Source organism: Camarhynchus parvulus, chromosome 1 (assembly GCF_901933205.1).
Source record: "Camarhynchus parvulus chromosome 1, STF_HiC, whole genome shotgun sequence".
Taxonomy (NCBI): Eukaryota; Metazoa; Chordata; class Aves; order Passeriformes; family Thraupidae; genus Camarhynchus; species Camarhynchus parvulus.
In genome coordinates this window covers 115,062,551-115,118,940 of record NC_044571.1, presented here as the reverse complement: position 1 = coordinate 115,118,940, position 56,390 = coordinate 115,062,551, and the positions used below count along the sequence as shown (strand labels likewise).

Here is a 56,390-nt window from a genome sequence, read left to right as displayed (position 1 = left end):
TGCATTGGAGGGGTTTTAAACACTGTCAGGGAAATGATTATGAATGAAACAAAATCCAGTGCTGCAGTTAAGGATCACGAATTCCCCTGGAATCTTCCCTTGGAAGCAGTGGGGAGTAGTTCATAATCATGCTGTGGTTTGATTTACCCCTCTGCCACCCAGTAAATCCCTTCACCGGTGATGCTCCTGCTGTGGGAGGTGCTGCACATCCAGCATGGAATGGCCTCATCCGGAGGGGCTTCTGTGAAAAGGAGACAAGAGGGAGTGGGATAAAAGTTTAGCTTGAGCTGAGCTTATCCTTACCAAAGTTCAGTTCTGCCCAAACAAGTGCAAGATTCCCCCTGAAGAGAATTCCACCAAAAGAGAAAGGGATTAGTTGTACAGGGAAAACACTGTGATTTACAGTGCTGGCGGATGTGCAGGGCTGCCCTGAAATAGTCCTTCAAAATTCAAACTTTTTACAGGGAACAAAAATAACTAAACTTAGGAAAATATTTGTTTGCTGCATTAAGCATCTCGCATTTATAAACGTGATTTATTTCTGCGCTTTCAGTTTCTTGAGTTGCAAGCCAGGCTTTTAAACAAATGGGTTTAACCTTAATATCCAAGAATGCCAGCAACTTGAGTTTGCCATGGCTAAATCCTCTGACTGGTGTGTGGGATACTTTCTTTTTATTCCCTTTTTTCCACCATGCAGGTCACCTTAATGTGACTGTGGTGTAGCTGAAAGCAGATCTTGAGAAGCAGAGGGTCAAGCATTTGAGATTGCTACAGAATTTACTGACAACTTCCTAACTTAAATAAAGCCTTACATTTTTTGGCAATATGCTCTTAAAAGGTTAATGTGTGTTTCAGTAGTTTGTAAAAACATGGCACCTGTTGCTGCATTTAAATCTGTGAAAATAAACTTGCTTTAGCTTTTTCTTTAAAATTTATTCTTTTCTTGCTATTTTTTCAGTACAATCACTTCCTTATGTCTCTCTGTGGGGAGTCTCATTTGAGAAGTCAAAGTGGCCGAAGCAAATTGAATCATGGAGTGGTTCTTCAGGTTGGAATTGGAAAAGCCCTCCAAGATCTTGGAGTCCAACCTTCCCCCCAGCCCTGCCAAGGCCACCACCACTGCCCCACGTCCCCAGGGGCCACATGCACACAGCTTTCAGTCCCTGCAGGGGTGGGGACTCACCGCTGCCCTGGGCAGCCCTTCTGGGGAGGCAGCTCTCCCTGATACCCAGCGTGGCTCCTGTGGCATGGTTTGGAGTGGGTTTTGTGGGAGCATGGGATGTGTGCTGGAATTTCAGTGCATTTCCTGGCACGTGGCATCAATTCCTGCTTTGCCAGCACAGTCCTCCGCTCCCTGGATTTAAGTGCTCTCCAGCAGAAACGATGGTTCCAAAAGGCCCTTTCCAAAGGAGGCTGGAGCTCCAGCAATATGTGAAACTCAGCCTCTGGGAGGAATTCTGTGCCCATTTCTTTAAGGAGCGCTCATGGCCAAGGCTGTGTTGGGAATTGCAAGTGATTCCTTCAAATTGCTCCACAGATGAAAAGCAAAAACAAAATCAAAGTCACAAAACAAAACAAAATCAGGCTTATGGCCTGACTCTGTGTTCTGTGGGGAAATAAAATAATAGAATTTGTGAAGCCACCCCCCACGGCAGCAGATCCCAACAGCTGTAGCAGCTGCTGCATTCCCTGTCTTGTTTTTTGGCCTTTGTTTTTTGCTCGTGGCTCATTCAGAGTTAAGCACCTGGATGGGATTTAAAAGTGAAAGTCAGTTTGCTGTTCCTTTCCAATGTGTGAGTAAAAATCACGTACAATCTCTGAAGATCTTTTAATTATCCAGAAGGACATGATTGGATCAGATCTGTGTAATTCAATCATGGCAATTCCTACTCATTTTTTCCCTTTTAATCCACTTTTTCCCCTTGGAATCCTTTTAATAAAAAAAGCATTTTATGTATTCAGCATCTCTAAGGCAGAACTTAAGATACTGTCCTTGTCAATTTTTAGAATTTCTAAATACAACTTGTCAGCCGTGGCAGTTCTTACTTGTAGATGATGTTTGATTTGCTTGGGTTCAAATATGATGTGAGAATGAAACCTCCTGATTCATGCACTCGTTCTATATTTGCTTTAGTAGTTTTAAATAGGGGCTCTCAGCAGAAAAAAGACTTTCTGAAAATGGTTCCTTCTGCTTGGTGCAGCCTTTTTTTTTTTCCCCATTTTAGGAAAATACCTGAAAGAAAACCCCTTCAAAGATTAGGGAGAGATTGCTGAGCCATGTGGGCATCCTAAGGATCGAGGACATGATAAAGAGGACAAACTGCACAATAGGATAAAACAGAGGGTGCCCAGAATTTGTTTTGTAATTCCAGCTTAATATGCTGGCTTGGAGTTTAAGGATCAGTCTAGAAAAGTTATTATGTCAGATCCATTTTTGTTTTGGTTTGCTGGATACCTTAAAAAGCTATTAGTTAGTTCTGTCAGCTTAAATATTGGTCAGCAAAATATGGTTTCGACATAGGAAGGTGCAAAACCACAGCTGCTGTTTATTGAGCACACTTCTAATTCTGAATGTGTGTTGATGCTTCACTAAAAAAAGCAACTCAAAATCAAGGATTCTTTCCTTTGGAGAAACGTTTTTGCTCAGCCCTCTGTGGTCACCTGGGATTTTGTGGAAAGCAGCACATTTATTCTGCCCTTCTGGGGGTTCAGTGTTAAACCTGAGGTCACTCACGTTTCCTCAGCATTGCTTGGATGCAAGTACTTTGTTTTAAATCATGATCAACAGGTATTTGCATCAGAGGTGATGATAGTTTTTAACTCCCAGCTCCTTTTGACTTTCTGCTCCAGCTCCCTTGGCAGCACAGCAGTTCTGCTGTATGTTTTTCCCAGACGCTTCACGTGTGACACAACCACTGACATTTTCTCTGGAGGTGTTCACTCCTGTCAAGCTGAGTTTGAGGCCTTGCTAAATGCATCACTGTGGCAAGCTCCTAGGGAAGGAAGGGCTCTGCCTTGCTTCCATGGGTTCCTCTTGCAGGTTGTGAGATTCTCCCCATGGATCTGCACCTGCATGCCTCTTGCATGAAAATTCTGCTGTCAGAATTGGCACTGAGGGAGACACAAAAGTGCTCATCCCTGGGAGTGTCCAGGGCCAGGCTGGATGGGGCTGGCAGGGGGCTGGTCAGGTGAAAGGTGATTTTGGGCACCAGCCAAGACGCTGCTGTGCTCCGTGGTGTAACTGTGCCTGTCCATCCTGCAGCCCTGCTGCCCCAGAGGGGGCTCATGCGGCACATCCAGCGCGCCACCATCAGTCAGCCACGTTCCCTCCAGATTCCTGGTGCCACAGCAGTGCCAGGGCTGGGCCACCAGGGCGTTCCTGCTGTCCAGCAGATTATGGATCAGGTGGGAAGGGTGTACCAGGCAGATGACAGCATGTACTGATCTCCTGGAGCTGCTCAGGGCAGTGGAAGCCCACAGCAGCTGCAACACGCTGTGCAAAAGCCTGGCTGCAGCTGAAATGCTGCATTTTGAAAGGGTGAAGGAATTTATTTTCACTAGCTGCACATCCTACCTATTCAAAACCCAGAGAGGGGAAATCATCCAAGCTGTGGGCAGTTCTCTCCATCTCCAGAAAGAACCAGAACTATGGTATGGAGAGAGCACGTGATCAGGCTGGGATGGCTCCCAGGGAAAAATTAAGCTCTGACTGTGATACTTTTTTCCTTGATCAGAGGATGAGATTAGGCTGAGGTGGTAAAAGAGATTAATATTTTCTGGATTTATGTAGGTGTGCGACTTCTCATTTTATTTAATTGAGATTTGACAAGAAGTCTGGAAACCCACAGGAGGGAATTTGGTCCATTCAGGGGGTGGCTGGTTTATGTTTCATATCCTAGAAACACCAGGGGAAACAGAAATTTTGTTTCTGCAAAATTGAAAAGCTGCTTTGTCCGTTATTTTCTATTTCTTTAGGAACCAAGAATTCAGGAGAAACTTCTTCAGCAGGGATTTTTCTGCTCTGAAGGTCTTTCACCCCTCACGCCCATGCTTGATTTTAATATTCTGTGCTGCCTGCCTGCCTCCCCCAGAAGAGCCGAAGTGCAAAAACATGGTTAAAATGGTGCACTGTTACTCATCCTGTATCCTGGGCTCCAATTGAGCCTAATTATGCCACTTCCAAAATTAAGCACTACTCTTTTAGCCTTACTGAGTAAATACCAGCCCGAGAAGCAGATTCTGCATCAACTGAGTCATCAGGAAAATTCTGATTGCACAGAGCCTTTTGTCAGTAATGGTGGTACAAGGAGAGGGCACAGCTGCACCTTTTGAAGGAAGCAAAAAATAAATTGGTTTGTCAGCTGGGCACCTTTTGCCTGTGGGTCACTGCAGACCAGAGGTGGTACTGAACAGTATCACTGTTCTGTTTATTTTCCCTTGGCTTGGGTGTGAGTAGTCTAAATCACCATTGTTCAGTCTTCCTTGGAATTACTCGATGAGGAAAATACTCTTTTCTCTGTTTCCACTGCATTTCCTCCATAGGAGCAACAATGAGGGGAGGATTCCTTCACTGACAGTAAAACTCTGGATATTGTGGTTGTATGGGCGTTTCACTGATGCGCCGCTTGCTTCCAGCCTGAGCTGTTGTGTAACACCAGTGTGTTCTCTTCAGTGAGAGGAGGCCTGGGTGCCAATTTCAGTGGAAGACTTTAAAAATAACTCTTTCTTATGGAATTTTTTCTGTCTTGCAGCCCTGGAAGAAAGCGTGACTTTTCACCAGTGCTTTGGAGCCAGTACTTTGAGTCCATGGAGGATGTTGTGGTAGAAAATGAAACTGGCAAGGATATATCCTTTTTTCTTCCCCCATATTGAATTTGTCACAATCTCAGAGATTATGGGGGAGGAATCACGTTTTGATTTGTTTATTTGGGTTCCTCAGCTTTTCCAAGTGTTCCTTCTCATCTTCCATTATGTCTCCTGCAGGGTTCAGTGTCAGTAACCAGCACTATCCCTTCCAGGCTGACAGTTAAACTGTACCTAGCAAGGCTAATTCCTGACATTGCTTCTTTAGTAATAATTTTTAATTTAACTTAATTTAATTTTTTATAATTTTTAAAAAGTGTTTCCAACAGCCATGGGCAGGGACACCTTCCACTCTTCCAGGCTGCTCCAAGCCCCAAAGTCCAGCCTGGCCTTGGACACTTCCAGGGATCCAGGGGAAGCCACAGATTATCTGAGCACCCTGTGCCAGGGCCTGCCCACCCTCACAGGGAAGAATTTCTTATGAACATTTAATTTAAATCTCCCTTCTTCTAGTTTAAAACCATGCCCTTGCCCTCTCATTATTTTGCCTGTGTAAAAAATAACTCTCCATCTTTTTTTCCTAATGGATTTCTAGTTTTCTCTTCGTTCACTTCCTTGTTGTGCCCAGGGAGAAAAGGACAGGGGATGAGTGAATCATAATGGGGGGAGAAAACCTGGGCAGCAGGAATAGAACTCTTGAAGCTTAAACTGAGTTACATTTTTGCCCAGGTAATGCTTGAACATTCCTGTTGGTCACATAAATGAAGGATAGAAGTAAAATACTGTTTGGTATTGCAAGCTCCAAAATTCATTCTGCTGCCTTGAAGTAGCTCTGAGGAGTGTCCTTAACTGTTCATACACTTTTCGAATTTACAAGAGTGGCTTGGAGGGGCCTGTCTTGCTGCTGCTGCACGGTGGAGGCCACTCTGCCCTGTCCTGGGCTGTGTTTACAGTAAGTAAAGCTGCTGCTCCGTTTGTTGCTGCAACTGCTTGTTGCTGCTAATCCCACTTTGCAAACAACATTGTCTCTGTCTCTCCTTGCAGTCTGCAATCATCAGCAGAATCCAGTGTAGGATTGTGGCCTTAGACCTCCGAGGCCATGGTAAGTCAAGGAAATAAATCTGGAGTCAAATCAGTGTGTTACATGCTCCCATTTTTTAAAGGAGATGCAATGAATTCCTCTCAGGATGACTAGGAAAACATCCTTAGGGCATCCCAATTGGATTCAAAAGCAGGGATGGAAGACTGGCTTCTCTCAGAAGCTGAGACCCCCTGAACTTTTGCTTGAGACAGTGGTGGACTGCTTCCTTCCACCAAGCCATCTTTCATATTTCTATAACCTCTAAGTGGTCTTTGCCATGAGAAATGAGGACTGTTCTTTCATTTTAAGATGCATAAAGAACAGTTACGGGCAGTGTTTCCTACCCATAGTACCAAGTGTTCCCGTTAATTCTGTGTTTCTTAATTATTCATGTTCATTGCAGTAGGCTTGCTCTTCATATATGTGCGTAAAAGCTTTGTACCATCACTGCTCTAAGTCCTGAGGGGGCCTGAAGTTTTTCAGCTTAAGTGAACTTAACTTGAGTTGGGTTTTTTTCAGGAGAAACAAAAGTAAGGAATCCTGAAGACCTGTCTGCAGAGACTATGGCAAAGTAAGGAAAATTATGCTTGTTTCCCTTTTCACAAACCTCCCTTTTTCTCCTTGGCTGAGCAATAAACTACTTGAGGGCACACAGCCTTCACTCAGAGGAGCTGGAAGATTAATTTCACGTGATTCTGGTTATCCCTCCTTTCCTTCCATTCTGGGACAGTCTGAAATGATGTCCCTCCCAGCTGAGCCAGATTCCAAGAGCTGGAGTTGTTCTCCCAGTACCCCCAGTTTTTAAGCACTGAGCACTTTAAACCTGCCACATGCTGAAGAGTTCCTCAGGGAGGTGGAATGCTTCCCTTAGACATCCATGGGGTATTTTAGTCTGAATCACCAGTTTGACTCTTCCTCGGCCCTTGGGGTGAGTGGTCAGGGCGGGCCCACGTTGGCCTGGTAACACCCCTGAAGTCTGGGTCACAAACACAGGATTTTCAAGCATAGAATTACTTTTTCAAACTGTCATGACCCGCTTTGGCATGCAAATCCATCCCCCTCTTGACAAAACTGTAAGAAAAGCAAATACCCACTGCTAAGCACATTATGTTCTGCCCATATTTAGTACAAAGAGACTCTTTGCTGTGACTACAACTAAATGATGAAGGATTTTGTAACCTTCCCATGGACAAATCCACTTGGTTTGTTGAGGGGAGGCCATGTGTGAAATGTATTCTGACTTCCATTGTATACCTTATTCCTGCTGCTTATGCCTTGTCAGATCCTGATGTGTAACTGTCCTGAGGAGATGCTGGATTAAATAATTAGAATATTTTAGATCTGGACCAGCACTACTGTGGGGGGAAAGCAAGTTCCTTTTGTTTTGAAACCTCCCCCTATTCTTGGCAATGAGCTTGAAACTTAGTCCTGAGTATCTTTTAAATAGGAGCCTTAAATTACAGCTGGTGTTCCTGTTTGTTCTTTTAAATCAAGTCCTCAAACAATTTTCTCTAGCAGAGCAGACAAGCTGGTCAACCTGTTCATTTTTTCACTTGTTTTCCATTTTCAATAGAAATGGAATCATTTTTTTCAATAAAAATTGCTCAGTTCTCAGGTTCCTCTGAATGGTTGTAGTCAGGAAAGCCAGCTGGGGGGGTGTCTTTACACTGCTCTTCAGGAGATTTCAGCTGTTAGCTCTGCTGCTGTTCTGGGGTTTGGGAATCATACCAGCCAGCTTTGCCATCCTGGGAAAAGTGTCAGGAAGTGACAGCTTCAGTTTAACAGGAGGTACCTTTTGGGAAGAGTGGGGAAACTGCCCCTTGCCCGTATCTGTGCTCACAGACAGTCTCAATCTTTTTGCCCGTGCTCAGTGTTGTTCATCTTTGCCGTGGTCAGCAGGGCCCAGTTATTTTTCTCTCTCTAATTCCAGTTTCTTCTTTTAAGAACAATGCATTTCTTGGTTTGTGCTTCCATGCAAGATGATTTGACAGCTTTTTCTCACCTTTTATTTAACGTCCTCACTAGCAAGTGTCAGCCTAAAATATTTTCTACAAGGAATCACAGAATTTGGGCTGGAAGGGACAGTAAATTTCATCCCCATGGACAGGGAGACCTTCCACTAGACCAGACTGCTTGAACATCTTTTAAATTAGCATCTTTTAAGTGAGGATTCTATTGATAGAAGGAGAAATGACACGGATGTGCAGGGTTTCCTGCTCGGCAGCAGTGACAGGAGAACAAGGCAGCGTGCAGCCTGTGGGTCAGAAGGGGTGTGAGGGCTGTGTCCGTGCTGGCTGTGTCCGTGCTGGCGGTGCCAGGCGGGTTTGCTGTGCCGCAGGGACGTGGGCAGCGTGGTGGAGGCGCTCTACGGGGACCTGCCGCCGCCCATCATGCTCATCGGGCACAGCATGGGCGGCGCCATCGCCGTGCACACCGCCGTGGCCAACCTGCTGCCCAGCCTGCTGGGGCTCTGCATGATCGACGTCGTGGAGGGTGAGTGTGCCCGCCCCTGCCGGCTCTCCTGCCTGCCCCACATCCCCCCATACACAAGGGTTTGCCCGCCCTGTTTTTAAACCCACTCCATCCTCCTTGCACATCCTGCGCGCACAAAAATCTTTCCAGTGTGACCCCCCCCCTTCTCTTCTCCTTCTCCTTCTCCTTCTCCTTCTCCTTCTCCTTCTCCTTCTCCTTCTCCTTCTCCTTCTCCTTCTCCTTCTCCTTCTCCTTCTCCTTCTCCTTCCTTCTCCTTCTCCTTCCTTTTCCTCTTCCCTTTCCTTTTCCCAGGTGTTCTCCCTCTGTTTGCCTTTTTCCTACTAATGTCACAGGATCAGAGAATCAGCTAGGTTGGAAAAGGCCTTGGAGATCACTGAGCCAAACCTATGACCTAACACCACTGTGTCAACTAGACCTTGGCACTAATTTCTTTGAAATGCTTTCTTGGTGGGGAGGAGGGTGGCTTTTGCTGTAATGCTTGGTGCTGATAAATGACTGCTGCTTTCTCTCTCTGAACATCCTACCTGTTCAAAAAGCAATTTTCCAATATGACTCTTGGCTTAGAAATACTAATCTGCACTTTCCCCAGCAGCATTAGATCACTGGGGAGCTCCAGCTCTCTGTGAGGGTATTGCAGCCAGTTTTGTGTAGAGGGATGTGGCAATAATATCATCAGATGCCATGGAGATGATGAAGATGATGCCATTTGCTTTTAGGTACTGCCATGGATGCCTTGAACAGCATGCAGAACTTCCTAAGGAGTCGTCCCAAAACATTCAAGTCGCTCGAGAATGCCATTGAGTGGAGGTAAAGCTTGGGCTCAGCCTCTGGAATCGCTTGTCTGTGTAGCCTGACTCCCGAAGGAAACAAAGTTTATACAATCTGGCTGTTTACAGGCCCTGTCCCAGCCCCCTGCCGTGGGTTTAACCCTGTTTCACCGTTCCCCACCAGCATTTCTCCCTCTTTCTCTTCTCAGTTACAGTGACAGGGGGAGGTTCACGTAAGTTTAGCGTGAGCCACTCTGTTCAGTCTGAGAGCAGGAGCTTTGGGGATGGTTGGGGGAAGTCCTGAGATGTAGAGGAGTTTAACTCCTGTTTCTGGGCCTGCTGATTCTTGAAACTCTTCAGTAAATATTTCTGTCTTCTGATTATTTTTTTTCCCTAGTGTAAAAAGTGGACAGATAAGAAATCTCGAATCTGCCAGAGTTTCTATGGTCGGTCAAGTCAAACAGTAGGTGGCCTTTGGTTTATTTCATTTATTATTTAAATTTTTTTTTTCTGTTTTAGAATGCCATTGCTACATAAGTGCACTTGAAAACTTCTTAAAGCAAAATTGCTGAACGCCTATGGTGTAATCCTGGGTGGTGTTTTGGTTTGGATTTTTTTCTGTTGTCAGGGAATCAATTTCTGATTTTATTTTCACAGATGTGAAGAGGCTGCCAGTCCTGAATGCCCTAAAGCCATAGTAGAGGGAATTATTGAGGAAGAGGAGGAGGAGGACGAGGATGAGGAAGGAGGAGGCTCTGTCAACAAAAGGAAGAAAGAGGATGACACAGAGGTTGGGAACTTGTTGCTGTGTTTTCAGCTTCCCCTGCAAGAGCTGTCACCTGTGGTTATCCAAATCATTCTGATATGAAAGGGAGCCACTCCAGGGAGAGAAAAGTGGATGGGAGCCAAGCCCAAATGTTCAGGCAATTTGTGAGCTATTTGTGTCAGTAAAAAATAGCAAATTGATTGCCCTGAATCCTGCAGGCTCTTCTCCTCTTGCTGTAGCTCTTGCTGACTTTCTTGTTCCCTGCTCATGTACTTTGATTTGGAGAGAGATGTAGAAGCAAGGAGGGTCATCCCTGGAAGTGTGTAATCCACCAGAGGGAGCCAGAAATGTTTTATTTTTTATATCTGTGTATTTATGCATTTCCAGGTGGCTCCCTGAGTTGGTTTTCTTTCTGCTGTTTTACTGATCAGTAACACAGAGCTCTCTCTCCTCCCTGCAGACAAAGAAGGAGCATTTATACACGTGGCGAATCGAGCTGGCCAAAACAGAGAAGTACTGGGATGGCTGGTTCAGGGGTTTATCCAACCTCTTCCTCAGCTGTCCCACTCCAAAGCTTTTGCTTCTAGCTGGTAGGTGTCCCTCCCAGTCCTGCTGTGCACTTCAGTGAGGTCACAGTTGCATTTTAGAGCAAAGGGTCAGCACTGGGCTGCGGTGGTTCCTGGGAATACCTGGGCTTCTCTGTGTCTCCTAAAATAGCCTGGTGGGATCTGAACTTCTCCAGTGAAAGTCAAATACAGCTTTAAGCCCTTTTTGTACCTTAGTAGCAAATACCTTTTGTAAATATCCTTTTAAGTTGTAGGGAGGGCTGTGCTCTTGCATTTTTTGGCTGTGTTTCTTTCCTGTAACTTTACTCTCTCAAGGTGCAGCAGTGAAATGTCCTTGTCATGGGTGTCAGAGGTGTTTATCTTCTGTTTTTCAATGTAATGTCTCTTTTAAAATACAGAGTAAAGCTTGGCTCAGAGAATGGTGTTTTCTCTGGCTGTTCTCCAAAACATTTGTTTATTGTTATTATTTGTTTATCTGCTTGTAGGTGTTGACAGGCTGGATAAAGATCTGACCATTGGACAGATGCAAGGTAAGTATTTATTACTGTTACTTCAGCCTTACCATAATGCTCTTTTTGCATGACAGCTTGTTGCTATGAGCACAGTCAATATCCAAACAAATGGGCATTAAAGAGTTTGTCCATCCCAAAGTGTTCTCCTGCTCTGGTCAAGGAAGGGTGGGGAAGGTGAGGAGGGAAAGGTTCAATTCAAAGGGCTGTTGCTGTGGGTTTTGTTCAATCCAGTGTTCCGTGCTCCCAGCAGTGGAGCTGCTGCACTTCTCTTGGATCAGAATGATTGCCTGTGAGGGCTTCTGTCTAATCCATTTTTTCCCTTTCTAGCTACATCCCCGATGTTCCTAGCTAGAACACTTGGGACCATTCCAAATTGTCCCCTGTCCCAGTGTTTCTGACAGACAGCAGACCAAGATTAAACACCTTCATTCATGTTTTGGGGTTTGGGTTGGGGTTTTTCCCCCCATCCCTGCTTTCCAGAGCAACCAGTACTGCAAAGTGGTACTGAATAGCAGGATAAACGTTACCTTAATGTAAATCTGGTGAGAGTTCCAATTCTGACACTTGCCTGCATTGAGAAGCTCTGAGAAGTTCAGCTCCATTTTAGCTCCTGGGAACCTGTTCTAGTTACACTTGGAGAAGGTGAATTAAGGAGCTGGTCCATGTTTCCTTTGGAGACCATGGGCTGTGCATGGTGTGGAGGCTGCTGAGACATCCTGCCGTCCCTAGGACATCCTTTCCAGCTACATTTAGTGAGGTCAATTGGTGCAGAGTGTGAGGTCTGTGTGCTGACTCTCTCAATCCACAGGGAAGTTCCAGATGCAGGTCCTCCCACAGTGTGGCCACGCAGTCCATGAGGATGCTCCGGACAAGGTGAGCCCCACCGTGGGGGTGAAGCTACATAAGCCACAATCTGAAATGCAGAAAAGGATCTGTTCCTTACCATGCACCAGAGAGCATACTTCAGGGGCATCTTTTGGCACAACAACTGGATTTCACAAGCAGCTTGGATGTTTCAGCTGTCTGGAAAGCCCTGGCTAAGATGTTACATGCCACAGGGCTGGGATATGGACTTAACTCTCAGGCTCGTGGCGATGTACCTAATTCCACCCATGTGGAGTGCGGATTTCTCCTGCCTTCCTTTCCTCATGCAGTTCCCTTGCACTAAGCTGCAGCTTTAGGGGTTGGTCTGTGTTTTGTTGAGTTGGGTGGCTCACATTTTCCAAATAGAAACCAAATGTTCCTGCAGCAGCTCTGACAGAGCAGTGCTGCTTCTGGGCACTGCTGGAGTTGGTGTCCAGATGGAAGCAGGAATGTGGTGCAGCCCGTGGAGCCTGTGGTTGGGAGCACATCTGGTTTTAAAGCTCATTCTGCACTGACAGCTGTGTTAAAACTCAGCCTTTCTGTGCTTCACTTTACCAGTCTGAAATAGGCATTTCTGTCTAAACATACTCAGTTCTTAAGCTGTTACTCTTTTTTCATACATTCTGAGCAATACTGACCAGGCTGGACAGGGCTTGGAGCAGCCTGGTCTAGTGTAAGGTGTCCCTGCCCATGCCAGGTGTTGGAACTGGATGAGCTTTAATGTTCCCCCCAACCCAAACCATTCCAGGTTACTGTCTTGCAGCCTGAATTTACCTTTTCTCCCTGCTAATTGTTTCAAGAATTACTGACATGGGTGGAGAAAAGGTTTGGTCACTTCTTGATGGCAGGCTCAGTGTCAGAGTAAAGCTGAAGGTGTGTTACACAGAGCTCTTGTTTTAAAGGAGCAAATGGTTCAGCAACAGACTGCTGAGGACCTGAACTGTTGTTGGAAATACTGCAGGCTTTGAAAACTGACTGGGTTTCATCTTCTCTTTGTGTCCCTTTAAATCCTGAGCCATTCTTCCCCTTCTCCCAGGTTGCTGAAGCTGTTGCAACGTTCCTGATCCGTCACAGGTTTACAGAGCCCATTGGTGGATTCCAGTGGTAAGGCTCCATGGAGTTGTGTCCCTGAGCAGGGCTCCTGCTCTCACTGCCTGTCTGGCTCTCGAGGTGGGAGGCTGGAATTTTAGCATGGTGCTAAAAACCACAGATAAACAAACAGCTCTGAATCACAGCCAGTAATACACTCAGTGTTTGTGTTCCTTCTACATTTCTCACATATTTACGTGTGCTGATGAAACCTCCTTCCTTGGAAGGGAGGAGCAAAGCAGATTTCTTTCCTTATAGCCTGCCAGAAAGCAAAATGACAAATTTTATGGCAGTTAGCTTAAATAATATTTCATTAAGTAACCAAGGCCCTGTGTTGTGGAAACAACTTGCATCACACTCCCTTGACCAAGAAATACTGGTGAGATGAGGCAGGTAAAGCTATGTGCTTCACTTTGCAGACTTTCCATACTTATCTCACGTGTTTTCTGATCAAAATGGCCTGTGGAAGCCAGGCCCCTGTGATCAGCCAGGCAGTGAGAGAAGGGTGTGATTGATAAGCTTGATAGTGTAGGTTGATGTGTTAATAGGGAGAGAGGGAGAAGACCTAAGGACTTTACAGCTAAATTTAGGTTGTCACAGAGTTTGCAGAGAATACCTTGATGCTAACATGGAGTCTTTCTTCCGTTCTCTTTTGTGCCTCCTAGTGTGTTTCCTGCTTGTTAATATCCTGGTGTTCTCCAGCACTGATTCCCATTGTAAATAAACTGCACCAGAGGCCACTGTGATGTATCCATATCCTCTCATCTCCCAGCCCAGCAGCAGTGAGAAGTTGGTGTGAGATTCATCCCCTAGAACTAGCTCTCCAGAATATCCAAATTCTTAGGGACTTCCATGCTGGGAAGCAGCTTCTACTGAAGACCATGAAAAGCTCTTCAGGCCCTTGGAACTGGGATCCTCTTCTCTGCTGCCACAAGGAAAGACCTCCTGGAATCCCATGTAGTCAGTCATACCAACCTCCACCGATTCTCAGGCTTCCTTGGACCCAGCTGCAGAAGGGCTGTTGGCAGTCCAGATCCACCCAGGGCATTGCAGCACAGCCAAAGGCTTCGGGATTTCTCCCTGGAATCACTGAATCATCTTGGAAGTGCCCCTTAGATTTGGGTTTTATACATACACTTTTTTTCCCCCTAAAGCAGATGAGGAATCGGCTTCATTGGGAGCTCGGGTTTCATCTCACCAGCGCCAGCCTTAGGGGTTAAGCTGTGGGAAAAGCCTGGAGGCCACTGTCCTGGGCAAAGCTGGATGGGACTGTGAACCAAAAAGGCAAGAGGGGGACTGTGAGCTCCATTTCAGAGTCTTGCAGTTTGTCAGGTGCTCGTTGCAAGTCCTCTCTGGGAAGAAGAGCCTGAATAACTCCATCGACTACAGACACATCCCAGGCCAGGGGACTCTGAACCTGCACTTGTGGGGAAGACCCAGGAGCAGCAGGGACAATGTGATCAGCAGGCAGTTTGTCTGTTTTCTGCCCCTGGAATGTGTTTGTTCTTCCCTTCTTGTAGCTGCCACACACAGCTGGGCAGAGATCAGCGCCTTTGGGATGGAAAAACATGGAATGGGCTGTAGGAAGAACCCTGGGAGAGCTTGGAGTCAGTCCTGCTGATGTTGATGCAGAGGTGTAGGCAGCTGTTCTCCCCAGTATTAGAGGAAGGACCCTGTTTCCACTGTTGCTTCCTAGATCATTTCTCTGCCTGCCTTCCAGAATTCCATGTGCACAGAGAGCTTTTCTTCAGGGTTCAGTTATCCACAGACAGCTCCTGGGCTTGCTTTCACCTAAGAGTCACTTTTGAGTGTAAGAGCAGACATGTTTTGGAGCAGTTTTCCTGAGTATTTTGCTGGTGGATGTGTGAAACCCCCTTTTTTTTGCCTGGTGTCCATAACCCCTTGCTGCTGTCCAATGATTTTAACCCTGCTCTGCTGAGGCAAAGTTCTGTGGTGATTTGGGAGCTGCCCTGTGCATCCCATGACAAGAGCCATCAGGAATCCTTGGCACTTGAGCGGTGCAGGTGGGACAGTGTTTGACCATGGAGCTCCACTTAGCTGTGACTCACCGGGCACAGCAGCCGTGGTGGCCTTGCTCCCTGTCCCTTCCCTGACACATCAGGTTGGGAAGCGCCTGCAGTAGAGACAGGACAGCCTCATTCCAGGGAGGAATGCCCTCCTGGCACTTTGGCCGTGGCACTCAGGTGTGACAGGAGCAACTGGTGGCTCTCTGCACTCCCCTCTGTGAGTCACCGTGTTGATGCATTGATTTGATGTAATTCCACCCCGGTCTAGTTCCTGATGAATTCAATGGATCTTCAGTAGTCAAGATGCAAAACAGTTCTTTCCCCAGCCGTGTCCCCAGAATGGCCAAAATCCCCTTTTGCAGGAGACTCCTTGGTTCAGATGGTTAGGGATGAACTAATGCAGCGTGTCTGTCCAGTCTCACTGCCCAGAATCGTGCTCGTGAATGATCTGGTGAAGTCACATTCCTCCCTGGTGAAGTAACGTGGAGAGCCTGACTTGGAGTGAGTGATTCCTCGGTTATCCCTCTGATTTGTGAGCTCGTCACAAAGCCCGACCAAACAGAGCCCTCGTGGAAAGCCAACCAGTTCTGTATTCTGCAGAAGCACCGGGAAAAGGAATGATTCCTGCAATCCTGTGGGCTGCCTGGGAGTCTGTTTTGCTGTTAGCATTGAGTGAGTGAAAAGAAAATAAATATTTCAAGAGCCTGTTGAAGTGACTGGTGCGTCGCTCCGTGCCAGCTCCCAGCCCTGCCCAGGTGCTGTTCTGGGACTCCTGTGGGGCTGGATTAAAAAGATGGATTCCAGGGACAGCAGCAGCACTGTGGGGGTGGGTGGAAGGGAAATTCCTTTCGGCTCTGTCAAGCCATGCACATTTTTGAGACTGTGCTTTTGTCTGAGGAGTATTAATGCTCCTGCTGCAGTTTCCAGGGGGCTGGAGGCTGGGATAAACGGCATTTGGTGAAGGATACACGGGCTGTAGTAAAAGTGACTGCAGAGAGAAGGAGTCTTCTCTCTGGCTCACGAGAAACAAGGACACAGAGAAATTCCTCCCCAAAACTCCCAGCTTTGCATTTTTCCTGCAGCCTTTTGATTACTTAGAAACCTCTCTTGGTCTTGTTTCACTTGTTGGATTGAGGATCCTTCCAAATGGAGGATCCCAAGGTTGGGCAGGAGCAGGAGATGGACTTTGCGATGCTGGTCTGTTGCAGGCTTCATTTCAATTGAATAAATTACATAAATAAATGTCTGAGACCTAGGATGGGTTTTGCCAGATTATGTGTACTGGACAAAGCCATCAGAGATTTACAGATGACTGGAGCATTGGGATTGTTGGGAAAAGATTATTTCCTGTATTGCCAAAGCAGGTACTCTTCAACCCTTAAGTCAGGAATTAAACTCAGGCCTGGGGCTGTCCAGCCAGAATTTTCCCCTCAGATTGTGACAGGGGTGATGCAGCAGTAGGTAAAATTATCATTTTTTCCCCTTTTGGCCAGGAAAAGGCTTGGACAACCTGAGGAAGCCCATTCCAGCCCTGCTTTCCGTGTGCTTGTGATTTGCAAGCAGCGTTGGGATGATTTGCAAAAGGCAGAGCTGGGCAACACAGACCTTGCAGAATCGCCCCAGGAGGGTCTACTGGGTATTAGGAATAAGTTTTTTTACAATTTAGGCCCTGGCACAGGGTGCCCAGAGCAGCTGTGGCTGCCCCTGGATCCCTGGCAGTGCCCAAAGCCAGGCTGGATGGGGCTTGGAGCAGCCTGGGACAGTGGGAGGTGTCCCTGCCATGGCAGGGGTGGCACTGGGTGGGCTTTAAGGCTGGTCCCTACCCACATTATTCTGATTCTGTGACTTTAGCACTGACATTTTTCCTCTTCTCCACTACTGCCTTTTCTTTTGGGAGCAGGAAGGCCTGGGGAAAGGGCTGTGTGGAGAGCCTGGCAACCAGCCATCCGCTGCTTTCAACTGGTAATCCACACTCTTGGAAATCCAGACCTGCATCTTTAGGCAAGGGCAAAAACTCGAGTTGATGGCTTTTCACTTCCAAGAGCCCCTGTCCCTGGTGCATTGTCCCCAAGGCTGGTGCTCTGCTCACAGGCTGGAAGTGCCCTTTGTGTTGCCCAAAGCTGCATCCCTCAGTTGTGCCGTCTGTCTGTCTGTCCGTCTGTCAGTGCTGCCCCCTCAGCACTGTGTCCGTGTGGCATCCGACACAGCGGGAATGGGACTGGCTGTTTGCTCCGAGTTTTGCTGTTTCCAGAAGGAAAATGTGTGTGTGTGAGTGTGTTGGTGTGTGTGGGTGTCAGTGTCAGTTCTCTGGAGACCACACACCATGTCCCATGTCAGCCTCTTCCTGCTCTTGTCCTGTTCTGTGTCCATCTCCCTCGCCTACAAATAAAGCATTTGTGAAAAGCCTGGAGTAGGAATTCCTGCTTTCCCTTTAGCTGTGATGCTTGGGCTCCTTGGAGCAGCCTGTGGAGGAAGGGGGTTGATCCAGCTGTTCCTGCACCAGACCCAACCACTGGGTTTTTCTGGTGACTCATGGAAGCCTCTTGTCATCCAAAATGCTCCGCCATCCCTTCCCTGCACCCCAGTGTGGGGAGGAGGGGGGAATTGAGCCACAGCTTTCACTTTTCCCCCTCCTTCCTGTGACCAATGACTCCCATATGTGCAGAAACATCTGGAAGTAATAAATGGGCTGGCGAGTAACCTGTGCTCTGTTCAGCCTTCTCTGCATCCTGCGGTGTTTGTTCCTGACTGGGATTGGGAGAAATGGGAAGTCTTGCAGGCTGTTTTACATTCTGGCAAGTTTAACAGCCCCAAAGGGCTGCTGGAGCCTCTGGCCTTGCCCAGATGCTCCCTGCAGCTCAGCCCTATCCCTGTGTGCCCATGGAAGGGTTAATCCAGGCTGGACGAACACAGCCAAGGAGTGACAATGGCGCATTTCTGACCCCAGAGCAAGGAGAGCCTCGGGAGAGCTCTGCCTTCTGCTTCTATCCCCTCCCCGATTTCTGTCCCTTCCCTTCCCAGGCCAGGAGGTGATGTGGTGATCTCCCTTGAAAGCTGGGTTTCCATCCCGGAGGGTTTGAATCTCATCCAAATGCCACCTAGATGAGTGTCCCGGTTTAGAGACAAGTTTAGGAGAAAAACGCTCTGGAAGGAGTGTTTCCTCTAAAGAAAGGGCTCAAACAATCCCTTTCTGCCAGTAGGAAGTTAACAGCAGTAGGTGAAAGTGAAAAAAAAAACCCAAATGGTTTATTCCCAGAGTGCCCACACGGCACAGGAAAAACAAACTGAATAAATGCTTAATATTGAATTGTCCGCCCTTAACACCACTGCCCCCCCACCCCCGCTGGATAGAAACAAAACCAAATGAAATGAAACGGAACGAAACGAAACAAACAAAACTAAACAGACCAAAACATACCAAACCAAAACAAATTTAAAAAACCCCAACAAAACAGAACAAAATCCCAGGAAAGGGGGAAAAGCCCACAAGGGCCGCGGTGTGGTGGGGAGGGAAGAAAATGGCGGCGGCTCCCGTCCCGGGGAAGGGGAACACAAAGGGGGCCCGCAGCACCTCGGGCTAAACACAGGGAACCTGGTGGATTTATGGCGGTGTCCCCTCGTCACTGCACATGATGCCGCTGCATTCGGTGTCCTTTCTCCGGCTGGCTCGGCTGTGCCGAGTTTGGGGCCGGGCCGGGCCGGGGCGGCCCCTCCTGTCCCCGGCCGATGCTCCTCCCGCCGGCTCTGTGATCTTGGGCCAAAACCGAACCGAACAGCTCGGGGAAAAAATTAAAAAAAAAAAAAACGGCCAAAGGATTGCTGGATTGCTCCTACAGTCTCCTAGGCCAGGGAAAGGGAAAAAAACCTGAACCCAACCCTGTTGTCTAGGCTAACAAAGCCCAGGCTCGCTCAGCGGGCTGAGGGAGGGAGCCCGGTCCGCTCGGCCCCGCGGAGCAGCGCGCAGGGAGGCACCGGGAAAGGCCGCGGAGAGCCCCGGCGCTCCCTGGGGCTGCAGCGGGCATCGCTGGGCACGGAGCGAGGGAATGGGGAATGGGGAACTGCAGCGGGCATCGCTGGGCACGGAGCGAGGGAATGGGGAACTGCAGCGGGCATCGCTGGGCACGGAGCGAGGGAATGGGGAATGGGGAATGGGGAACTGCAGCGGGCATCGCTGGGCACGGAGCGAGAATGAAACCGCGGGCATCGCTGCGCGCGGAGCGAGGGAATGGGGAACTGCAGCGGCATCGCCGGGCACGGAGCGAGGGAATGGGGAACTGCAGCGGGCATCGCTGGGCACGGAGCGAGGGAATGGGGAACTGCAGCGGCATCGCCGGGCACGGAGCGAGGGAATGGGGAATGGGGAACTGCAGCGGGCATCGCTGCGCACGGAGCGAGGGAATGGGGAACTGCAGCGGGCATCGCTGCGCACGGAGCGAGGGAATGGGGAATGGGGAACTGCAGCGGGCATCGCTGGGCACGGAGCGAGGGAATGGGGAATGGGGAACTGCAGCGGGCATCGCTGGGCACGGAGCGAGGGAATGGGGAACTGCAGCGGGCATCGCTGGGCACGGAGCGAGGGAATGGGGAATGGGGAACTGCAGCGGGCATTGCTGGGCATGGAGCGAGGGAATGGGGAATGGGGAACTGCAGCGGGCATCGCTGCGCACGGAGCGAGGGAATGGGGAATGGGGAACTGCAGCGGGCATCGCTGGGCACGGAGCGAGGGAATGGGGGAATGGGGAACTGCAGCGGGCATCGCTGGGCACGGAGCGAGGGAATGGGGAACTGCAGCGGGCATCGCTGGGCACGGAGCGAGGGAATGGGGAATGGGGAACTGCAGCGGGCATCGCTGCGCACGGAGCGAGGGAATGGGGAATGGGGAACTGCAGCGGGCATCGCTGCGCACGGAGCGAGGGAATGGGGAACTGCAGCGGGCATCGCTGCGCACGGAGCGAGGGAATGGGGAATGGGGAACTGCAGCGGGCATCGCTGCGCCGGCCGCGCACGGAGCGGGAATGGGGAATGGGGAACTGCAGCGGGCATCGCTGCGCACGGAGCGAGGGAATGGGGAATGGGGAACTGCAGCGGGCACGCTGCGCGCGGACGGGAATGGGGAACTGCAGCGGGCATCGCTGCGCACGGAGCGAGGGAATGGGGAATGGGGAACTGCAGCGGGCATCGCTGCGCACGGAGTGAGGGAATGGGGAACCCACCGGGACGATGGGGCTGGCCTGAAGGAGCTGCCTTCTCCCCGAGACTGGATTTTGGCATTCCAAAATGGATGGGAGCCGCAGGGGATAGGGTTTGGCACCCCAGAACAGACTCCGGTTTATAAAAGACTTTATTTCCACCCAGTTTGGCCGTGGTTGAGCAAGCTTCCCTCCTGCTCAGCCCCTGCTCCACTGCTGCCCCCTTCCCTCCCTCCCTCCCTCGCTCTGCCCTTGGGGAGATACTGAGATGCTGTGCCGGGGTGGCTTTGCCACCTGCAGATGTCACATCAGATGTCACACCTGTGGTGCCAGGGCGGCTCAGTCCTGAGGGTCAGCGCTGCACGGCCGCCGGAACTCCTGCCCGTGCTCATGGACCCACTTATTGGCCACTGGAAGGGACAAGAACACGGACCCCAGTCTGTTCCCTTCCCTCGGCACCTTTCTGTAATCCTGTGCTGCTGTCGGGGAACTTTTCCCCTGTTATCCAGGGTATTTGTGCATTCCCAGCCCCTCTTGCCTCCCTGTCGGTGGAGCTGTCCCTCCAGCCCCGTGTCACCCCGGGGTGAGCCCTGGTAGCATCTCTCACCCCACTTGTCCCCGGCCAGGACGGGGCAGCCGGCGTGGAGAGTGTCCCCATCACCATTCCCGTTCCTCCGCAGGTTCCACCAGAAAAGAGCTGCATTCTGCGGAGCAGAGGCGAGTTTGGTACCCCAAAACGGAGCTGGGATCCCCAAGAGTGAATTCTGGCACCCCAAAACAGATTAGGGAGCCCGGGGCTGGGGTTTGGCATCAGGAGAGGCTTGATCACAACTCCCTGCAGGAGCTGAGATCGGAGAGCAGCACTCTCCCTTCCCTGCTCCCTGCAGTTCCACACAACCTCTCACCTTGACCACGGGCACGCTGAAGTTGGCATAGATGAAAGCAGTGGAGCCTCCAGCCTCCACTGCACTCAGCTGGAAAAGGAGCAAAAATAGGAGCCATGGATCCCCCCTTCCCTGTGATGCTCCTTTGCACAGGGAAACTGAGGCACAAAACCTCCCTTGGGCCCCATCTCTGTGCCCTCTCTTTGGCACAGCACAAGCTCCTGAATACTCCACGGATGTTGGCACTTCCCTCACACTCCAGTGATTTAGGGCTGCCCTCACCCATCCCATCCCCTGAGGGCCAAGCCAGGCTCATCCCTCCAGGCCTGGAAACGAGGGAGGACTCACGTAGATCATGATTGTGGCGATCCTGTTGCCCGACTTCATTCTGTACAGGGGGCTCTTCGTGGACTGCTCCAGGAGGGGAGGCGGGCACGGTCAGTGCTGCCCTGACACAGCTCAGCCCAGAGCTCAGCCCCTCACACCCCAGCAGCTCCAAGCTGTTCCCCCCAGAAAATCCCTCCCTCTCCCTCCTTTCTCTCCCTCCTTCCCTCCCTCCCCAGGAGTACCCCAGGCACCCACCCAAGGATCAGCATCTTGGGACCATCCATCCCACCCCTGCCAGGGGCCATGCTGGGGTGCATCACTAGGAACATCTCAGGGAACAACCTCGGGATCACCCCGGGGACATTCGGGGTCTTCCCTTGGGCACCATCCCAGCAGCCCCATCCCAGGGCCCATCTCCAGGAATATCTGGGGGACTAGCCAAGGGTTCTCCTTCAGGAACATCTGAGGGATCACCCCAAAGGCCAAACCCGGGCCCACCCCCGGGAATATCCCAGGAGCCCCCCAGGAGCCACCCTGGGTGTCCCCACACTGTCCCCAGCCGGGCAGCTCCCTGACCGTGGCGTGGTCGAAGTGTGGCTCGTAGTGGCCTCCCAGGCCGTAGTTGACCACCTGCAGGTGCTCGGCGTAGGGCGGCCGCAGGTCCAGGCCGGTGAGGGCGGCCATGCGCCGCTCCAGCGCCCGCACCACGGGGTCGGCCGTGTCCTTGAGCCACGCGCTGCGGGACACCCCACAGCTCGTCTGGGGCTGGGCCTCACCCTCAGGGCACTGCTGGAGGAGCCAGGCCTCCCGGCAGGGCCCTGCTGCCACCCCAGAGGCGGCCACGGAGGACGAGGGAGGGTGGCTGCTACCTCTTGCTTATCCGGTATTCAGCTTTCTGCTGCTTCTCCCCAGAGGCCACCACGGATCTCTGCAGCTGAGGGACACACGGGGGATGCCTGTTGCCACGCATGGGGACCCTCACACCAAGCAGGGGCTGTGGTGGGTTTGTGCTAGCTGGCTGTCCCACCCCAAGGTGTCTCACTGGGGTGAGGGAAGCAGTGACAGTGGTGGAGTCACCAAGTCAGGCATGGTTGGGAAGTGGTTTAGGTGCATTTGGACCTGGTTTCTTCCAAAAAGTCTTTTGAGGGGCTCAAATGGAACTGGTGTCATCATCCCCAGGGTCTCATCTAATCCTAGAGTGGTTTGGGTTGGAAGGGGCCTTCCAAGATCATCCAGTTCCATGCTCTGCCATAGGCAGGGACACCTTCCACTAGACAAGGTTGCTCCAAGCCCTGTCCCATCTGAACTCCCTGGAGGAGGGTTTGGCCTTAAAACCTCTCCTATCTCTGCATTCACCCTGGATCATGACCTCCCTTGCAGGAAAGGGACATCCCTGGGGACAGGGAGGGCTCACCCAGGGCCCTGCCAACCCCTTGATAGTCTCAGCCTCAGCATCGGTGATGAAATCGTGGTACAGAGCCACGTGGGGCTGGGTCCGGACCATCTCCTTCTTGGCGGGCTGCAGGAGCAGGAGGGGGCTGCCGTTGGTCTCGTAGGAGCAGCCGAGGTGCAGGAGCTGCTCTGGGGCTGCCTGGGGGGGAAGAGGACCAAGGCGGGCGTGAGGGGGGACCCCAGAGGTGCTGGGGGACCAGGGCAGCCCTGCCAGTCGCACCTGTGCCCTGGGGCGCTGGCACAGCTCCTCGTAGGCGTCACGGCTCTGCAGCCGGGTGCTGTTGGGGCGCTGCAGGGGCCTGGCGCTTGCCCCTGTCCCCGTCTCCAGCAGCTTCTTGTACTTGGCCACGTTCCTGGACACCCTTTGGTTTCTGGGATCTGCTGGGGAGGTGGTGTCACCCAGAGTGCTGCACCCCCATCAACCCCCTTCCCTGGCACCGGTCCCTGGAGAATCACCCCAGATGGGGGCAAGAAGTGGGGTGAGGGAGGCTGTTGCCATGCAGAGGTGATGGGGACATCCCAAAATCTTTTCCCTCTTCCTGCTGCACCCAGGGTTGTCCCACATACCGTAGCGGAGAAACTCCCTGGAGAGGCTCAAGGCGTGAGAGATGTTTCCAGCCTGGGTGGGGGAGTGGAGACCCCATCAGCATCCATCCTCCCACCATGGCTTGGCTCTGCTGGACACTGGGCATGGGGAGGGGACTCGTGGCTATACCATGAAGTAGGAGAAGGCCAGATGGTCCAGAGCATCCTCCAGGCTGCTCCGGTCCTCCAGGTTCCAGCTGCCGTAGGAGAGGCGGAAGAGGCTGACAGCCTCCTCCAGCCACGCAATGGAATGGTAATAGTCACCTGTGTCATAGGCCACCTGCAGGGCAACACATCACCTGCACCTGCCAGCTGGGCCATCCCGTCCCATCCCATCCCATCCCATCCCATCCCATCCTGTCCCATCCCATCCCCTGTGCAGAAACCCCCGTGCCCATCCCTGTGGAAGCAGCACCCCAGCAGGCTGGGGAGGGTTTGTGGAGGCCGTGGGGCTCTCCCTGACCTTTCCCACGTGGAAGCAGTCGTCGGCAGAGAGGGGGGCGCGCCGGCCGGGGCTGTAGAGGGGCGGCTGCCCGGCTCTCTGGAAGACGCCGCTGGCCAGGCCCTTGACGCTCAGGGCGTACACGTCCTGCAGCCTCATCAGTGCCCTGGCCGCCCCCTCCAGGTCCTCGGCTCCAGGCAGCTCCTGTTCCACCTCCCTGAGCCCAGCATGGAGTGCTGCAGGGTGGGAAAGAGGTGGGGGGACAGCGGGATAAACGAAATCATGAGGTGCAGTCACGATTATCAGCTCTTTTCCCTGGGGACCCCACATCCTGATCCTCCATTCATTCTGCTCCTCCAACAATTTTCTTGCTTCTCCACCCATTCCCCAGCCCTTCCATCTATTTCCTGGCCTCGGTGACAGAGGGGACACAAGGCCAGACATCCTCCCCTGGGTGGGTACCCTGGGTGTTCCTGGTGGCCTCGTCGCTGTAGATGACGTTGGGCCAGTCCGAGTGGAGGCGCTTGATGAGGCTGAAGGCCAGCAAGGGGTTGTCCACCGAGGCCTCGGGGTCCTGGTGCAGTGCCTGGACCTTCTCATAGAACCTGCAAGGCACCCACGGGGGGACACTTTGGTGCTCCTTGGTGCTGACACGCCCATTGCTGGGCAGCTTTGCCTCAGTGTCCAGAGCTGAGGGATTGTCCAACCCAGCCCTGGTGGGTCTGTGGGGATGGCCTTGGGGATGCTGCAACCCAGATCCCCATGGCTGGGGGGCCACGTCCCCCTCCTGGCACACAGCTGGGGGAAGGGGGGCCTGACCCACGTCCAGTCTCAGCTTCCCGTCCTCCCACCACCCTCTTGTTTAGGGCCACCCCAAAAATTGTGTGCTTTGGGGAAGGTGGGGATGGGCTAACCGCTCCTGGCAGCAGGGGATCAGGCACGCCTGGGGCCGGGATGTGTGTGTGCAGGGGCGCGGCTGCGGTCGGGGTGCCGGTACCTGCGGAGGAGGCGCAGGCGGGAGCTCTCGTCGCGCAGGTAGGAGCGGAGCCGGCGGAGCAGGCGGCGCTCGGCGCCCAGCGCCGCCCGCACGCTCAGCATCGCGGAGAAGGTCTCGGCCGGGGCGGGGGGCGGCAGCAGCGCCAGCAGCGCCCCCAGCACCCCCAGCGCCCCCAGAGCTCCCAGCGCCCCCAGGGCTCCGAGAACGCCCAGCACCTCCCGTGCCCCAGCGCCGCCCCAGAGCACCCCGAATCCCGAGCGCTCCAAGTACGCACAGTGCCTCCAGTCCCAGCACCGCTCCCAGTCTCCCCAGCACCTCCAGCGCCCCTACTCCCAGCAGTGACCCCAGCACCCACAGCGCCCCCCGAGCCCCCAGCAGCCCCAGCCCCAGCAGTGTCCCCCGTGTCAGCCGCGCCCCGAGCCCCAGCGCCCGCATCCGGCCGCCGCCGCCGCCGGGAGAAGCGGGGGGAAAGGGGCGGAGAGGCCCCGCCTTTGGGGGGAAAAGGGGTGGGGGGCCCCGGATCCGCCACGCTGGCTGGGAGGGCGGTGTGGGGCTGCTCCCCGTCCTGCTTGTCCCTGTCCCCATTCCAATCTGTGCCTCTGTCCCTACCGTGCTTGTCCCCCTCTTGTCTGTCCCCGTCCTGCCCCAGCCTCATCCTGGCTGTCCCTGCCCCTTTCCCCATTATCTCCTGGCCCCATCCTGCGCTGTCCTCAGCCTCATCCTGCCTGCCCGCTCCTGTCTGTCCCCATTTTGCCTTCTGTCCTTATCTGGCCCCATCCTGCCTGTCCCCATTCCATCTTGGCCCCATCCTGCCCATCCCTGCCCACATCCTGCCTTTGCCCATCTCGATTTGACCTTCTGCCCATCCCGTCTGCCCCCTCCCGCCTCTCCGTGCACAGAACAGCACCAGGATGGAGCGGGAGGTGCCGTGCTTGGGGCCATCCCGCATCTTTCTGGGGCAGGGCCAGCCCCGTTGGGATTTTCCCTGTATGGGCTGGATTCCACGTGTTTTGGGAGAATTTTATTTGACAGCAGCACGGGGATGTGAGGTCTCTGTCACTGTCGGGACGCTACAGCCTGTTCCCTGTGGAGCAGAACGAAACACTCCCCAACACTCCTCTCCCCTCGCCCCCAGTCAAGATTCGAGCGCTTTTGCCCAGGGGGCAGGGAGAAACTCAGTCTAAAGCAGTCAAGTGAAGAAAGCAGGATAAAAAATGGTAGGTAAAAACTGGGAATCCTCTGCCACCTGCAGGAACACAGGAACTATAATATTTTTGACTAAACCAAGATTCCTGGGTACTTTTTCCTTAGGGAATCAGCTGCTCTTGCTGGCACCCTCTGCTTTTCAGCTGCTACCAGGTGAAAAATGCTGATTTTTGGAGAAGCAGCGGCATTTCATGTGCTGTGCTGGCATCCCCCTTGGCCAAGCCAGAGCAGATCCTCCCTCCACTGCCGCAGGTCACCGACAACATTTGACGGGTGATTAAAAGACATAATAAAATAAAAGCTACACGCTGTGTACAGGATGCAATGTCCCGGTGAGGTCTCGGCACTGCCGCGCTCGCTGGAGCGCTCAGGAATGGCCGCGCTGCCTAAAACGCGTCTGTTTTAGGAATCCTTGGGCTCCTGCTCGCCGGAGGGCTCCAGGGTGAAGAGGCAGAAGGCGATTTCCTCGCAGGCGCTGCTGGCGCCGCACTCGAACAAGCAGCCGAAGAGGCCGACGGGGCAGACGGCCAGGTCGGAGTACCCGGCCGGCCCGGCGTGCAGCACCCAGGGCCGCCGCCAGCCCGCCCCGTCCAGCGGCGAGGGGTTCACGTAGAGCCCCAGGTCGCGGCGGCGATGCCGGTCGGTGGGGTGCGCAGTAGAGCAGCCAGGAGGGCGCCCCGCGCGGGCGGCGGAGCGGGCGAAGCTGACCACGCTGCCCTGGCAGCCCCACGGCGCGGCTTCGCCCAGGGCGCGCCACGGCGCCGGCCGCTGGAAGCGCAGCCCGCCGTCGGTGCTGAGCGCCGCGGCCCGGCAGCCCCGCGGCGTCCGGGCGCTGCAGTACAGCACGGCGGCTGCTGCTCCCGGGGCCGCGGATCTCCGCCACCTGGCACTTCGCCCGTCCGCTCGCCGCCCAGCAGCGCGCCCTTGTGCCAGCGGCGCCCGCCGTCGTCGCTGTAGAAGACGAGCGAGTGCTGGCGGGTGAAGCAGGGCAGCCGCAGGGCCCCGCACAGGCAGCCGTGCATGTAGTAGGTGTAAGCGGGCACCACCAGGCGCCCCGAGGCCAGCTGCACGCCGTGGCCCGGCCCCACGGCGAAGGTGGCCCAGCGGGACAGGTCGGCGCCGATGGCCTCGTCCGTCACGTCCCGCAGCGCGCTCCAGCCGCGGCCGCCGTCCGCGCTGGTGGCGAAGCAGAGGCGGGCGGCGCTGCAGCCGCTCCAGATCTGGAACCGCTCCGTCTTCCCCTGCTCCACGCAGATGCAGAAGAGGAAGACGGTGCCGCTCCTGGCGTCGTAGAGGGGACAGGGGCTCATGGTGCGGTGGCCGGGCAGCGCCAGCGCCGACAGCTCCTCCGTGGGACCCCACTGCCGGCAGGAAGGAAAAGGGGGCTCAGCCGCGGGGGCCCCCCGGCATCGCGCCCACCCCGTGTCCCTACAGCCCGCGGGCGTTTTACCTTCACCGAGGAGCCGTGCCGGCGGCCCCGCCGCAGCACCAGGTACTTGGCATCCTCGTCCCGGGCCGAGGAGCGCTTCTCGGCAAAGGCCAGGAAGGAATCATCCGGGGGCACGTAGAGCAGGGCCGGGATGCGGTAGGTGACCCCACCTGCCTGTCGGAACAGCGTCTCCGGAGGGAAAATGCGCGGGGATCCTGGTGGTGATGGCAGCGGTAGGGGGCTCTCCCCGCCATCTCCCTGCGGCTGGAAGGGTGGGACAGTCAGATGTAAAGGGTTAAATCCCGGCAAAGGAGGGGGTGGCCCGTACGGAGGGGATAGGGATGAAGGCTCACCTTGAGGCAGGTGGTGGCCTGGGACATGGTGCCGCCCTGAGGTTCCCCCTGGGACCTGAGCAGGGTGGGAGAGCGGGGTGAGAGCAGAGCCCCTCGGTGGGGTCACACCCGCCCTCCTGCCGTCTGTGCCGCTCCCCTGTGCCGCACAGGCTCCCCTGCTTCACGCACAGCGTCACCTCCCGCTGTTCCCGAGGGCTGAGCACCGCCTGCCCCGCACCAGGACGCCCGAGCTCCCACCGCCTTAAGCTCCCCAGCGGCGCTGCCCCGGAGTCCCTGTGCCCGTGCACTCCTCTGTTCCCGTGCTCCCCGCGCACCCCTCCTGCCCGGATCCCACCGGCACCCCCCATGTCCCTGCGCTGGCCCGCAGCACAAACTCCTGCACGCCAGCATGTCCTGCCCCCAGTACACCCGCGCATCCCTGCCCACTCCCATACACCCTGCACCCCTGCACCATGCACTGACCCCCAGTGACAACCCGCTCGTGCACCCCTGCACCATCCCCCCCCATACAACCCCCCCCCCCCGCACCTGCACCACCTGCCCCCCAGTGACAGACCCCCTCCGTGCATCCCCTGCACCATGTCCTGCCCCCAGTGACAGACCCCCTCCGTGCATCCCCTGCACCATGTCCTGCCCCCCCAGTGACAGACCCCCGCTCCGTGCATCCCCCTGCACCATGTCCTGCCCCCCCAGTGACAGACCCCCCTCCGTGCATCCCCCTGCACCATGTCCTGCCCCCCCAGTGACAGACCCCCCTCCGTGCATCCCCCTGCACCATGTCCTGCCCCCAGTGACAGACCCCCGCCCCGTGCATCCCCCTGCACCATGCACTGACCCCCCAGTGACAGACCCCCGCTCCGTGCATCCCCCTGCACCATGCACCGATCCCCCTTCGGCCCCGATCGCCCCCCATCCACCTGCAGTACCCAGATTATCGCCGTGTACCCCCCGACACCCCCAAGCCCGCTCCCCTACACCCCGGTGACCCCCCAGCCCCAGTCCCAGTGCCCCTGCACCCTCCCACACCTCGCAAGCGCCTCGCCCCCATCCCCTCCGCCGCGGCCCCCGCACTCCTGCACGCCCCGCATCCCCGCAGACCCCGCTCCTCCCGCCGCCGCCGCGCCGGGGCCGCCCCGCTCCGCCTCTTCCTGCAGCTCCCGGAGCCGGGGGGCCGGGTCAGGCGCTCGGCGGGCCAAGGAGGCGGGCGGGGATCCCGGGAGCTGCCGGGATGCGGAGCCTGGCGGGCAGCAGGGGCAGTACCTGTGCAGGTGTGGGCAGGTGATGCGCTCCTCGCTCCTGGAATGGGCAGGTGGAATGGTGGGATACCAGGAGGGGATTGATGGTGGAGCCGATGCCGAGGAGTCCCGACCCTCTCCCAGCAGGCGGGAGGGAGCCAGGCGAGGGACGAAGGCAGGATCCTGCTTGGGATGCCAGGAGAGTCCCCTGCCCCTTGTGGGACAGGCGTGGCCAGGAAGGGCCGGAAAACCAGGAAGGTCCGTCCGGGGGTTCCTGAGGTGAGGCAGCCAGGCCCAACCAGCTCTGCAAGATAAAAAGAGGAGCCACTCTCATCCTGTGGGACCTGGGGACAAGGTTTAGGTGACAAGACTGTGGTGGTGCCACGGGAATGCCAGGATTCTTCCAGCCCTGAGGATTTTGTGAACTGGGATTCCCTCCCCAGGCGTGAAACACCCCAGAGATGCTCCAGGACACGTTTGATGTCTGTTCTTCCCTTTTATTGAAAAAACAACCCAAAAAATCTCTCTTTTAAAAAATGCCAGGTTATAGAAGGGACGTGTGGAACGGGAGATGCCAGAAGGGAACCACAGGACAGACAGACAGACAGACAAAGCTTGGAAAATCTTTTACACTTTCTGAGAAGCTTCGTGGCTGAGCACACAGAAGTAGCATATTTGATTCTCCCCCCCAACACATAAAAGGTTTTTATATAAAACAATCCTCTATCCCCCCTTAGATAAATACAAAAATAAAGCAAACTGGTTTGCGAGGGGTTGGTTGTTTCACAGAAGGGTTTTGTCCTGAACTCCTACCAGAAATGGAAAGGTGGGATTGGAAAAGGCCCCTGGACACAGAGCCATATGACAAAGCACTGCCAGGAAAAGTAGGGACGCTGGGGCAGCATTGGTGATGTGTTTCCCCTCCTGAGGGTCCCCAACATCCAATTTTGGAGTCCGCCCCAGAGCCTGGAAGGCAGGCACATAGACCAAGCTTAGCCATGAGCTGCAGCACATCTTGGGTCCAAGATTAAAATTACTGCTAATCCAAAATGGAATAGGACTTCAGGACAAAAACAGAGGCCATGATTCACTTTCTTTGCCATTTGACTTTATTGGTGTTACTTTAGCAGGCTGCTGGGAGGCGGCTGGGCTCCGAAATCATTTTGTTTTCCTCTCCAGGGCCAGGCTGTCGTGCAGCTTGGACACCTCTGGCTCGTAGGCCTCCATGACTAACGTCCCGTTGTTATCAAAGAACTTGGCAATGGACTTGGTGAACTCGGCTTCCCTCTGCTGCTTGGTTTTCCCACTGATGAACGTCAGCTTCAGGGTGTACTTGTCATCGAACCTGTGGGAGGGCAGACACACCTCAGAGCAGGGTCCCAGGGGGGAAAACCCTCAGAGCAGGGTTCCAGTGGACAGAAACCCTCTCCTGTCTGAGGGGAAATCCCGCCTGGGCACTCACAATCAACACAATTCACGGCCTTTACACCCTGCATTAACGAGAAATGAAACATGAACCCTGGTGGCAGAAAAGCACTCGGGGCTGCTCCCATTCCTGAACAAGGACATGATTTGGTGGAGCAGGATGGATTCTGAGGAACAGGCAGTGTTGGGGTGGTCTCTTGAGAGGGAGGCCTGCCCTGGGCAGCCTGGAGCAGGCGGCAGGTACCGTTTGAGGCTGGAGGAGAGCTGCCAGACATCGTCGGGATCCATCCCCGCCGGGTCCTTCCTGTGGGCCACCAGGAAAATGCTCTTCTCCTTGTATGAGGTATAGATGGTCAGGATGCCCATCATCACAAAATAGGTGCAGAGAGTTAAGGAAGTCAGGAAGGTGCAGGGAGAAGCAGAAATCAGTCGCTTGGATCCCCTCAGACACTGTGGTTCAACCACCTCTCGTGACACCTTGATTGCAAACAGGGTGTTTGGCTGATGCTCCATCAGCGTGAGAAATTAACTAATAAATCTGAACTTCAATGATTTGTTATTCACTCCCTGGAAGTGCCCAAGGCCAGGCTGGATGGGGCTTGGAGCAACCTGGTCTAGTGGCAGTGTCCCTGCCCATGGCAGGGGATGGGAATGGATGGTCCCTTCCCACCCAAACCAGTCTGGGATTCTCTGGCATTTGCTGGGAAAACTTGAGACTGAACAAGCCACAGAACGATTTGCTGGGCATTCCCCCTAAGCACAGACCGAGCAATTCCTCTTTCCCATTTCTGGTATTAAGTAATTTCAAGTGCTGCATGACAAGCCACCCATTTGTTCCAAAAGCCACCCAGAACAGCCAGGAACAGGGAAATTCCTTGGGATCACAGAATTGTTTAGGCTGGAAAACGTCTCTGAGACCACTGAGCCCAACCATTCCCCCAGTCCAGGCCACCACTGCTCCTCTGCATTGCTGAGCCTCATGGGGTGAGCTGTGGAGTGGATCCAGCCTGTGCAGCAGCACACAGCTGCTGGCAGGAATTTCCTCTTTCCCCTCTCAGTGTCTGACCTGTGGTATCAGGGAAAAGCAGACATGTCTGGAACCAGACTGTGGGTAGAATAAGAAAAAAGGATGTGCTCAGACCAGCCAAATTTAGGGGCATTACAGCCACACAGGCAGGAACTTTCCTATCACATGAAAACTCTCTGATAATCAGCCGATCTGCACGTGGCAGGAAGAGCAATTCCCTGAAAATGGGAACGTCCAGAAAATACGGAAAATCCAACCCCTGACAGGCTCAGTGAAGGATATGAGACGACACAAAAGGCAAGGACGGGTTTGGATTCGGGAAAAGGGTGCAGGTAATCCCAAATGAGAGCCACGATGGCAAAGAGGCAGGAGATTGTGCAGATGAGGAGGCGCCCGTCGATCAGACGGAAGTTCTCCACGTACTTGTACTTCTCCAGGAGCACCTGTGGGAGAGAGAAGCGGGCAGCTGAGCCTCTCGGGAATGTGCCACGCTGCTCTGGGCAGGGAGCAGCCCCAGGGGGGCACAGGGAAACGGAGCAGAAGGTTTGTGGGGAGTCAATGCCTGCATCAGGCCCCACAGGCACGTGGCAATCACAGGAGATGCCACCAGGGACCCGGCACGGCTGCGGGCACAACCCACCCCAGGAAGCAGGGAAGGAAACCAGAGGGATTCCCAGGAGGGCAGCTCAGCACAGAGACAGAGAGCTCACCTTTTTGGCAGAGTCGTCCAAGGAGTTTTTCACAGCTGAACCATCCCACTTGTCGATTTTCACTGGCTTGTCATCGATCTTCCACTGCAAAGGAAAGGCTGGAGTGAGGGCAATCCCATCCCAACCTGCTCCTGCCGAGAGCAGCAGCACAGGGGGCAGAGCAGAGAGCGAAGCTGCTTGGGAAAGCCTGGCTGGACAGAGGGGATCTGCCTGGGCAGCCCTGGTGGGTGTCAGCCCGTATGCCCGTCACAGGCTGGATGTGGCTCTGGCAGCAGCTTTGGCTTTGCTTCCCCATTTGCTGCTCCCGCTGCCATGCCCAGGAAGGGACAGCTGGATGTGCTCTGGATGTGCCCCTGCTTTCCAGCCACACTGCTGCACACACGCTCCTGGGGCATGAGGAAACTTTGAGAACCCCCAGCTGCCTTGGTACAAGGGGAGGTTTAAAAGGCACAAACAGGAAATTTCCGTTAAAACCGTTCTCTGGAACAAGAGCAAAGGACTCTGCCACTCTTCACATTTATTCACATCTTCTGCAGGAATGGGTCCCTCCCCAGTAACAATTCCCAGCTTTTCCAAGGGCCCACCTTCCCCTGAACTGCACCATTACTGTTTGGTGACACATCAGCCAGAGCCCTGAGTATCCCAACTTGTCCCTTATTTCAAACGGGGCAGTGTCTGGAGCTGGAATCTCAGCTGAGCAATCCTCACTTTCACTCCTGTCATTTTCCTGCTCTGGAAGCTCCCAGGCTGGATGGATTAACTACCAGCCCAAAGAGCTCCCTTCCCTCCTCTGGAAGGAGAAAACCACTTTAAATACAATGTAAAACTCGACCTGCTTGCCCTGCAGCTGCACAGGGAAAAGCCCAGCTATCCCCCAGGCCTGGCACGAGGGAATTCTGAGGCACACAGGGAATGTCACTGTGTGCCCATGAGGCTTATGAGGCACAAAAGGATCTAAAAACCACAGAGAACCGGGACAGAGCTCTCACACTAGTGTCTGGTACCAAACATTTCAGGTGGCTGCTCCTGAAGCATTTCCTTCCAGGGTTAATTAGCACACAAGGTAACTGGAAGCCACGGCCTTTGCCCTGAGAGAAGAGGGTCGAATTGCTTCCACTATTTATTTTTGCTTTTACGGGCATCTACAGCAGGTGGAGGGGGATGGCCAGGGATGGAGGGAGGGTGCCAGGGGAGGATGCTCAGGGCTGAGGGGGGGGATGCTCGCGGATGGGGATGCTCAGGGATGAGGGGGGATGCCCAGGGCTGAGGATGCTCAGGGTTGAGGGCAGATTCTCAGGGATAGGGATGCTCAGGGCTGAGGGGGGATGCGCAGGGATGAGGATGCCCAGGGCTGAGGGAGGGACACCCAGCAGTGAAAGGTGGAAGCCGGGGCCGGCGATGGAAGGCGCGGGGCTGTCGGGGCGCTGCCCGGGGTCCCGGCCGGGGCGGGGGCCGCTCGGGGCGGCCGAGGAGCCCCGCCCGCCGTACCTTGTCCAGGAGCCCGTTCCGGCCGCTCTTGGCCGCCATCTTCTCGCCGCCTCCGCCCCCGCCCCGCCCGCGACACCTGGGCGCTCCTGATTGGCCGCGCGGCCGGAAGTCCGGACCCCTCGCGCCGCGCGGCACGCTGGGAAATGCAGTCCGTCCGTCCGCCATGCCCATGGTCGGCAGGAGAGGCTCCCGTCATGGAATCGCAGGGTTTGCGTTCGGAGCGGCCTTAAAACCCATCCAGTCGAACCTTCCACTGAATCAGGCTGCTCCAAGCCCCGTCCGACCCCAAAAGGGCTGCCCAGGGCAGTGGTGGAGTCCCCACACCTGGAGGGATTTAAAGCCCTGTGGATGTGGCACTTGGGGACATGGGTTAGTGGTGGCCTCGCAGCGCTGGGGGACTCGGTGACCTTGGAGGCCTTTTCCAGCCCTAACCCTTCCACGGATCTATGATCTCCAACAGGATACAGCAGCCCTGTTGTGCGGCTGAGCCACACGAGGAGGATGCTGCTCATTCCTCCGTAATTAGACCCTCCATGTACAGCTGCCATGACAAGGAACCCCATTTTCCATCGCAGCACATGCCATGCTAAGCTAGATGGCCACTGGGGCTGATCCGATTTAGCTGCTTTGATGCAGGATATCAGTTTTATGGAGGTGCCAGTGGAGCTGGAAGTGGAGAAAGCAGAGCTTGAGCACGTCCTGCAGCAGATGGCAGGGATCTGGACAGGATGGGCGAGTGGCACCTGCCTCTCCCTGCCCACGTGGAAACACGGGCTCAGCTCTGCCAGGCTGCCACACAGAGCCTGCTGGGCTCCCGGGCATCTACAGCCAGATTAACCCCAGCCCAAACCCAGCGGCTGGCAGATCAGCCTCGGATTAAAATGGGTTTGTCCCCAGAGGAAGGGGGACATGGGTCTCTGAGCTTTTCCAAGCAAATGATTTTGTGATTCTATGATTACTCCACAACCTCCTTCGGATGGAGTGTCACCTGTCAGGGACAAGCAGCGGCAGGATCCTGCTCGTTTCCAAGCACAGCATGAAGCAGGGAGTCTCACTGTCAGAATCTGTTTTTATTCTGTTTGAACCTCGGCCTTTGCCCTGCAGTTCAAGTCCCGGTTGCTGTTAGAACAAACACTGTTATTTGTACACATTAGCCGGCGTATTTCTGGTTTGTGACAATTGTTTCACGAGCAGGGTTTACTCTGTTTCCAACAACAGAAGCCACAACATGAGGGACGCCTGCGCGCCATTCCACTCGCACGTTTCACGCATGCAGGCCAGGGCGGGTGCCTGCCGGTGTGTCTGTGTGACACGGGGCTGGGCTGGGACACGGGGAGCAGCGCAGAGCCCGCAGCCAGCCGGAGCTCTGCTGGCCAGGGGGAACACAAAGCACGAGGATTTACAGCGGGGCTGAGGGAGGCGCAGCGACACCCAGGCTGTGAGAGCTCCCCGCGATCCCTGCCCGGCCCAGCCCGGCTCTCCGTGGGCACACAGAGGAGCTGGCTGGGGTGCACGGCGGTGCCAGGGGCAGGTGGCACACGGGGATCAGCCCAGCTCCACGCTGGTGACGCCCCACAGGGCTCCACCACGGACAGAGGGTGGGCTCCATCTCGTGCGCTTCCCCTCGGCCGTGGGACAAGCTCCTTGCCGGACAACTGGGGGACAGGCCGGGCTGCCCTGCCCTCGCAGCATTGCTAAAGGCTTGTTTTCTGAGAGTCTTTAAGGCGTGGATCTCCCCCTTTGCTTTCGCTGAGAAAATGCAGAGAAGCGCTTGTTCAAGCTACACTTTGTGACTGCTGTGCACTGCATGTACAATAGCATTGGAAGAGAAATACTGACAATAGACAACGGCGTCATACAATCGATCAATCACCTGGCACCATCCCTTTTGGCACTTTTCCTTCATTTATCTCATCTGGCTGACTCCCAGCACAGACCTTCCTGCACGGCTTTTCCCAGGCAGAGAGCTCCAGAGGGTCAGAAAGGAACTTCCTGGGAGCTGGAGGCATCTTTGGCAGACACAGTCCTTCTGTCAGGGAGCCAACCCCAGCCCCTCCGCAGGAGACACTTTGGGAGGGCACTCCCACGCCCCTGCTGCCCCACAGCCAGCCGGGAATGCCTTCATCCCAGAGGGAAGGCAGCTGAGGGTTACAGAGGACTTGCAGAGGAGCGTGAATAAATACTTGGTTTAATCTCGTGTGCTGCATCCAGAGTTCAGCAGGAGGTATCTTCCTTCTCAGCTGGCATGATTTCTGGCAAAGGTGACCTTTACAGGGGAGAGGCTGGGTGCTCCTGCTCTTTTGAGTGTAATTATTTACAATTTTCGTTGGTTTTTGCAAGCTTACACAGACTTGGAGAGCGTTAAATTAATAAAACATTCATCCTGGCTTTGTGTCGCCGCAACCCTTCCAGGACAGGACTGTGATTGCACATCCCAAGGTCTCCTTGAACGCAGATGCCATGGGCTGTGCGTGATGCCTGGGGAGCTGGGATCTCTGTTCTGGGAGCACGGGAGGTCCCATGAAGCTGTTTTGGGCTGGGGACAAGCTCCAGCCCAGGCACTGCCTCCTACACTTCTGCCCAGCTTGGATTTGGGATCAGGAAATCATCGCACAAACCCCTAAACACTTATAAAGTCTTTTCAAAAGAAGGTATTTAAGACACTGGCATAGTGCATTGGGCTGTGACATCTGCTTTAAGAGGGGAAAGAAAAGATACATTCAGCGTGTAAATAGATTTTTTTTGTGGTGTAAGCAGCCCAGGCCCAGCTGAACCCCCACAAACACCACGAGAAAAAGGAAACTGTTTAGGGAAGTCTGTTTGGGGCTCCAGGGATGAGCCGCAGAAAAGGGGGCCTGCAAAAAGAATTCTACATCTGAATGCACCTGGGAAGTGCACGTTGCAGCTCAAAATGTTGGGAAAACCAGCACAGATCCCGGGTTAAAGCTGTGGCCCTCCCTCCTGAGCTCCCAGGGCAGACCCAGGCCATCACTACTTCTCTCTGTGCTGCTCTTCTGGGTCCAGCCAAGGCTCTAATTCCTTAATTTCCTTCTAACTGACAGCTGGACAGAGGAGCAGGTTTTGGTTTGGGCCCAAAGCAGCACCTGCCAGGCTGTGGTGCAGGAGAGGAAGGCAGAGCAGGCCAGGTGCCACCAGCCCCAGGTACAGCCTGAACCATCCAGTGGTTTGTGTGGCAAGGAGATGCAGAGATAGAGATATATATTATGGAATCATTGCTATAAGATCTCTCAAAACAAAAGTGTCGATCTGTTGAAATATAGTATTTAAAATATATAAATTTTACCCAATAAAATATAAGATTTCTTTTTTCTTTTTTTTTCTGTTTTTTCTTTTTTTAAATCCAGTTCAATTAGGGGAAAAAAAAAGCCTGCCAGGGTCCTTGCAGTGAAAAAGAAAACCAGTTTCTGTTTTCTTTTTGACTGTTGAAGATGGAGGGAGGAAATGGGGCAATGCAGTTAGACCAGATCTGTCTACTTCTGTGCACTGGCTGCCCTCCCTTCACAGGATCCATGGGGAAGTTTGTCCCTGCACTGTGCTCATCCCAAGAACACCCCTGCCACCTGGCACACGGAGGGGCAGCACAGGTAAAGCCACAACCCCTGCCCCAGACAAAGGTCCCCATGGGCCTCGAGGGTCCCCGTGAATACCTGCAAGGCAGCTGCCACGGGCTGAGTTGGAAGGGTACTTTTTGAGCTAAATTACTGGAAATAATCCATGAAATTAATCCATGGAAGAGGGTTAGAAACACTCAGAGGGTGGCCTGCCACATCTGGGCAGAGAACACGCGCTCCACCAAGCCCAGGCTCTGAGCCAGCTCTGCTCCGGGCAGCTTCATGCCTGGAAGTTTGTAGTGCATCACTCACCTGAGCTTTCTTAGTGGTTTGAGCCTGAAGCCTGGAAGCTGGAGCAGGGGCAGGTTTTTCAGTAAAATCCTTATTTCAGGTCTTTCTTTTCACTTCATTTGGCTTTCTGCTTCAAGAAAGTGACAAATTATCTGTACTACTGCTGCAGACAGTGAGATACATTCATTTGGAAGTACTACTGGGGGGCTCTGTTTAGGACTCCCCAGGAGAAATACAGAGCATGGATGAGAGGCTGACCCCACCACCAGATGCAGCCTGAGGGAGAAAATGGGGCGGACAGAGAGGAGAAGACTCTCAGGCAATTTCTGTGAGCAGAGCTCAGATTTCTCTTGGGATGGCCCTCATACCCACATTCACAGCCCTCCCACCTGGAGATCCCAGGTGTGCCTGCCTGCCCGTGGAGGCCTTGCAGTGTATTCACAGGGATCACAGACAATTCCTTCAGACCAACGGACCTGAGGACTTTTTCCTCATTCTCTCTCTTTCTGTTAAAATCTGAAAGGACGCTGGCTTCTCTCTGAACTGGACCCAGAAATGTCTTACCACCGAAACGAAAAAACAACTGCGTGGGTGAAGTAGGGCAAAAAATAGTTTTCCTCTAAGATAATCTGATAAACCTCACTGTCCCGTAGAAAGGCAGCGTGGCCCAGCAGTGCTACTTGGCCCCCAGAGTGCTCTTGGAGCGCAGCAGGTACCGGTCCACGCGGACTCTGCGCCTCTCCACCGTCCTGTTCTCGCTGTCGAAAATCCGCTGCAGGTGCAGGGCCAGCCTCCTGTCCTCCTCCTCCTGCTGGAGCTTCTGCTCCACGTCCCGGCCCTCGGGGGGCAGGCCCGCCTCCCCCGGGGCCGCGTGCCTCAGTCTCTTGACGGAGCCGTTGTGCTCCAGGTGCTTCGTTTTGCAGCGTCTCTTGCGGCCCCGGCGCAGCAGCGGCGCCTGCTCCCCGAGGAGGTTCTCCACGGAGCTGCAGGTGCTGTTCTGCACGTTGATCAGCTCGCTGTTGTTCAGGTACTTCAGCTGCTTCTTCCCCGGGGCCTTCATGGGCACTGCCAGCGCGCTGTTATCAGGCAGCGATGCGCCAATGCCCATGAGTCTCCTGCTCAGCACTTTGGGGCCCAGGCTGAGGCAGGATTTGTCCATGAATGTGTTCACCTTTAGGTCGGGGACCTCAGCCACCCGTGTGTTTAGGGAGGTTACATTTGATCTCACATCTGGTTCAGCGGCACCGTCATCAGTGGCTAAGGCCTGTGAACCCCTGCTCTTCTCACTCCCCCTTCCCAGCCTCACTTCACTGACAGAAGGGAGGAAATCCAGCTCAGGGCGAGGCTCTCCTGTTGTGTCAGGTGGAAGGTGATCCTCCTGCGCTTGTGGCTGCTCTTTAGCGCAGCTGCTGGCGTTGGTGACGTCAGGAACCACGACGTCTTCCCCAGGCTCCGAAGCCAAGGACGTAAGGGTTGCTTTAGAGAGAGTCTTTTTGATCTGACGTTCCTGAAATATCTGCTCCCATTTCTTCAGTATCCTAGGACTGGCCTCATAGGTGGTCGGCTTCTGCAGGCTGCGGTTCAGGTTCCTGGGGGTGGACTTGATGATGAGGGGGCTCAGCACTCTGCCGTCGGGCAGCCTCTTCGGGGGCGTGCACGGGGAGCAGACGATGGGCTTGAAGTGGTTGAGCTCCTCGGAGATGCTGTCGTTGCTCTCGGGGCTGATGGAGCGCTCGGGGCGGTGCAGCGCCGACAGGGAGGAGGCGGCGCTGAGCAGCAGGCGCCGCTCGGCGCTCAGCTCCGGCGCCGACAGGCAGCGGTGGTTCTGCGCGCACGACAGCACCCCCAGCAGCGGCGCGGCCCCGGGCAGCACCTGCAGGGGGAGAGCACAGCACATCTGTCCTTACGAACCAGCTGCGGGGCTGCTGGGAGGTAACACCAGCACTGGCAGGGAAAAGAAACAACGGGAAGGGTTCCACTGATTGGTGAATGGGAAAAGATATCTGCTTTTACAAATAAACTTTGGGTTTGCTGATAACGAAAGCAAGGATCTCTTGCACCTGGCTCAGGTTTTGCTCTGTAAAGAGTTTTGTTATTTTGCCTTTTATTAAAACTTTTTGTTTCCAACACTACCACAGAAGCCATCCTGCTGATTTTATGCCTTCTAAGGTAGCTGAGCTATCTTGGGTGTGAAATAGATCCCCAAGAGCTTATGAGACCTGGCTCAAGGAGACCCATATTTCAGTCCAGCAGAATCGGGGTGTCCAATTTATATCAGTCTAAGAGCTGCTCTTGCCACAAGTAACAGCCACTCTGATGGCAAAATCACACAGCCACAGGAAGGTTTGGGTGAGGAATGGCTTTAAAGGCCATCTCATTCCACCCTCTTCCATGGGCAGGGAATAGTTTCCCACTAGTTTCCACTGGACCAGATTCCCACAAGCCCTGTCCAACCTGGCCCTGAAATGTGTTTTCTCTTTACCTGGATAAATCTGCCCACTTAGTGGTGTTAGGCTGATGGCTGCACTAGATGACCTTAAGGGTCTCTTCCAGCCTGGATGATTCTGGAAGACAAGGAGAAGCCAAGAAGCACTGCACCACCCTGGCTGAAGGAAACCAAGCTCCTCAAGGGAAATTATCTCCAAATTATTTTTTGCTCCCTTCCAAGCTGTGGGAGAGAAAGAGTAAAGACTTGGCCCAGATATAAGAGGCACCTGGATGTGGCCCTTGGGGATGTGGGTTAGGGGTGATTGTGCTGGCGCTGTGTTGACTTGATGGCCCTGAAGGTCTCTGAATCTGAATGATTCTCTGATTAAGAGCAACATTTCTTGTCATCTCTAACACAGTCCCTGAATGCTGCTACACTTGGCATAATCCTGGCACAAATAAATCACAGAGGTAACAACACACACAACTGCAAATTGTCTTCTTCTTAGCACTGAGATGAAATATTTGTATCCAGCAGCTACTGCGTACAGTAACAGCCTTTCCATGCTTAGTCTGAAAGAAGGTTTTTTCCTACTCCCTTATTTTGAGGTCAAAAAAGGCTTTTGGAATGCTCTGTACTGGAAATCTAACAGGTCACATCCATAGAGCATCCTCTTAAAAAAGAAGTCAGTCCTTGGAGGGAAGGTAAGCCATGGATGTTCACTTTGGGCTCAGTCCAGCTCCCAGCAGCTCAGGTGGCAGACTGCACAGGTTTCTGTTCCTCATGGGACCTCTGGATCTGAACCCTCCCCTTCTCCATCAGGGATGAAACTGATCCCAAGAAGGACGGGTGTCAGCACGAGGAGGGGGAACATCCTAGCACGAGCAGCTGTGGCTGCCCCATCCTTGGAAGTGCTCAAGGCCAGGTTGGATGGGGCTTGGAGCACCCTGGGATATGGAAGGTGTCCCTGCCCAGGGCAGGGGGTTGGATGAGCTTTAAGCTCCCTTCCAACCCAAACCATCCTATGAGGACCAGGCCTTTGTATCTTCTATAGTATGGAAGTGCCAATGTACCATGATGTCAGGAAAGCAATGAGTTTTGCTCTGTTTAAAGAGCTTTGGGGAGAAAGGGAAAGGAAGAGAGGATTATTTTCCTAAACTGCTAAAAGATTTTTCACCTGGCTGAGGAGTCAGCCTTGAAAAGAAAATGAATCACAAAACAAAAGCCTGATGAGAACCCTTTCAAATTCCCATTAGCCTCCACCACTACACAAGAACCCTGACACCTGTCTGCTTTCTGTTTAGTAATTCCTAACCCAGCAGGTTTTATTGGGAGCCACAGGGAGGTGATTGGCCCCAGGGCGATAACAGGGCCACAAAGCCCATATTTGATATCTCCAGATTACTGGAGCTGTGTAACCTCAGATAAGAACGTTTACACACAGGAACCTGTTTCCACACACTGCCTGTACCTTTGCTTTGGTGGCTGGGGCTGATCTCTGCCTGCTCTTGGATCTCTCCTGAATGGTGTCGTTGCAGCTCCGGCTCCTCTCCACCTTGGAGGTTAAATTCCTGAAAAGCAGATGGGTGAGAACAGGAACCTTGGGAACAACCAGCTCACCAGCCCTGGCAGCTGCTCCCTGAGGGAGAGGCACCAGCCTTGGCAGCACCTGGCTGGCAGAGGTACCTCCCCTGCCCTCGGGGCAAAGGGATCCAGGAATCCTGGATTTGCAGCAGAGTCCTGCTCTGTGTTCAGGGGCTCTGCATGAAACACGGACACCTCTGCCCACAGCCCATGATGAACTGAGGCCAGTGCTGAGGAGGAAGCTGGGGAAAGCCCTCTGCTTCCCACCTGGAAACACACCTGCTTATTCAGCTGCTTCCACTGTGTCAGGCAACAGCCTTCCAGGGAGCCTGGGGCTGATGCCATCCCTTTGTATCTGTGCTGCAGAAGGGAACCAGAACTCCCGAGTTCCTCCTACAGAATTCTGATTTCTGACTAATGGTTTAAATCTACAGGCAATGATTTTTCTCCTTCATGGGATGAACATTAACTGCCTTAACTTCCAGGTAGGAAGTAATCAGCCAGACACCACATTCTACCAATGAGCCTGCTCTAAAATTCCAGGGAAAAAATCACTTATTTTAGATTGGAACCACCATTTGAATTAGAGCACGTCAGGTGTGCTTAAAACAAAGATGAAGAACATCTTTAAGGGACATTAAATAAAGTGTCAGCCTCTTACCCTGAAAGGAAAGCAAAGGAGTAAGCACTGGTCTTGGAAACAAAAGCTGAGCGGTGTGTTTGCTTGCCTTGGAATGGTTCTTCGTTCTCGGAGTCCGAGAGACGCTCAGGAAACTGAAGTCAATCAAGGAACAGTTAGCTGACATGCACAACAGAAAGAATAACTTGGAAAATAAAGCTCTTTCTTGAAAAAGTGTTGAAGATCCCCAAATCCCCCATTTCTGATTATACTGACAGGACATAAGGCACAAAAAACACAAAAATAAGCACATAGCTCCTATAGATAGCTGTTAGTCATCCAATAAAGGTAATTTATTGATCAAGAAATTGTGGGAAAATTCTACAATAGGGGTTACTACACTCAGTCCCCATGGGTCAGCCCATCGAATGGAAATTTTAAGAGCGTTTCCTGCAGAGCCTCCCAAACGAAATGGGAAATAGGCAGAAGTCAGCATGAAGAATGTGCTGAACTTCAGTTGTACAACTTCACTGCAGAACATTCATGGAAATGCATGCAAGCCTGCAGACCAAGGATATCCCCAAAGCTGTGGGGATCTGCTGTGTCAGGAAGAGTCACACAGCAGAGGGTAAAAAGAGGGACAGAAACCTCTGGAAGAACACCTGCAGTCATAACAGACCTTAGAAGACAGTTCTCATTAACAAGGATCTTAATAATCTGCCAGCTCATAGCCTTCATAAACTATAAAAACTCAATCAAGGAATCCTGGAAAGCCAAAGAATGAAAACCTTGACATCTGGGCAGGGAGGAGAAGCATGAGCTCACTTACACAGTCTTGGTTCCCTTTCAGCACTACAGATTCATCTTTTTTCTGCTGTTCCTCCATTTTTCTTTTCCCTACGTCCATGTCATCTAGGATGAACTTGTGAATCAGATCCTCAGATGTCTTTTCTTCTTGTAGTTTCTCTTCTCTCAGCTGCAAGTAAGGACAAGAGAGATACGGCAGTTATAATTTGAAGGCCCACACGTACAGACTGGAAAGAATAAGAGTTTGGTAACATCATTTAATTTTGTGCCTTCATTTCTCCACTCCAGGGTAGAGCCACTGCCCTGGAGGTTCTCCCTCCATCCCCCAGCCACTTTCCCAGCTTGTGCCTTGCCTCTTCCTCAGCTTAGACACAGCCCAGGAACAGTCTACATCTCTGTACACAGAACAGATCCTCCCTCCTTCCTCCATCCACCCAGAAGTTATCCACACCTCTGACTGACACCTCTTTGTCCTGCTCATGAACCACAGCACCAGGAGTTCATATCCCTGGGCTTTTCCTCATATTTGGGCATAGGCATCTCAGGTATTTAAGAAACTCCCTAACTCAAAAAGGCAGCAACAACTTATTCCAAAAATATTTACTGTTTCTCTTCCCTGCTGGAGGAAGGGAAAACCTCAGAAGTATGGACATAAGGATGAGAAAGAAAACAGAGTTCACAAGGCATTACAGGAGAAGCACGTTGTGATTTTCAAACTGGCAAAGACCCAAATCCTACTGAATCCAAGCCCCCAGATATGAGGAAGAGAGAAACAAGGGGGAAAACAAAGAGGAAAAAAGGCAGAAACCAGGAAAAACACCCCTGTTTGGCTGATTGTGGGTGCTCTGCAAATATTTTCAAAGACCGGTTTGACTCCTTGCTCAGAGTTGTTTTAAGATGTATCTTTAAATTCCTCATCTATTAATAATCTCAAGCAATAACTACAACAGTGTCTGACTAACACAGATTGTGACCACATGATGCAGACATGATGAATAGTCTGCTCTAAGTCAACAGTATTTCTGCCTATTTGGAAGCACCTGAAAAACAAATTCACACCAAGATTTATCATAAGGATTTTTTTTTTTTTGAGCTGGTTGAAATACCACCCAGCACTCGTGTCCCTCCTATGTTTCTTATGTGGAAGAAAGTTATATGGAAATATTCACTTTTCTGGCTAAATTATAAAATCGACAGACATGAGAATATGTAACAACACAGGAATATTTAAGGATTTTGGAGAAATCCATGGCACAAGTAGTGTGAGGTGACAACTCAAGCTTTGCTGACAGTGAAGTCAAAAAGGCAACAACAGGATCCTAATCCTAATTAAGAGAATACAAAAACAATTTAGGTCCAGAATTAAGGCTGCAAGCAAAATCAAACTCTAATGATAAAATCTGTACTAATTTCAAAAATAATAATTTGAAGTAGCCTTAATGTAAATTGTCTCCCAGAGAATTTCCTTCCAGACGTGGCAATGCTGTGCTGGGACAGGAGGACAAGAAACTGAAACAAAGTAGTGTGAAACATGTACCCTGGAGAAGGACCTCATGTTCTCTGAGCAGCATCTCTGAAATACTGGAGGCAGGACCAGCAGCTGCTGTGAACAGTTATCAGAAAATGCATTTTAGTCCTTTTGGATACTGCAGCTGCAGGGGGAAAAAATGTACAAGCAATCGACAGTTGTTCACTCAGAACCACCACTCCTGACACTACCATTAATTCCAAAAGTTGGGCAAACTCACGTTTGGTATCTTCTCTTCCCTGCAGGACCTGTCCAGGTCTGCTGGCTCCCGGAGCCTGCTCCTCTGCCCTGGCTCTGGGAGGCTGCATGTCAGCACATGCCTCAGGTGGGAGTTTCCCTCCCACTCTGTGTGTGCTCACAAGCAACAGACGTGCTTGTGATAGAGAGAAAGACAGCTGGACAGGATGAGTTAGGGTTTGAGTGCACAGAAATGACAGCCTCCTCTGGAAAAACATAAAATGCAAGAGCACCAAGGGCACAAAAGAGGAAAACCCAATCCTGCTGTCCTGCACAGGCAGCAAAGATCTATCTCATTCTGAAAGGCAGCTGGGAAAATTAAGCTATGAGATAATCCATGTCAAATTAAGTCTCTTCAGTACATAATTACAGTACCACTTTGTTTTCAACTGCAAAAAGGGTGGAATCAGGTCAAGAGTTCAGATATGTAAAACAACTCGCATCTGGGAGATGTAAAAAGGTTTGGAAATGCTCCTGTCCCTTCCTCAAGAGGACAGCCCAGGTTATCCCCATTCCATGGCCAGGGAAGCTGGGATGAAACCCTGTGTCCTGAGACAGGGAAGGAAACCAAATCCTGTACAAGCTTAGATTCCCAAACCTGAGTTCCTGTCTCCTCCCTGATTCAGAAGTTCAGAGATACCAAGAATCTCTTGATAAGTAGCAACAGTGACAATTTTGAGATCAGCTTCCCTACAACTTCCTGACAGGAGGGTGGAGCCAGGTGAGAGTCAGTCTCTCACCCCAGGTAACAAGTGAGGGCTTTTCCCTTGTTTAAATGATTCTGTGATTCTATTCTGATTCTGTGAACAAGGAAACAGTGTGACTGCATCATCAGTTGTCATTTTACCAGCCAAATCTCACTGCCATTTCCTCTCAGATGACGATTCACAGAATCCCCTCCCACATGGCTCCTTCAGCTGAGCTTCAAAAAACCAAGTTTAAACTGGCAGGGGGAAGAAACCCATCTCCCATCGGGCAGGGGGCAAGAAGAGGAAGGCAGCAGGCTGAAGGAGAACAAGACAAAAACATGCCCAAATGCTGGAAACATGATGAAGTATTTCCTTCTGACTGGGAGGGAAGGGAGAAGGGCTGGCACTGGACTGCATGTGGTATTTTTTTGCTGAAGTCAAGCTGTAGCTGTAAAAACCTTTTCAGCTGCAGCCTGACCATGCTGCGGACGTGCTCCCTTAAATCTGACAGAGAATTGTTGCTGAAAATGCCAAAGTCCCACAGCTTTGCACACAAAGTGTCCCTGCCTTCCTGGCAAGGCACCTCAGTGGGAGAAGAGTTTGCAATTCTTATGAAGAAGAGATTGCAATTCCTATGATCAGTTAAAGAAATACTCAGCCACAGCTATCTTAGTAACCTGCAGTGACAGTGCCCATCAGTGTCACTGCTAATTCCATACATGGAGAAGCAGGAGGGAAGACCCTTCCATACTTTTTAACTGTCTCCTCATACATATCTGTCTCCCATACTAGTTATCTACATGAAATATCACCTATTTTCCTACTCAAACAAGGCTGTTTTTAAAGACATTTTATTCTTGGCTAAAAAAATTAGAAAGCTCTAGTCTGGAATAGTTTGCTCTGGAGGAGAAGGATGTTTGAGGAGAAGGAGATGCCTTATGCTGCAAAAGCCTTTATGGAATTGCATCCACAACCAAACAGTCACTCCAAAGAAGGTACATTTCCATGTTCTGGAAGGCAGGCTAAGACAGCAAAATTTGGCTTCTACATGCTCAATTACAGCCATTTCCTGAACTGGCTGAACAGTGTAAATAGAATAAATGAGCTTTGTTAAAGAACAGGAAAAAAGAGCCCTTCAGGTTTCCCTGCAGGTAGGGTGGCATTCCTGCAGGAAATCCAAGTTGTTCTGGAAGAAAAAACACAATTACCCAAAATACTGACCTTCCTTAGCTGGCTCTCATATTCTTCTCGGAGCTCTCCTGTTTTGCTTAATTTAATGGGTGCTCTGAATATAAAGTCTGGAAAGAAAAGGGAAAAAAAAGGAATTATTTTTTAGTGCAGGATAGCTGGTGCTGGCCATCATTTCCCAAAAAGGGTGAGATCTCCAGAGGCTGCACAAGAGCTTCTGCAGCACTTTTTCCAACCCCAGATGTTTATACTCTGCCACTGCTATCACAGCTCTGTTGAACATACAGAAACATCAGGAGGAGGATGGCCCAGCAATCCCACTTTGCACTTCCCGAGTTTCCTGTGAGATTCTCAAGAGTCCTTGACAAGCAGTTAAGCAATCAGGGAGCACTGGGAGGATGTAAACACAGGGCTGAAGGAACAGCCCCGGGATGTCACAGGGAATCTGAGTCCTGGGAATAAACCCAGGCTTCAGGCACAGGGAATCTGAGCCCTGGGAATAAACCCAGGCTTCAGGCACAGGGAATCTGAGTGCCAGGAGCAAAGGCAGGATCCAGGCACAGGGAATCTGAGTGCCAGGAGCAAAGGCAGGCTTCAGGCACAGGGAATCTGAGTGCCAGGAGCAAGGGCAGGATCCAGGCACAGGGAATCTGAGTGCCAGGAGCAAGGGCAGGATCCAGGCACAGGGAATCTGAGTGCCAGGAGCAAAGGCAGGATCCAGGCACAGGGAATCTGAGTGCCAGGAGCAAAGGCAGGATCCAGGTGCCTGCTGCAGGCCCAGAATGCCTCCTCCACACGCCCTGCAGCACCTGCACTGCTGTCCCACGGATCCTGAGCAAGCACAGCCCTTCCTGCTCGCAGGGCACTCCCCGAGCAGGGGTTTGAGGGGAAGGATGCTCTGTCTGGCACAAGTTCCTGTCCTGCTCCCACTTCCTCCCTTTCCCCTCGGGAGGTCAGAAGCCAAAAGCACACTGGCACAGGGTTACAGCTCAGCCTCCATCCCTGGAGTCTCTTATTCCCAAAGGAGTCCCTAGCGTGTATCAGCCTCAAGGCTCCCTCCCACTTCCGTGCAGTGCAAGTCTGGGCAAGCTGCGCTTCAGCTGGAGGAGCCTGGAGGCAAAGGGAACAAGCAGAACAAAACAGCAACCCCTGGACAACCATCCTGGCTCAATCCACGTCGCTGTTCCAGGCAGGGTGCAGCACAGCTCATCATCCCAACGTGCTCCTGTCACGATGGAGCAGGTTTGGGCAAGGAGGAAACATCAGGGGCACTTCCTTTCCCCACCCTGCTAAAATTAAAGGATATAAACCAGCAGCTCCACCACAGGTTTTCACAGAATCCCAAGATTATTTAGGCTGGGAAAGACATCTGAGGCCACTGAGTCTAATCTGTGACCAATCCCACCTTGTCACCGAGCCCAGAACAATGAGTGCCCCATCCAAAGTTGTTTTTTGGACATCTCCAGGGATGGGACTGCAGCACCTCCCTAGGCAATGCCTCATCACCCTTTCAGTGAGGAAGTTCCTCCTGCTTTCCAAAGTGAACATCCCTTGAGGCTGTCTCCTCTTGTCCTGTCCCTGTTCCCTGTGAGCAGAGCCCAAAACCCCCTCCCCAGCTGTCCCCTCCTGTCAGGGACCTGTGCAGAGCCAGGGTCCCCCCTGAGCCCCCTTTTCTCCAGCTGAGCCCTCCTCACAGAACTCCCCTTGGCTCCATCTGCCTCCAAATGACAGGTACAAATGGCAGGGTGGGTGAACCAATAATCTCATGTAAGCAAACAGATCATAAGGCCTTTTTTCTCATTAAAAAAGCTGCTGTTTCCTCATACTCACACGCCTGCACGAGCCAGGCTTGTTCCTAAAGGACAACACCCCAAGTGTCCCTACACATGTGATAAAAAGCCCAAGTGATGCTGGTGCTGGGGAGGCCAGGCTGCATTCCTTGCTCCTGCAACCAGCCACGCTGGAAACCTTCCACTGGCTTCCCAAAATGTTTTTTCAACTGTGGCCTTGAGCGGTTCCAGTTCTTTGTGAACTTTATCAGGCTGAAATTGCCACGGAGACAGTCCCAGGAGCAGCAGCAATCTGTAACTCGCCTGCAGCAAGCTTCAATTACTCCTCAGTGTTTAAGGCTTGTCTCCAGAGCTAAAAAAGCGGAGTTTTCCCCTCCAGGGCACAAGCCAACCCGAGGGAAACACGCAGCAGGAAAGATGAGCCACGTCAATGCTCTCATTTCTCACTCGGGGTCAGCAAGCTGAGGAAATTTTAAACAATGGAGTAACATTTATGTCTAAGTTGTGGTGGTTGAGCTAAAGGGGTCCAACACCAGGTGGAGGCAACTTTATCAACAGTATCTATGCACCAACTTGTATATTTTACAGATGGGTCAAAGAGAGATAAGCCCCCAAATCTCCGACTCTGTATAGAAGAGATGAAACCAAGAACACATGCAATGATGTACATCTGCATTCCACAGAACTCCAGAATGGGTCAGGCTGGCAGGCACTACTGTGGGTCACCTGGTGCCACCTTCCTGCTAGGACAACAGCAAAGAAGGCAAAACCATGGAAGAAAAGGCTTTTTACTGGATTTTGCAGCAAATCTGCCTCTTGCCCTTCCTCTCGAGTGATCTGTGGGTCAGCAGAAGTGGTACCTGAATGAAGCTGACTCTGAAGGGCTGCTGGGATGTTCCTTCCCAGCCTGGGGACAGCACTGAAACAGTCGTGGTGGCAGATCAAACCTGGCATCCTGCGTTTTCATGCTGGCAGGCAAGAGTTGCATCCTATTGTGCTCAGTCTTGGAAAAAACAACTGATTTCTGCACAATCTGAGAGGACAAAAGATCTTCTAATTATTTAACATTGGTTTTCTTCATAAGAGGCATCTCACTTGCAGCCTCCATCCCCTTGAGCGAGTCCATCCTTTCCACACCAGCTCAGAAGTGCGTCTTACACACACACCATCCCCGTGGAGCCGCACTCCTGACCAGCACGTTTTATATTTACTGGCAAAAGATCCAGAAACCTCCATCTGGCGAATTCAGCAACATGGGCCGACTGAGAGTAAAGCTGAACTCGATTCAGAACGCTCTGGCTCCCTGTCTGTCCTTCAGAGGCTCCTGGGTTCTGCCAGACCCACGCCATCGGGCAAGTGCCAGCTCTGCCCCCAGCTCCCATGGAAACTTTCAGCTGGCTCTGCAGCTTCCATTTGCCTCCAGGTTTTCATTACTTTTCCTTCTAACTCCTGCAGCTGAGGACGAAATCTTCAATGTTTTCAAAACACAAAACAAGAGGTTAGGGATTTCCTGACCCTGGCACAGGTGTAACCACTACTCAACTGGAAAATTATTTTCCAAGAGTTAATGATCCACTGCCATGCCCCTCACACTGACCACTGGGGCTTAATCACTCTCTTCATTCGATTAAAAATAATTTAAGAATTGTGGAGTGCTGGAGAGGGGACAATGAGCAAAGAGATGGAGGTGCAAGTCCTCTGACAGCCTCACGGCACAGTTACTGCTCCCAGAGAGGCACCCTCTCCTATCTTCATAGGAAATCCTAAATTTAACTCACCCCACCAGCAATACAACACTGTGACAAGGAGGAAAACAGGGATGGGGTCAGTTTTAATCAGTTCGAGCAAATCACTGCTTTTCCCGAGACAGGGAAAGGCTTCTTTGGGATTGCCACTTCCAAACTTGTAGCACTGTGGTCTTGAGACAAAAAAACAACCAGCGACAGGCCACAGAACAACAGAAACAACAGGAACTCAAGGAATCACCAGGAAATGCTCAAGAAGCAGACTGGTTTGGTCCAGCAGGGAAAGGGGAAAAACCACTGCCAAAAAAGGACTGGGAGGAAGGAGGGGGAAGTCATTTTACAAGTCTGGCAAAAACACAGCACCCCTCCTGCACGGGCTCAGCTAGTGACTGCTGTGCACTGCTGCTGGGCAGAGGAGAAACAGGAGAAATCTGACTCTGAAATGGCAAAGCACTCGTTCTCTCACAAACCAGGCGCAGCACCTCGCTGCAAACATATCCTGCTCCTTCTCCTTGGCCAACTGAATCCTCCAACAGCCTCCAAGCCTCCCATCTGCTGCTCCTCTCTGCCTTCCAAGGACCCCACCAGGCAACTGTTTCAATATCAGAAACCTCACTGAGCAGACATTGCAGCTCCAGCTCCCAGTCATGGCATCTCACGTTCCACGGGCCGCCTTCCCAGGGGCTCCATGGAACCTGGAGGTGCCCAGAGAGGATGTGGGACCCATGGCCACCTGCATCCTCCTGGAGCAGCAGCTGGGGCCAGGCTGAAGGCAGCGGGGCAGCTCCTGGGCACCTGATTGCCCAGCCCATGCCAAGACACAACACAGGCAGCGAGAGTGTCCCTGCTGATTTCTGTCCAGGGCTGCGACAAGGACTTGGACTTTACACCTATCTGGTCACCTAGAGCACAATCCCAGCCTCAGGCAGGGTCTGAGGGCTCCTTCAGCCCACTACCATGGAAGAATCCCAAAGGGAATAACGAAAACTGGGACATGAAACCACGATTAATGAGCCGGTTTAAGCGGGAATAATCAAGGGTATGTCAAGTGGTCATACCGAGTAGTTTTAAATATTTTGCACATTTAAAGTGATTTAATTAAAGACCTGAGCTTAATCAGTGTTTGATTACAGAATCACATAATAACTGAGGTAGGCAAAGACCTCTGGAGACCCAACCAGGCTGCCCAGGTCCACGTCCAACTGGGATTTGACTCTCTCTGAGGATGGAAACTCCACAAACACCCTGAGCAACTCGTGCCAGTGCTTGGTCACCCTCACAGGAAAAGGTATTTTTCCTATGGCCAGTGAAACCTGTTGTGTTTCAGTTTGTGTCCTTTGCCTTCTGTCCTGGCCCTGGGCACCACTGGGATGAGCTGGGCTCTGCTGCCTTCGCTGCCCCCTCTCAAGGGCTACAGACACTGATAAACAAATATATAAATGTACACACTACATGCCCATTGGTAAGGCCACTGTGACTGGGACAGGTTTGTGAGGCTTGGGAGAAAGCAAATGTCACCCATCCCTTCAGGCAGGGCAAGGAGGACCGACAGGGTCAGCCCCCCCTTGGCTCCTGGGAAGCAGCTATTCCTGGAAACCCCTTCTGACCAAGGACAAGGTGTCTGGCAGGTGGGCTGCTGGATTTAAGGAAGGGAAAGCATGCTTAGCCAATGTCTCCATGGTGAGATGGCTGGCTCAGTGGAGGAGCACAGAGAGCAGATATAGGGACTGTACAGATCACCTCATTCCCCCCCTTGCCATGGGCCTTCCCACTGTCCCTCCTCCAGAGGAGCCGCTCCCAACGCTCGGCTCAGCTCCCCCTGGACACCCCATCTGCTCATGGATTCAGCAAATCCTTCCTAAATATCTTCCAGGTTAGTGGGGTTGGTTCAAACCACCAATCTGAGCTGTTTAAGCTCATCCTGCCAACTCTTCCCACAGCCAATTAGAGGGTGCTGACACAAGCAGGGAGCGGGAGACCAGAAACGCGCTCGGAAAGGAACGGGCTGGGCTAAAAGGATGTTTATCTGCAGCTTAAACCCTTGTGTGCTCTGCAGGGCTGCCCTCAGCACTGCTGCAACACCTCTCCAAACAACAGATCCCAGCGCACCCCGAGTTCTGACAGCAGCAGGGTGGGCATCTCCAGCAATGCCAGTGCCTCAGACGAGGATTTCTTTTGAAGGGAACACAGGGAGCAGTTTTCTAGGAGTTGAGAATGCAATGAGCAAACGTGCAGCTAAAAGCCATGAACACAGGGATGATGGACTTTTCCTACATCAACAAGCGACCAGGACTTCCCAGGGTGCAAAACCCTTCCTGTCTCGACGCAGCACAAACCTGCCCAACTCCTGGCAGCACTGCTGGAACCGTTCACTTTTGGGCCAACATCACCACAAAACCACCCGAGAAAGTGGGGAAACATCCCCGCAGCTGGCATCCCCTCCATGGGATGATGCTCTCCATGCCCCTGGGCACGTCCCGATGTCCCGGGGCAGGGTGGCTCAGCCCCGGCGCCCCCTCCCCGCCCGGCCCGGCCCGGCCCGGCCCGGCCCGGCCCGGCCCGGCCCGGGCTGAGCCCGCGCCAACTCATCGCACCCCGCCGTGGCCCCGCCCCCGGGCACAGGCCCCGCCCCGATCCCCGCGGATTCCCGGCACGTCCCGCGGTGGCCCCGCCCCCGGGCTGAGCTCATCGCACCTCCCGCCCGCCGGCCCCGCCCCCCGGGCTGAGCCCCCGCGAACTCACCGCGGCTCCGCGGCAGCCACGCCCCCAGGCCACGCCCCCGCCCCCGCGCCCCCCGCCCCTCCCGGTGCAGGATGGGGGGGGCGCAGGTGCGCCGCCGCCGCCGCCTCAGCCGCACCTTGCTCCGGCGGCCGCTGCTCCCCGCCCGCTGCTCCGGCCGCCGTGGTGGCTGCGGGCTCGGCCTGCTGCCGCCGGGCCCGTGTGGAGAGGCGGCTGCGGCACAGCGGGCAGCAGAGGCCCGGGCCCTGCAGGCAGCGCTGGAAGCAGGCGAGGCAGAGCGAGTGGCGGCAGGGCGGCGTCACCGCCTCCACCAGCGCCTGCCGGCACACCGGGCACTCGGCCACCGCCAGCACCACCGCCTCCTGCTCCTCCTGGGCCGCGGGCCGGCCCCGCCGCCGCCGCCCCCGCACCGCGGCCCGGCCGCCGGCACCCGCCGCCGCCGCCGCCATCTTCCCACACTTTGAAGGGCCGCGGCGGCCACGCCCACCCGCATAATTCATGAGGGGGCGCCCCCCGCGGCGCATAGTAATGAGCGCGCGCCGGCCACGCCCACTCATGAATATTCATCGCCGCCGCAGACGGCAGCGCCCCCTGCGCCGTCCCGGTCCCGGTCGGGACGGGGCGGGCTGGGCACCCGGTTGTTGGGATAAATCATGGAATCACAAATGGGTTGGGATGGAAGGGGCTTTAAAACCCACCCAGTGGCACCCCTGCCATGGCAGGGACACCTCCCACTGTCCCAGGCTGCTCCAGCCCTGTCCAACCTGGCCTTGGGCACTGCCAGGGATGCAGGGGCAGCCCCAGCTGCTCTGGGCACCTTTTCCATCCTCTCAAGGAACAACTCCTCATTCCCAATATCCCATCCATCCCTCTGGCAGTGGGAGCCATTCCCTGTGTGCTGTCCCTCCATCCCTTGTCCCCAGTCCCTCTGCAGCTCTCCTGGAGCCCCTTCAGGCACTGCAAGGGCTCTGAGGTGTCCCCACGTGAACAGCCCAGCTCTGCCAGCTGTGATTGTAGCGGGTGGCTGGTCTCTCTGTCCTTATCCCGGCCCTTGAGCCCTTTGTTCAGTCTTCCCTCTGCTGTCCGGCTGAGGAGGGGGTGACGGAGCAGCTTTGGTGGGCACCCGGCGTCCAGCCACAGTTAAACCACCGTGGATGGTGACTCAGAGCAAACCAGAGGAGGCAGAGCCTCTGCACCAGTTGCTATGGAAATCTCTTGCACTTCTCTTCTGCTTCCCATCTCTTTACTGGGGCACCGAACCAATCTGTCTTGTCATCATATTTTAGCAGCCTCTCTGATGGATCCTCCCAGCTACGTTGGGTTGGCAGAAAGGAAAACGTGGCTGAGAGATAGAGGTGAAGGCCTACACCTCTGAGCCGCCCTGAGCAGGCTCCTCTCTCCTTGGCTGGAGAGAGGAAAGGGCGATCCATGCCCAGGAAACAGCCTCTCCATGAGAGCCAGGAACTTGCTGGGGGATGTCATTAACTTTCCATCTCAGCCACACTTCTATCTTTAGTCGTCTCTGGCTGCTGAATGACTAAAAGGATACCAGCATGTGGATCCCTGCTGTTGTGGGCTCCATCAAGTGCCAGTTGACAAAAAAGTTGCTTCTCGTGAAACAAAAAACTCGTGCTGACTTTACTGAGATGAGTTATGGCAGCGGTTTGGGACTGGCCCGTGTCCAGCAGTCTGTGTGTCTGTCCCGCAGAGGCTGCTGGCCACAGTCACAGGGAGAGTGCTGTTCCTGAGCTCCCAACAAAGCTGCTGCTCCCAGCATCAGCCTGGACCGGGAGCTGGGCACCGGGGAGCCCCCAGGAGGGACAGAGAACGTGGGAACAGGGGACACCTCCCTGCCGAAGCCACCTGCAGGACAAGGAGCTCTGCAGAGTGCCAGGCTCTGGGATTTGGGAAGGGATCTCTGCCACCTGCGCTCCCAAATTGCTCCTGCACATCCAGCCTTGGTTTCTGCATCTCCAGCGACCCAAAGGCCCACAAGGGGCGGTGGTTTTACACGGCCAGAGGGCAGGGTTAAATGGAACACTGGTGAGGAATATTTTACAACAACAGTCATAAAGAAACGGCACAGGGTGCCAGGGAAGCTGGGGCTGCCCCTGGATCCCTGGCAGCGCCCAAGGCCAGGCTGGACGGGACCTGGAGCAGCCTGGGACAGTGGAGGTGTCCCTGCCAGGGCAGGGGTGGCACTGCGGGGGCTCTGAGGTCCTTTCCGCCCCAATCCCTCCGTGGCTCTGCAGCTCGGGATGTGCCGAGCTCAGGGCTGGCCTGCAGAGGGAATCCTAAGCCCGTGCAAGGCTCCAGCCTCAAACCCTGCCGTCCCCAGCCAAGACCTCAGCCTTGCCCAGCCTGCTGGGAGCGTTTCCCTGCTGCTCCCCCGTCCCGAGCAGCTGGCAGGGCTTTGGCACCGCCGCTCCTCTTGCCCGCCTTCCATGGGGAGCAGGTGGGACAGGTCACGGTGCACACACACTGTGCTCTCCCATTTTCCCTCTCTATCCTTCCCCCTTGCTTTATCCAGCCTTCCTGCACCCCTGCCCCTTGCTTGGTTGCTGATCTCTGTCCCTGGAGGAGAATCTCTTACCACTGCCCTCTCTGTGTCACTGGTTTGCACAGATTACAGATTATCTATTTGGGCTTGTGCTTGGAAACATGGTCAGACTCTAAAAAGGGACCAGGTTTCCCATTCCAGGCTGGACTGGGTGCTTCCATCAGTAAATTACCTTCTTGAGCCTCACCAGTCAGTGGCTGCCCCAAACCCTCCCAGAATTGTGGCTTTAGAGCTCCTCAGAGCCCACGGGCTCCCAGGCACGGGCGAGTGTCACACACTGGAAGGAATCCATGGGAAACCCTCCGAGGAGCATCCCCCAAGCACAGCCACCTTCAGGAGACCTCCCTGAGGAGCTGTCACCAGCGCTGGTCACCCAGGAGGATGGGAGCAGGGAATCGCGGGCTGGGCTGGGCTGGAAGGGACAATAAACTCATCTCATTCAAACCCCCCCGATGTGGGCAGGGACACCTCCACTGTGCCAGGCTGCTCCAAGCCCCATCCAGCCCGGCCTTGGACATTGCAGGGATCCAGGGGCAGCCCCAGCTGCTCTGGGCACCCTGAGCCAGGGCTTTTCCGCCCTCACAGGGAACAATTCCTGCCCAATATCCCACCTAACCCTGTAGTGTTTGAATCCCCACGGGAGGAGAGGAAACCCATGAGGCTCCAGGCTGAGGATGGGATTGTGTGAAGGTGTGGCACAAGGAAAATGTGGGCTTTGCTCGATTCAGCTCTACCCTGTGCAATATGGCAGAGAAAATAATTCCATCTAAAGCCCATCTGACACAGCTTGGACTTGTGGCAGCCTGATGTGGGGTGCAGTGACTCCTCCTCAAAGGCAGGCCAGAGATAAAGGATATGGTCACCAGTCATAAGGAACAGGGGAGGAAGACTGTGGA

At 53.5% G+C, this 56,390-nt stretch overlaps 6 protein-coding genes across 6 annotated transcripts in view; 1 reads left to right on the top strand and 5 right to left on the bottom strand.

Moving 5' to 3' along the window:
• Window positions 1-209, bottom strand: part of C2CD3 (C2 domain containing 3 centriole elongation regulator) — a 33,652-nt gene extending 33,443 nt beyond the window's left edge. The window contains 1 exon segment of the mRNA XM_030947934.1: window positions 148-209. Within this exon segment, the coding sequence (XP_030803794.1) occupies window positions 148-209 (62 nt within the window).
• A 4,519-nt stretch (window positions 210-4,728) lies between these two features.
• On the top strand, window positions 4,729-16,224 carry PPME1 (protein phosphatase methylesterase 1). Its single transcript, XM_030947923.1, has 13 exons — window positions 4,729-4,845; window positions 5,663-5,755; window positions 5,848-5,905; window positions 6,404-6,455; window positions 8,223-8,377; window positions 9,094-9,184; window positions 9,542-9,607; window positions 9,802-9,934; window positions 10,371-10,500; window positions 10,962-11,006; window positions 11,797-11,861; window positions 12,889-12,956; window positions 13,607-16,224. Exons 1-13 carry the CDS (start codon window positions 4,729-4,731, stop codon window positions 13,623-13,625), a joined length of 1,092 nt encoding a protein of 363 aa, XP_030803783.1. The 3' UTR covers window positions 13,626-16,224.
• A 4,177-nt stretch (window positions 16,225-20,401) lies between these two features.
• P4HA3 (prolyl 4-hydroxylase subunit alpha 3) lies at window positions 20,402-25,793 on the bottom strand. Its single transcript, XM_030947911.1, has 14 exons — window positions 25,752-25,793; window positions 24,845-25,170; window positions 24,310-24,452; window positions 23,869-24,083; window positions 23,536-23,685; window positions 23,388-23,439; window positions 23,041-23,198; window positions 22,783-22,959; window positions 22,238-22,302; window positions 21,945-22,104; window positions 21,390-21,452; window positions 21,063-21,131; window positions 20,765-20,861; window positions 20,402-20,567 (listed from the first exon to the last, which is right to left on the bottom strand). Exons 1-14 carry the CDS (start codon window positions 25,791-25,793, stop codon window positions 20,497-20,499), a joined length of 1,788 nt encoding a protein of 595 aa, XP_030803771.1. The 3' UTR covers window positions 20,402-20,496.
• Window positions 25,794-25,862: 69 nt separating this feature from the next.
• NEU3 (neuraminidase 3) lies at window positions 25,863-29,356 on the bottom strand. Its single transcript, XM_030948219.1, is given in 6 exon segments — window positions 25,863-26,917; window positions 26,919-26,939; window positions 26,941-27,411; window positions 27,501-27,743; window positions 27,833-27,887; window positions 29,093-29,356. Coding segments are annotated over 5 exon segments (1,227 nt in total). The 5' UTR covers window positions 27,860-27,887; window positions 29,093-29,356; the 3' UTR covers window positions 25,863-26,452.
• A 238-nt stretch (window positions 29,357-29,594) lies between these two features.
• SPCS2 (signal peptidase complex subunit 2) lies at window positions 29,595-33,778 on the bottom strand. The gene is made up of 5 exons (XM_030948206.1): window positions 33,718-33,778; window positions 32,230-32,313; window positions 31,802-31,962; window positions 30,737-30,871; window positions 29,595-30,412 (listed from the first exon to the last, which is right to left on the bottom strand). Exons 1-5 carry the CDS (start codon window positions 33,754-33,756, stop codon window positions 30,226-30,228), a joined length of 606 nt encoding a protein of 201 aa, XP_030804066.1. The 5' UTR covers window positions 33,757-33,778; the 3' UTR covers window positions 29,595-30,225.
• Window positions 33,779-34,774: 996 nt separating this feature from the next.
• On the bottom strand, window positions 34,775-53,458 carry RNF169 (ring finger protein 169). Its single transcript, XM_030947900.1, has 6 exons — window positions 53,053-53,458; window positions 46,694-46,770; window positions 43,041-43,187; window positions 42,254-42,366; window positions 41,480-41,579; window positions 34,775-39,453 (listed from the first exon to the last, which is right to left on the bottom strand). The coding sequence occupies exons 1-6, from the start codon at window positions 53,456-53,458 to the stop codon at window positions 38,257-38,259; spliced, it is 2,040 nt and encodes a 679-aa protein (XP_030803760.1). The 3' UTR covers window positions 34,775-38,256.
• Window positions 53,459-56,390: the final 2,932 nt, after the last annotated feature.

What these genes read in the sequence shown, in the direction of transcription:
- P4HA3 (XM_030947911.1), bottom strand. Translation starts at nt 25,793, where the DNA reads ATGCGGGATGGCCCCAAGCACGGCACCTCCCGCTCCATCCTG. An exon ending in CAGGGAGTTTCTCCGCTACG is followed by an intron (nt 23,199 to 23,387) that starts GTATGTGGGACA and finishes CCTCCCCAGCAG; the next exon opens with ATCCCAGAAACCAAAGGGTG. An exon ending in CACACTTCGACCACGCCACG is followed by an intron (nt 21,453 to 21,944) that starts GTCAGGGAGCTG and finishes CTCCTGGAGCAG; the next exon opens with TCCACGAAGAGCCCCCTGTA.
- RNF169 (XM_030947900.1), bottom strand. Translation starts at nt 53,458, where the DNA reads ATGCGCCGCGGGGGGCGCCCCCTCATGAATTATGCGGGTGGGCGTGGC. An exon ending in GCAGCGGCCGCCGGAGCAAG is followed by an intron (nt 46,771 to 53,052) that starts GTGCGGCTGAGG and finishes TTTTCTTTCCAG; the next exon opens with ACTTTATATTCAGAGCACCC. An exon ending in ATGAGAGCCAGCTAAGGAAG is followed by an intron (nt 43,188 to 46,693) that starts GTCAGTATTTTG and finishes CCTTACTTGCAG; the next exon opens with CTGAGAGAAGAGAAACTACA.
- SPCS2 (XM_030948206.1), bottom strand. Translation starts at nt 33,756, where the DNA reads ATGGCGGCCAAGAGCGGCCGGAACGGGCTCCTGGACAAG. An exon ending in CTTGCCTTTTGTGTCGTCTC is followed by an intron (nt 30,872 to 31,801) that starts ATATCCTTCACT and finishes AACTCTCTGCAC; the next exon opens with CTATTTTGTGATGATGGGCA. An exon ending in CTCTCCTCCAGCCTCAAACG is followed by an intron (nt 30,413 to 30,736) that starts GTACCTGCCGCC and finishes GCCCTCCCACAG; the next exon opens with GTTCGATGACAAGTACACCC.
- PPME1 (XM_030947923.1), top strand. Translation starts at nt 4,729, where the DNA reads ATGGAATTTTTTCTGTCTTGCAGCCCTGGAAGAAAGCGTGACTTTTCA. An exon ending in TGTCCTGGGCTGTGTTTACA is followed by an intron (nt 5,756 to 5,847) that starts GTAAGTAAAGCT and finishes CTCTCCTTGCAG; the next exon opens with TCTGCAATCATCAGCAGAAT. An exon ending in CATGATCGACGTCGTGGAGG is followed by an intron (nt 8,378 to 9,093) that starts GTGAGTGTGCCC and finishes ATTTGCTTTTAG; the next exon opens with GTACTGCCATGGATGCCTTG.